The sequence below is a fragment of the Silene latifolia genome, chromosome 8, assembly GCF_048544455.1.
Source record: "Silene latifolia isolate original U9 population chromosome 8, ASM4854445v1, whole genome shotgun sequence".
Classification (NCBI taxonomy): Eukaryota; Viridiplantae; Streptophyta; class Magnoliopsida; order Caryophyllales; family Caryophyllaceae; genus Silene; species Silene latifolia.
In genome coordinates, this window is record NC_133533.1 from 64,225,457 (window position 1) to 64,297,545 (window position 72,089).

Genomic DNA, 72,089 nt, shown 5'->3' on the forward strand with positions numbered 1-72,089 from the left:
GTAAACCCGTATAAGACCCGTAACATTTGACTTCCTCTCGTCTTACCACATCTAGCCCTTATCTTATTTAGCTTTCTTTTTCTTTTCTGTTGGTGTGTTTAAACATTATCATTCGGCCCATTTTGGCAATGCACTTGTGGTTATGGCCCAAGTGTTTCATTAGACATGTGTTAATTCGGCCCACTTTGGCTTAAACATGTTTAATTCCTAGTTTGTATGATAATTATCTTTTGGATGCTTATAGTCTTGCGTGTTATTATTATTTCTCTCTTGTCTCGTCTTATATTATTCTAGTCATTTTTGATTTGTTCTTAGCTTTTCGGTGATGTCAAGAGGGGGAAAGAACGTCTATAGTAAAGCATCTACCTAAGCTTGCTCCTTGTCAAGACCAATTGTCTCTTAAAGTCCTTTAAGTTTCGGTTTTTGAAAAATTGTTTTGATCTTGCGTTAATCTTTATTATCAAGATAACGGTATTATATTGAGGGGGAACTACAACATACTTAGTCACAATTTTAGGAGACTTGCCATCATCAAAAAGGGGGAATTTGTTGGACCATATAGCTTATATGTTTATGTTTTGATGATGTCAAGGTGCTTTACATTTTATATACTTGTTGCGTATAATCGTTTGTCAAGTGTTATAGAATTAACCTATTACGAGCAACAAAGAAGATTATGACAATTGCATGTAGAGTTCATGCCCTTATTCAAAGATCGAACGATTCAATATTCATTCAAGAAATATGAAGACGGAGTTCATCTAAAAGATAAATCAAGCTTGGATGATGACGTAGCCTATACTCGAAGATCTTCTTGAAGATTAGAATAGTATAGGTGATTATCTCGCAATGATAATCAAGAATAAGTTTCTTGATTTGGTAAAGTTATAGCTTTGCAGTTATAACATTACTAGTAAAAGAGCTCAATGTTATAGCTCCCCTACTATAACATTGAGATGCTGAGTTTTTACACACGACTTATAATTGTTTCGAAAATTGTTTTATAATTGTTTAAAGTTTATTTTAAATGTTTTTAATGAAAGTATTTATACTAAGCCCGGTTTGGTGAGGAGTCCGGCTTTGTGTTGGACGTTGATTAGTAGTCATGATGAATCAACTTATGAGTTGGACTTTGCTACTAATTAGGGTTCCAACATAGCCTCTCTTAAAACCTAAATTCTAATCATATGTTAAGACTAGGGTTTGCACGAGTCACGAGGCATATGAGCCGTGACATCTCGTGTTACCTAGGGTATATTAGGTAAAGATTTTATTTTATAATAATATCTTTACATATCTTATATATCTTACTTAATATATTTGTTTATGGTAAAAGATATTCTTGTTTTAGGAAATCTTATCATAATCTTAGAATTTATAGTAAAGATAATATTTGGAAAGATTATATTCTATCTCTTAGAATATTCTTTATTATCTTTTAAGGGTTTTTAGGAAAGAGATAATAAGAAGATATGATTTGCATTTATATCTTATTATTTTCGGCTATTAGGGTTTGTGCAAAAACCGTGTAGCCTATTCCTTTATTCCCTATAAATACTTTGTTATTTACAACATTTGAAATAGAAACCTCAAGCATAAAAATTGATTTCATCTTTACAAAGCAAACCGTGTGTTTTCAAATAAAAACCGTTTTGTTATTTGGGAAGGTCGTGTGTTTTAAAACTCGCATACTTGTTCTTATTTTATCGTTATAAGATAATAGTGCTTAGTTGATTTCTTACTTGTTCATTAACGTGAACCTTTGTTAGAATCATTAGTGCTTTCTTATTAGCGTAAGTTAGTCACTCGAGTATTTAACGGTACTCATTGAGTTACAGCTAGAGTTAGTTGTACGAGTTGGGTTAGTAAATTTGTAATCCGTAGAAAGGTACTAAATTTATTAATCGAGAATAGTGGACGTAGGTTTCGACTTGTGAAACTGAACCACTTCAAAAACCGTGTGTCTCTTCGTTCTTTCGCTTGCTTCGTTTATTTCGTTTACTTTCAGTAGTTGATTAGTTAAAGTTTAATCAATAAACTTTAAATAATCAATTACATTCGCATAATCGAAAAAGCTTTAAAAAGTTTTAAATCTTAAATTCACCCCCCCCCCCCTCTTGAGTATTTTGGATCAATAGACTCTTCATCCATGCATTCCTAAGTCAATTGCACCCCAAACCCACCGGTAAGGAGAATCAGAAAGGCAGTTTATTTCATGCATATACAAGCTTGATTAATGCACATAGATTGCTTTTTGATGCATCTACAAGTCATGCATTCTTAAGTCTATTGGACCCCAAACCCTGGCCATTATTAAGTCTATTGGACCGGGTATCCTAAAACGGGACGGGAAAGGGTTTAGGGTTGGATAAGCCGGACCCGCGGTAGCGGGTTCGCCTAATCCAACCCTAAATCCTTTCCTTTGCTATTGTCATTCGAACGGGAGGAAAACCTAAGGATACCCTAGAGGGGCAGAGTGAACCCCTTTTTGGGGGCGAGATTAAAAATAGAGGCCCGGGTATCCTAAAACGGGACGGAAAAGGGTTTAGGGTTGGATTAGGCTGACCGCTACCGCGGGTCTGCCTAATCTAACCCTAAACCCTTTCCCTTGCTATTGTCATTCGAATGGGAGGAAAACCTAAGGACACCCTAGAGGGGCAGAGTGACACCCCTTTGGGGACGGGATTAAAAATAGGGGCTCGGGTATCCTAAAATGCGACGGGAAAGGGTTTAGGGTTGGATTAGGCGGGCTGCTATTGCGGGTCCGCCTAATCCAACCGTAAACCCTTTCCCTTGCTATTGTCATTCGAACGGGAGGAAAACCAAAAGACATCCTAGAGGGGCAGAGTGAACCCCTTTTTGGGGACGGGATTAAAAATAGGGGCCCGGGTATCCTAAAACGGGACGGGAAATGGTTTAGGGTTGGATTAGGTGGACCGCTACCGCGGGTCCGCCTAATCCAACCCTAAACGCTTTCCCCGCTATTGTCATTCGAACGGGAGAAAAACCTAAAGACGCCCTAGAGGGGCAGAGTGAACCCTTTTTTGGGGACGGGATTAAAAATAGGGGCCTGGGTATCCTAAAACGGGACGGGAAAGGGTTTAGGGTTTGATTAGGCGGACCGCTAATCCAACCCTAAACCCTTTCCCTTGCTATTGTCATTCAAACGGGAGGGAAACCACTAGGCAGGGTTGGTTAATGCATATGGATTTGTTTTTGATGCATCTACAAGGCTACTTGATGCATTCATAAGGGTATTGCAACCCAAACTATGACCATTAATATTGGAATAAACGAGATAGAATGGAAATCTTTAAAAGGGACGAGAAAGGGTAAAACCTCACCATTGTTGTTAACATATAGCATATCTGGTGTTACTTGCTCGGTAACTTTTGGTTGGATACGCGGACTCCATCGACTCGGAGGAATTTGTTCTGGTTCTGCAGCTGTAGTACTTGGTTTGGGAGGATTATCTATCAAAGTAAGTAGTGTTAAGAAGGCAGCATATTTCATGCATATACAGGGTTATTTAATGCACGTAGATTGTTTTTTGATGCATCTACAAAATTACGCCATGCATTCATAAGTCAATTGCACCCCAAACCCTCTACGTTTACAATTAAACATGTAATTATGAAACAATGTAAGCTCGCTGATTGACAAAATAAGGAAAAGAAACTTCATTAATAAAACATATCATCCATACATAACAAAGTTTTACAACATCCAAAATGAAAGAAAGCCGATTACATAATTATACAAGGGTGGCTTAATACATGGAATTATACAAGGGTACTATAAAAGATTGAAGATAGGGCAACTTTAACACCTGAACGGTTAAAGGCCTAAATACACAGACATCAAAATGCTAAAAAGTGTTACAAAATTGAGTAGTTGAGTTATATATGTTGGAGTATGTGTCCTCGACAATAATGCGATCACATGTTTAAATCTCATAATAAGAATACATGAGGGAAAGTAATATTTTATTGTCAACTGATCCACATTAATCGGTAATGATTAGCTGACTAGAGTTTGACATTACTGTCGTATGACGGTGGTGATCAGTTGATCCCTTAAGGTCATACCTCTAGGGTAACACTCTTAATTGATTAATTAATTAATTGTATGATGATACAAGTTAATTAATTCCTTAAAATTGAACAAATAGTTTTGTGAGTGAGATTACGTATCTTATTGTAATTCGATTAAATAAGATTCGTTCTAAGTAATGTAAAATTGTTTTATTACTTATGTTTATTAATTGTTTATGAAACAATTATAATAAGAATGAATGGTTTATTATAAATACAAGTTGTTGTGATTTATAATTCTATGACCCATTTTAAGTACTTGTAATTGTGAATTACTAGTTAATTTTTGTATGTGATTTATTTTGTTAATATAATAATTTTTAATAAGTTAAAAATGCATTATTTAATAACATGTCTAGTAACATGTCCAATATGTCACACTACACAAATTGAACAATTGACAATCTTAAAATGGACCTTTTTTATCTCAAGGGTGCCGTGTGAGTGGAGGGGGTTGGGGAGTTTTAGGACTTAATTGTTGCTCTAATTGAAAATTAAGCACAATGATGATGTCTCTAATAGACCCAATTACTAGCCCTACACTCTACATCTTGAGAAGAACAAAAATGAGCATGGATTAAGCATACTACCCAAGGCCATCCGGCCACCCATAAGAAAAGAGAGTTTTTTTCTCTTTTTGATTATTCATTCATTCTTACAAAACTCAACTTCTTATTCTTCTCCTCTTCTCTCTAAAAATTGAGTTTTAGAATAGAAAACAAAGCTGTTCAAAATCTTATATTTAGATTACTAAAAGTAGTAACAGAAATAATAATAATAATAATAATAATAATAAGATTATTTTTAAGGTCACTAATTTAATGTATCTAGTTAATATATAAATTAGTATTAAGGGTGATTATCTTGGTACAATTCCTTAAGGAGTAGATCCTACCATTGGGTCTAAATTCATCCTTGGAGCTCTCGGATTTTTTGAAGACTAATTTGGTAGGAGACCAATTAGTATAACCGTGTGGCACCACCTTTGTAAGTTGATGATTTTCTTCTTACTTTGTTATTTTGTTATGCATGTATAAGATCTAGTTAGTTTATGATTAAACTAAAATTATAAAGTTAATAGAAATGTCTAATAAGAGATTAATGAATCTTACAATTGGTATCAGAGCTAGAGTTGTTGCATGCATAATCGGTTTTGTTTTTCCGAGTTAATATGTTAACATATAAAACTTAAAATTTGTGATTTATGAAGATAAATGCCACGAAAATTTTGCATGTTAAACCTTCTGGTCCTAAATTGATTTTAGGTCATTTTGATGATTTATGGTAATTTATTGCTCTTTAAAATGATTATTTGTATTTTTATTATATTTTATTGAGTAAAATAACAATTAAAATGGAAAAAATAGTTAGACTATAATCCTGACCTTGAAATTTTTACACGACCTCACATGCATATTTTACAAGTTGTATGTAAAATTTCATATAAAATGGTTTTGTATAGCATGATTTATGATTTTTACATGTTAAAAGTCGATTAAATAAAGGTATTTATGTTCAAAATGGTTAGACTTTTTTCCTGCCCATGAAAATTTAGTATGTTGTCACATGCAATATTTACACACTGTATATAAATTTTTAGATCAAATGATTTAATTTGCATGATTTATGATTTTTAGATGTAAAAATCGAATAAATAGTGACTATTTTGACATAAATAGCTAAATTGAATTTTATGGCATGAAAAGTTTTTCCAATGTTGTATATATGATATAAACATCAGATTTAAAGTTGTATGTTAATTTTCATATGATTTTAATGGTTATTGATTTTTATGGGATATAAATTGATAAATATCAACTTTAATAGTCAAGAATATAAAAATTCATTTTAGCTTAAAATTTGTCATTTCCAGATTCTAGAAACTTGCTAAGAATATTCAAAATTTTAATTTTGATTTATTGCATAATTTTATGTTTAATTTTGAATTAAAGGGTTAAAAATTATGTTTTATACGATTTATTTTTGAAATAAATTAAAATAAACTAAAGGGAAAGTTTTATTAAAATTTTGGGATGTTGGAAATTTTCCAGAATATACAAAATTATGATTTTGATTTTTTCGAATTTTTATGACTTTTTGGGAATTATTTCTTTATTATTATGAATAATAGATGTTTAAAGAGCAATAATGAAATATAAAGTTAAATTATTGTCAAATATTTAGTGAAGACTAAATTTTTGAGTCCTAAGATGGTTGGTGTAATTAACTTGGACATAGATGTGATTTATGTAATATTTTGTGATTTTAATAGGTTAATTGTCACAATAATCCATAAAACCGGACCGTATATACGATATAAGTTTAAATAGGGCGATTTAGCACATAACATGGCATGTTTCATACATATTTTAATGCTGCATTTTTATTATGATTGTCATATTTTAATTTTATATAATTTTGAATTATGTAATTTGTACTTAGTATGGCCTTAGTTTTAATTGGTATTTCCCGAAATGAATGGGGATATCGATTCGGTTGTAATTAATGTGATCTCGGATCACTTTTATTTTATTTTATTTTATTTTATTTTATTTTATTTTATTTTATATTGTATAGAGTAGAATAGCTATGTAATTTATTTATTCCGGAGTTCCTTGAAGACGGTGCCATTCGAGAAGGTGGTCCGACAAAGACGGTGTTACCTTGAAGTGTATGCCATATGAAGTTCAAGGGACCAAAGGAGTTGGTTTTTGAATTTGTAAATAGTTTATTTGATTTACTATTTTAGGAAGGCCATACTAGGATTTTATTTTTATGCTTTGCATTTGTTTTATATGTTTGCATGCATAGCCAAATCGCCATAACTTCACATGCATATTATTTTATCGAGTCATCGACCGTGTCAATTATACTTATCGTAGTTCACCGCTTTAGTTCACTTAAAATGTGATAGATAATAAATTAACAAGACCTCTCACTAAATAATAATTGAGGATTAGGCTTACCAAATAGTAGAACCATGAGCCCCAATTTCATAAGGAAGTAGGCTCGGCTCACCGGGGTGCTAAACTTGTTATGTTGGGTAAGTGGGTGGTAAATTGTTATTACATCGAAATTTGGATTGAGCTCAACGGAAGTATTCGTGACCGTAGTCGGATATGTTCCGGGCTAAAGATAAATATTAAAGTAATTTTATCGACCGAGAGTTATAGAAAAAGAATTGATTAAAGAGTTATTCCACCGAGTTATATTGATTAGGGATGAATCGGCTCACCGTGCCCGAGTTGATATGAATTTGGATCTCGGGATCATTTATAACAGTTGGGTAGAGGTCACTATATAAATGCTAAAACATTCTTAAATGTTTTAAATATATAACGATGAATGTTTGTTTTTCCCACTATTTCGTTGTTTTATGTTGTTCTTTATTATCACTCCTACACATATATGATATCATTTCGATTGTAACACGAGTCTCCGCTAAACCACCATTACTTACGACAAATAGAATCTCTTTCTAAATTGAACCGTATCATAGGTTGTGGACTAGATCCATAGGAATCGTTCTATTCCATAGAACTCGATCGGAATCGTCCTATGCAACTATAAGATTAACATCTTGAATTCCTAACATACCTATGTATGAATTCTTGTGAAGAATATGAATAGAAGTAGTACTTGATCAAAATATGTTTTAATAATGTCTTCTATGCATCCACGGTTCAAAATTATTATTGCTCAAACTAAACACTTGTCATCAAAACACTTAAGTTGTTAAGCACATGACAATGTAAAATTGGTAAATTAATTTGTGAGAAATTTTGATTGACCAAATACCACTATAAAGTTCATCCTTGTGAAGGATTAACTAGGAATTTATATGAAGATAAGTCTTTATCAAGTAGAAATTCTTGAAGTGAGTGGGAGCAATAAGAAGCAAGTACCTATCTTAATTGTTAAGGTTAGAACTAGGCTCGAAAGAGAAGGTGTTAGACACTCTATTAATAGAGATAAATTCCTAAATAAGTAAAGATTAAGGAAGTTGGTCGTGCGACACCAACATATTCCTTCTTAATCTATGACATTGACATAGCATTCTTGCCAAATACCACATCATGAGTATTTGATACAGATTAGTGGATTTCATCATCATATTTGGCATTATCATGTGATGACTAGCAAGAATAAGTTCAAAAAATTTGCATGAATGGAACTAGGGTAGTTGCCATTTCATCAATGAACATATGAATGTTGTAGTGTACTCATTTTAGTTTTGTATTTAGAAATATACCTGAATAATTGTTATGATGTATAATATGTCTAAATAAGAATATAATTTGAAGTTTTGCACAAATGGTAAAGGGTTTTACCATTATGCAATTAAAACAAGTGTTGTGCCCTTACATACCATGATTAAGTTTATGGTGAGACCATACAAATCAAGGTAATTATATTCAAACTAAAATAAATGTCATACATATTGTATAAGACTCAAATTGGTGAACCCCATTATTTCTCGATTCTCGATTGAAATTGCTCATAGAGACTAGTTTTGACTAGTGTCCCAAACCACTTGATTGAGAATCTCTTGGTATGTGTGAATCTTGTATTCAAAGCAAGATTAATTTATGACTTCTTTCTAGAAAAGAATTATGAATATAGCAAGATATTCGCCCTGTTTACACTTTCAAGTGTATGGTCGAATACAATTTCAATCAAAAGAGGTTATTATTTCTTCGTCTCTTTTACCAACGAACTAGGTAGATACTTGGTATCCACTTAATGAGGTAAGAAGAGAAATTCTTTGAATAAGTTCAATGAATGTTTAAAAGTATCTAACTTAGAGATTATGACCAAAGTATTAGTACTTTGTTAATATTGGGAACAATAAAGTAAAGACTTTTATATGCACCAAAAGGAGTGTGATATGGTATCACAAGTTCACTTTCATTATGATATGATTGAATCTTTACTATAAAGTTGGAAGTAGTTTCTATCACAATTTGTCTAGTATTTACTTATTCCACTAAAACAAAACATAATTAAAGCAATCATCTACATTTCATATCTGATATGGTTAGGCATGGTACCCAAATTGTAGCCTTTTCGATAGTGAACATGTTGTCACTCTTCCTACATGATCACGAAAACAAAGGGTTTGTAGCTCGTGATGCTGTCTATTACAGAAATGAGGATTATTTCTTATAGACATAGTGGGAGAAAATGTTCAAGAGCCACAAACTGAGAATAAGACGTAGGAAGACGTTCCTTCCTGGTCAAAATCAGTAAATATTTCTTCGAAATCTAAGTGGACAGGAGTCATGTTATTTTAAAATAACAAACCTGTAACTTATTATGATGCTTTATCTAGTTTCAACTCCGCAAAAGTCCGAAGCAAGCATAAACATGAAAATGTTTATTTAGCTTGGTTGGTTGGTGGCAAAGGGTTTTGCACGCAACAACAATGCTTCATTGTATTCGGATATGATTTGATATAGTTGGATTTTAAAATCATCTTGCATGAGTTTTGTAAATCGCAACTATCCTAAAGTAGGATGCTAACTTAAGAGGAAGTTTTAAGTAGATGTCAGGGAGTTGAATTGTATGTTTTGATCAGGTGATAAATATTTCTCGAATTGTCGAGTAGTTCTGTTTACACATAGAGTTTAGTGGGAGTAATGTGGTGTTATTAGTCTTATATGTAAGGGACATATTGATCATTGTGAATAATGAAAGACTTAGGAGAGGAATAATACATCTCTAAGGTATCCAGACCTATAAAGATAGTTCTAAGAGGATATTGGCGTTGATACCGTCGTTTAGTACCAAAAATAAAATTTATAAATCCGAACTAAAACTGTAGACAGTGATAGCAAGGGTCGAACCACAGAGAGACAAGATCAATTCTATTTGCTAATTTTTAATCTATCGAAGTAACAATTTAAACGGAGGTTTTGAATTGGTTTGGTTCTAAAGACTAATTGACAAAAAAATGAAATTTCTCAACAAGATAAAAAGAAGATCAGGAACTTCGGTTCACCATGGCTAAGGTCAGGTCAATAAAGTAGTAGAGGTCTTATAATACGGTCTCAGGAAATATGAGCAAGCCTTTCGATCAATGCTCAAAATTAACCTTACGGTCTTCTAATTCCCTATAATTTCTCAAAGCTTTTGCTCAAAGGAAATTCCAAATCCAATGATAACCCAACCTACTAATCTTTCAATCTAGGAAGATAGATTTATCAAGAGAAAACAAGATCGATATAGAAGAAAATCATACTAATAAAATTAACCCTAATTTATGCCATGGATCACCTCGTTCCCAATCAAGAAAATTAGCTATGCATGATTAAAATTATAACAATAGCAAAATTAAAAGCAAAGAATAAGCTTGACATGATTGGAATTGAAATTAAGACAAAAGATTAAAACTGAGTTGCTGAAAATAAATTAGTAACAACAAGAATTAAATTGACAAGAAAAATGAAAGAAGAAGGAAATCGCATTAAAGCTTACTAATTAATTGATGAACAAAGTAAAGTGAAATTGGAATCCGTCGTCCTCCAAACTAGATATAAGCTTGAGTTCTTGACTAATGAAAAGCATAACCTAATTTTTCAGCTGTTCTACTGATAAACGATGCCAAAAAGTCAATTACAATTGGGCTTTTAAAAGTTTAGAACGAAAAATCAATAACAGCTGCGAAACCTGGTCGATCGACTGAGTAGCATGGTCGATCGACCAGCCAGATCATCTGATAGCCTCTGCTGAAATCCCACGGTCGATCGACTGAAGAGGTTGGTCGATCGACCAACTGAGCTGTGCAGTAACTTCCTTCTTTCTTCAAATCAGCCACTTCATTCCAATGCTCGCATCCCAAGGTGAGTGAGTCCGAACTCCCTTCTTCCAAGCTTCCCTGAAGTTGCCTCCGAAGGACGATTTAGGCTTGATTTAGCTCACTTCCACTCATTCCTACAATAAATCATAGAAATTGCAAAGTAAACCGTTTCGGGAGAAATAGTAGCTTAAAGCTAACAAATACGCATGGAAATACGTGCCAAAACTGGAAATAAAGTGTATAGAATATGCACGTATCAAATATCCCCAAACCAAACCTTGCTTGTCCCCAAGCAAGCACTATGACTCAACTAAAAACCTAATGGAAAGGAGTATATCTTAGAGCTAGCTACAAGTCAATGCTAAACCGTTTAATGCACATAATCAACTACTGCAAAGCTCAAAGCAAGTGAACAAATTTATGCATATCACGGAATTAAATCGGGCGTTCGACCTTGCAAGACTCATAAATTCGGACTCTCCGGGTCACTCTTCCTCAAAGAAGGCAAATGGTAAGAATATATGTAGAAGAGAGGGAAGAAAATACAGACTCTCACCTAGACTGCGACCGACAAAACATGTATGCTTGACTAGTATGAATAATGATTCTAGCTACCGTACACACGCATAACCACTGTCAAGGACTATTACATGCCGAACTATTGCAAGATTTGGATATGTGAGGCTAAGTGGGAAAGAAAGGGCAAAACAAGTATGGAAATGTGAGGGTAAGAAGCCAAGCTAGTACCTACCAAACCATCAGAAACCGTATCCCGTTCCTCCAACTCGAAATATAAACCATTGCCTCTAAATGTCTAGGCAACACACTATCCCAAAACAAACACCTCCAAATCATAAAATAAGCACATGAGGTGTGTTCTCAACTCAGCCGAATTTTTTTTCTTAATTTTTTTCTTCAAATTCCTCTTTTTTTTTCTTTCTTTTCTTTTTTTTTTTTCATTTTCCTGGATGGGCGGTCGATCGACCATAAGACCCAGTCGATCGACCACCTCTGCTGGACTAAACTCACTGCCCAGATCAACTTCTTTTTTTCATTGCTTTCTGAGTTTTTTTTTTTTTCTTTTCTTGACTTTCTCTTTTTCAGGCTGACACTTTAGCAACTCCTGCACTTCTCATAAATACTCACTCCGATAGTACAAAACGAACCAAATCTGCTATAATTCGACAAATTCCTCTACTACTTCCTAGCTCGGCACAATGGTAGGCTAAGTATGGGATGTAGTTGAGGGCAACTGGCAGATATGGCTTATAGTGGAGTTAAATGGGGTAAAATGAGAAAGGGGGAGATGCAATAGTTCTCAAAACACGTAATACCGACCACAAACCGATGCGTATAGGCAATGAGCAATCAAAACTCATACACGTGCAAAACATGAAATGACGGGAGTACTACTCTCAATCCTAAATTAACCGGTCATGAATGTCACCAGTTATAGACTCTGTATCTCAGAAAGTATAAGTAGTTTGCCAAAAAATAAATTAGTCAAGTCTAATAACCCGAAGTAAATTCCACAACAAAATTTGAGAAATCACTTTTAATTCTCACTAAGCAGTTGTGAAAAGGCAAGGAATGGCATATATTTGACTAATAGTGCAATGTCATCATTAATAAACTCCAATCTGACTCGACTATATGCAAAAGTAAACGTGATATTTTTTGAATTTTATGAATTTTTCGATTTTTTTTTTTTTTTTAATTTGAAAGAACACAGATGCAAGCTAAAATGCAATAAACGTGTGACTGAAATGCAATCAAAAAACAAATGCAGATGCAAAAGACATATGCAAATACCCTCCCCAAACCAAAACGCACAATGCCCCCATTGTGCTCAGCAGCAAATCACCAGCATAAATAGGGAAGAATAAAAGCACAACAAAATAAAAAGAAAGTAATAAAGAGGGATCGGAAACTCACAAAAAACGACCTCCCCAAACCAGCCAAAAACGGGGGAGGTCACAAGCATCTAATCCCCACCATCATAATCAGAACCACAATCCTCCTCGGACCCTGAGTCATCCTCCTCTTCCGTCTCAGCAGCAGCGGCAGTAGTAGTTGATACCCGTCGTTGTGAGTACCAAAGATAAAATTTATAATCTCCTATTAAAACTAACCTAGGCTAGTGGTAACAGGGTCGAACCACAAGGAGGCAGTTGTAAATTCTAGTTGCTCTATATTTAGTCTAAGGTAACAAATGTGGGGGTTGGGTTGAATTGGTCTACAGCTAATAGTAAATAAAAACAGTAAACTAAATAAATGATTTAAACAGATAAAAGAAGGGTACTAGGATGGTCGGGTCATTATAGCTTCAAAAACAAACTAAGTCGGTCTGAATCAAACTCGGGTAAGGGCGGGAAACAAAGAGGTCCTCTCGGTCCACTCTTAACAAATAGCATCTCTCGATCTCGCTATAGGTCCCTAATGTCACTAATACTAACTTTCGTCCGGAAAAGTGACTAACGGTCTAAACTATACTTATCTTTCGATCTCAAAGACAGTTTAGTCGATTTAATTGATGGTCAAATAACTTTCCCTATCTCTCGATCTAATGGGTCAGTCACGAAATAGGTATCTAACTGGTCGCATGCATTCAACTCGTCAAATACAAGATTAAAACAATTAAAACGAATACGAAACCCTACGAGGTCAGTCGATCGACTGGAAATGTCAGTCGATCGACCAACACGCGAGACAGTCTTCCCTAATCTAATGCCGCCTATGCCATAAATCGCCTACATCCTAGCACTAAAGAATTAGCTACTCATGCTAAAGATGAAAACAACAATAAAACTCATAACTATTATTGAATTCATGCTTAAAGTAAATAACAACAATGATAATACGATAATTGGCTTTCGGGACACTAACTTAGCAAATCTATACTAATAACGAAAGTAAAGCAATAAAATTGGGATTAGGGCAGAAGGAATACCGAGATTCAAATGAACGATTAAGAATAAGAACAGAAAATCCGATGCTAACCGATGTTCCAAACCCTAAATACTCGAAATAAACTAAAACCGAAAGTACTGTGTTTGTGATAGAAACTTGGGTAAAAACTTAGATCAAAACTTCCTCCCTAAACTGATGGTTTGATGTTACGTTATATAGCAATCAACGCAACATCTTATTTCCTAAACCTAAACTTCACGGGCTTCAAGACTCACGGTCTTTTAATTCACGTCTGGAATAGAAATCTGGTCGATCGACTGATACTGCTGGTCGATCGACTGCTCCTCAGCAAACAGGAACTTCTGGAACCCGAGCATTGGTCGATCGGCTGAAAGTGGTAGTCGATCGATCGGATGAGCTGCTACTTGACTTCTTTTAACTCGTGGACTTGTCTTTTGGGCCTTGGATTGCGCACCAAGCTCGTTCCTTAAGCAGTTCCTTTACGTCATTTGCAATGCAGATTACTCGGGGGCGGATTTGGCTTGATTTCCCGTTGAATTCCTCACATTTCTGCAATAAAGTACAAAAACACGAAAGTAGAGGAAAATAGAGAAATATTGGCATATATTGCACATTTGAGCTCTGAAATGCGTGTAGAATAAAGTGTGAAACATCATATTTTAGACACGCATCAAATCTCCCCAAACCAAACCTTGCTTGTCCCCAAGCAAGAACTAGACTCGATCTAATGACCTAATGGAACGAGTTCAAACTCAGAGCGAAATGCAAAGGGTAGGCCTAAACCAATTTAATGCACAACCAACAATCAATTAGTAATGTGAATCATGCAAACGAATTATAAAGTCGTTAAAAACTGCTGAACCGTTGACTATAGAGACTTATCAAATTGGACTCTCGCGGGTCGCTCAAATCACTCAATAAGTACAGGTGAATATATGTAAGATAGAAAGAATTAATTTTGTAGTGACTCTCACCTAACTACGACCTATGAAAACATGCCAGCAATAAAATATGAAAATGATCTCTATAACCGTACATACGCATTCCAACCGAACAGATGACCAATGACACATGCCGAGGTATATATGGGATATGTGAGGTATGGGTAAGAAGAGGCAAAACATTTTATGGTAGAGTGGAGGTACAGGTGATCAAGCTAGTACCAAAACGGAACCAAGGGGCAACATCCAACTCCTTGCTCATAAACAAGCGAAACGGTGCTATAACAAGCACGAAACTCACAATCTCCAAACTATCAAATCAATAAAACTCTCCATAGGATATAAATGAAACATGGGAGCAAAAATCGCCAAAAGATAAGGATTAAATTATGCGAATATGATTTCTTTCTTTCTCACGATCCTCGGTCGATCGACTTACGATGTTAGTCGATCGACCCAATTGAACAGTACAGAATCTCTCTTTTTTTTTCTTTTTCGAATCATTTTTTTCATTATTTTTTCTTTTGTTTCTTCCTTTCCTTCATTTCGTATCCCAACCATCATCTCAAAATGAGCATACGCCACCAAAAATGAGTAACAATCCCAAAAACTAGACTACTAGCTTGACAAAGGCAGGCTAAATGTGGGGTGTAGTAATGGGACAAAAAGGATATTTTTGGCAGTGTGGAGCTTATGGGCATAATAAGAAAAAGGAAACCTCTACCACATGTGTCAACAAACCACAAACCGAATGCATACAGGTATTGAGTAGATCAAGTTCATATTCATGCAAATTAAGGAAACATGTCTCATAAGGAGTAACTACTCACATTCCTAAATAAACCGGTCATAAATGTCACCAGTTATGGGCTCTAAAACTCGGAAATATGATGTAGGTTGCCAATTTCCTAAGTCAAGTCTCAAGTTCAGCAAATAATTAACGAAAACACGTAGATATGCATTTACGATTCTACTAATAACATGTTAATCTAGCAAGGCTCAGGCGAAACAGGTGCAAATGCAAAATCATCATAGAAATACTACCGTTCCGACTCGACCTATATGCTAAAATAAATGTGCATTTTGTGGAAATTTTTGAAATTTTTTTTTTTTTGAATTTTCTGTGTGTATGAGAAATGAAATAAACAATGCAAGGCAAGAAAGTAAACGTGAATGCAAGCAAATGTTATGCGACGCAAAACCCTTCCCCAAACCAAATCGCACAATGTCCCCATTGTGCAAAATCATATAGTGAAAGAAAAGAGAAATGGGAATTTGCGAGAAATAAGCAAGACACAAAGGAAAGATAAGGAACTCACAAGACTTTAAGCGCAGCAAAGGAAACCTCCCCAAACCAGCGTGAGCTAGGAGGTTTCAGTAGCCAGCAGTGCTACCAATAAGGACCTGAAAAGACAATTAAAACCCACGCATAAAACCGAAGAAAATAATTTTGAAGCGTAAAAATTGTGCACAAATGAGACAATAGAAGAAATAGATAATTCGACGGAAAATAAAGTGGAGTAGAAGACTCCCTTAGGTCCGCATATCGACCAAACACAGCAGGGGAGAGGTCGTGAACGAATATAACAGCAGCCCTGGTCGATCGACTAAGAAGACCAGTCGATCGACCAGGTGGGCGTGAACAGAGCTCTGTAAACTCGCAATTGATCGATCGACTAATGGTGCGATCGATCGATCAAAAAAAACATGCTGCAGCGTCTTATCTCTTCGTAATTGCTCAATGATTTAAGCTAACAAGCTCTAAATACCTGCAAATGCACAATAGTACGCGCCAAAATTGCGCAAAACCCAGAACAAAGTCTAAAGTACTTAAAAATCCTAAGCAAAATAAAATAAAAGCGAAGTTTTCGCGCACACAAAAGCAATAAAATTGTCTTAAAAAAAAGCAAATAAAGAGAAGTTTATAACGAGCTTGATCAACTAATAGTTGATCAAGAAGGACCACGGTATGGCCCACTTCGTCGGCTTCTGGCTACTAGAGGTAGCCTCAATGGTGCTCATCTTATCGGTTGCACCCTTCTTAGCGTCGACGGTCGGAGAGCTCAATGAATCAACTCCGTCATCTCCCCAATCAAGGACTCCCTCGGAATCGTCGGAATCCAGATCAGCCCATCTCACCTTGGCTGGCTCATCTTCCACTTCCTCATCAGTCCCATAGCTTAGGCATCCAAGACCTCCTCTTTGAATGATAGGATTTGTCGCAGCTGGAGCATCCAACGGCTCTTCCTTCCCCAAACCAGCTCCTGCATTATCTAAAATAACAGATTCTTCCTCCTTCTTGCTCCCAATCCGGGGCGGAGGGGTTAACACAGCAGTAGTAATAGGGACAGTCGATTCGGGAAGCACAAAGTACGATCTCTTTTCAGAGACCGTATTACAAGTAAATGAGCCACATGGCGTCCTTCTTTTTGGCGAGTTGGGCAAAAATGATAGAATGTTTCCCAACCTTGAAGGTCAAGGTTCCTAAACCGACGTCAATAACCGCACCGCCGGTGTGCGTAAATGGCCTACCTAAGATGATCGGTATATGGGCATCCTCAGGCATGTCAAGGACAACAAAGTCAACAGGAAGAAAAACTTCCCTATTTGGACGGGTATGTCCTCTAGGACTCCTATAGGCTCGATCGCAGATCGGTCACCATCGAATCTGTCATGTCTGTGATAGCAAACCGGGTCAACTTGAGTTTCCTAGCTAAACTCAAGGGCATGACACTTATATTGGCCCCTAAGTCGCACAATGCCTTCTCAATTGAGAAGGTACCTATTTTGCAAGGAACGGAAAAACTACCCGGATCCTCTAACTTATGGGGCGCAGTGTGAGATAGATAAGAACAAGACTCCTTAGTAACGCGACGATAACAGTGTGTAATCGTTTCAAGTGACCGCTTTTTGGACAACAGTTGTTTCATAAATTTAGTGTAAGCGGGTACTTGGTTAACTAACTCAAGGAAGGGGACTTGCACATTTAGACTACGGATAACTTTCTCAAACTTACTGAAAGATACCTGTTCTTTGGTCGACACGAGTCTCTCCGGATATGGGGCTGTAAGGAGCACCTTAGCCCTCTCTTCTAAGTCGCGTGTGCCGGTATCCTTGGACTTAGGCTGAAAGTCCGTCACCTTCTCTTTGTTGAAGCTAGACCCCTCCTCAGACCGTCTCAAATGAGAACCATTGACCGTCATTGGATCGAACTTCGGAGCCGGGACTGACCCATCAGCACTCGGGTCTGCCCCTAAAGTCTTCGGGACTGTGGTACCCCGAAACAAGTGGTCTCGTAGGTTATTTGGCATTAAAGGACGAAATTCTTCAGCATCAACAGCGATCTCAGTCGATCGACCACTCTCCTCAGTCGATCGACTGAGATGTACAGTTCCAGAAGCTCCTGTAACCCGTGCTTCAGTCGATCGACTGGGTATATCAGTCGATCGACTGAAATACCTGGCAGACGTCTTTTTCTTTGATTTGCTCGTTGAAGCTTTCTCTTGACTCGTTTCCGGCTCACCTTTTCCAACAGCATCCTCAACCATGGCAGGACCATCAAGGGTGGACCCGCTCCTCAAAGTGATGGCATTTAGGGTCTCCTTTTGTTTGGGTTGAGTGGGTAAGTGTCCGGGAGCTCGAGTGTTATTTTTGCTAGCCAATTGAGCAATTTGGCTCTCTAGTAGCTTCATCCCGGCCTCTCTTGCTTGGGACTCATTTAGCAACATATTCTTGAGCTCGGAGAATTCAGAATTCTGTGATTGTTGTTGTTGCGGCATATAAGGAAGCTTTTGATATTGATGTTGCTTCTGATGAGGAGGCACATAGGGTTGTTGCTGCGGCGGATGTTGGGTTGGAGTTTGGACATTTTGGCTCCTCCAACTCAAGTTTGGGTGGCTTGGCTCGTAGTAGGTGTTTGTCTGCCTATAGTGTTGAAAGGCAGCACAAGATTCAAAGGGACTAGGGCAGTTTTTCGAGACATGGCCCTCAACTCCACACCTTTCACAGACGAAGGGACCGTCCGACACAGCGTTGACTTGGTACATCCCACCCTTAGAGGCTCCTCCTAGCTCATACTTGTCAAATCTCGCGGTGAGAGCCTCAAGTGCAAAGAACAGAAGAGGATTCAGCAGCTCTTCTCTGGTTTCCCCTCGAATTCCCATACTCGGCCTTGTGGGTAGCTAGATCGTCAATGATCTTCCACCCCTTGGTTGCTCCCAAATTTTCAAAGCAAATCTCCGTTGGTCTGCAGATCCAAAATGGCCCTCGATCGTCGTACAACCCATTGTAGAAATGATTGCACAAACTCCACTTTTCGAACCCATGATACGGTATGGTTCGCACTAACTTCTTGAATCGGACCCATGCCTCGTGGAAATTCTCATCTGGCCCTTGTTTAAAGCCCGTGATTTGAGCTCTAATAGCGATCGTCCTTGAAGCAGAAAAGTACTTCTTGTAGAACGCCAATGCCAATGTATTCCAATCAGTGATCTCCTGAGCGGTCCGGTCCAAATCTCTATACCACTCCCTTGCCGCATCACGAAGGGAGAAGATGAACATGGTCTCTTTGATTTGATCTGGGTCACGCCCCGGTGGTGGGGGAATGGAGCAACGATGAGTCAATAAAGGTCTCCATATGCCTTGCCGCATCTTCATTTGCAGCTCCCCAAACCGGTTTCTCTCAACCATAGTGATGTAGGCGGGCTTTGGTTCGAATTTCTTGGCATCTCCGTGTAACTCGAACCCCTTATATAAGTTATCGGCTGTCGGCTCAGAATAACTAGCTATACTTGCTTCCTCGGCCATGACTGGAATTTCCGGAGAAGTAATCGTCTCTTACTGAAGAAGTGGAAACGGGTGAAGATCGTGGGTCTTCTTGAACAGATCGTTCTCGTGATAGCTTGATGAGTACTCGGCTCTTCCTCTGTCGTAATACTCTTTGTGTTCGCCTCAACTCGCGCAAGGATCTCTCAAGCTCAGGGTTCAACGGTACTAATTCTCCACCCTGTGACCTGCGCATAAGAAGAAACTACAAAAGAATATAAGACAAGTTTAAGGAACGGATGTCCCTTAAACTAAGAAAGACTAAAAATAAAAACAACTAAAATTAGGATTGTTGCCTCCCAGAACAACGGCGCCAAAATTTGATACCGTCGTTGTGAGTACCAAAGATAAAATTTATAATCTCCTATTAAAACTAACCTAGGCTAGTGGTAACAGGGTCGAACCACAAGGAGGCAGTTGTAAATTCTAGTTGCTCTATATTTAGTCTAAGGTAACAAATGTGGGGGTTGGGTTGAATTGGTCTACAGCTAATAGTAAATAAAAACAGTAAACTAAATAAATGATTTAAACAGATAAAAGAAGGGTACTAGGATGGTCGGGTCATTATAGCTTCAAGCGGCGGCAAACAAACTAAGTCGGTCTGAATCAAACTCAGGTAAGGCGGGAAACAAAGAGGTCCTCTCGGTCCACTCTTAACAAATAGCATCTCTCGATCTCGCTATAGGTCCCTAATGTCACTAATACTAACTTTCGTCCTGAAAAGTGACTAATGGTCTAAACTATACCTATCTTTCGATCTCAGCACAGTTTAGTCGATTTAATTGATGGTCAAATAACTTTCCCTATCTCTCGATCTAATGGGTCAGTCACGAAATAGGTATCTAACTGGTCGCATGCATTCAACTCGTCAAATACAAGATTAAAACAATTAAAACGAATACGAAACCCTACGAGGTCAGTCGATCGACTGGAAATGTCAGTCGATCGACCAACACGCGAGACAGTCTTCCCTAATCTAATGCCGCCTATGCCATAAATCGCCTACATCCTAGCACTAAAGAATTAGCTACTCATGCTAAAGATGAAAACAACAATAAAACTCATAACTATTATTGAATTCATGCTTAAAGTAAATAACAACAATGATAATACGATAATTGGCTTTCGGGACACTAACTTAGCAAATCTATACTAATAACGAAAGTAAAGCAATAAAATTGGGATTAGGGCAGAAGGAATACCGAGATTCAGCGGAACGATTAAGAATAAGAACAGAAAATCCGATGCTAACCGATGTTCCAAACCCTAAATACTCGAAATAAACTAAAACCGAAAGTACTGTGTTTGTGATAGAAACTTGGGTAAAAACTTAGATCAAAACTTCCTCCCTAAACTGATGGTTTGATGTTACGTTATATAGCAATCAACGCAACATCTTATTTCCTAAACCTAAACTTCACGGGCTTCAAGACTCACGGTCTTTTAATTCACGTCTGGAATAGAAATCTGGTCGATCGACTGATACTGCTGGTCGATCGACTGCTCCTCAGCAAACAGGAACTTCTGGAACCCGAGCATTGGTCGATCGACTGAAAGTGGTAGTCGATCGACCGGATGAGCTGCTACTTGACTTCTTTTAACTCGTGGACTTGTCTTTTGGGCCTTGGATTGCGCACCAAGCTCGTTCCTTAAGCAGTTCCTTTACGTCATTTGCAATGCAGATTACTCGGGGGCGGATTTGGCTTGATTTCCCGTTGAATTCCTCACATTTCTGCAATAAAGTACAAAAACACGAAAGTAGAGGAAAATAGAGAAATATTGGCATATATTGCACATTTGAGCTCTGAAATGCGTGTAGAATAAAGTGTGAAACATCATATTTTAGACACGCATCAGTAGTCGTGGGAGGAGGTCTCCTGGCAGGCTGAGGGTAACCGCCCACCGGAGGAACAAAGAAGAACGGATGAGTTCAGGCACCTCGTGGGAGCATCCCCGTCCGAGCGTACTCCTCGTAAACTGGGTACAGGGCCAGGGCCGTGTCTAGTCTGTGCTGATCAAAGCTCCTACACAAGTCACTCAACACACGTGACATCCCCCTTTGGTCCATGACCGGAGGGATAACCATAGGTGTAGGAGGCGGAAAGTGGCCGGGTAACCCGTGGGAGCAGGAGTGGAGGAGGAGGGTGCCTGTGAAGAGGAGGTACGAGCCCGCCTCGAGGTGCTAGATGTAGCGGTGCCCGCCCCAATAGGAAGCCTGTAGCTAGGCAAGGGCGGGCGAGCTGCCCCCTGGACAGTGGTAAGGGGCAGGATAGGAGGGAGGCCAAGAACAGGGATGCGGTCGCAGATGAAAGAGTCACTTCACAGACCTCGCGTAGGCAAGATCCATGAAGCGTAAGCCAGGGTCAATAGGGGCCTCCTCTCGAGGGAAAAGAAGAACCAGACGGTTGGCGATACGCGTCACCAACCCGCCACAAACAATAGTGGCCAAAGTGCCCTCACTTATAGTCTGAAAGTGAGCGGCAGTCAAATAAGCTATGTTATAGATACGGGCTACCCGACTTTCAATGTTCAGATAGCCCGCCAAGATAGACAATTCAATAGTATTCACATTATTTGACTCCTTGCGGCCGAAAATGGTATTACCCATCAGCCGTAAAAAATAACGAAAAGGGAGCAAGTGGACGGAAGTACCCGTCCTCTTAAGGCCGTTCCAGTCAGAGATACACGACCACATGACCCGGTGAACATCAAAAGTTTCCGAGGTGTTACCCTCGAAATAAAGACCCAAAAATCCAGCAAAGTCGGCTAATGTCAGGGAGTAGGTGACACTGAATAGCCGATAAGAAATGCAAGGGCTACTTCTGTTGGCTTCAAAAGAAGCCTGGTCAAAAGCATAAGACGAGAAAAACTCGAGGGTCAAAATGTAATAAGTGAACTCAGCCATGTCCACAAGACCCGACATTCATGTCCTATTTAGCAGGGACACAACAGACTCAAAACAGCCTAATTTCTCTAAAGTTGGCCTATGAAGAAAACGAGTGGCCTGCACTTTCATTTTTGCGACAAAGAGAGCGAATTTAGCTCGCTGAGTAGAGGTGGAAAAAATAACCTGCGGATAGTCAGGTAGACTATCCGTATTATCCTCGATCATCAATGGCGGACCCCGCGGCCGTTTGGCAGCTCCCTGACTGGACTGACCTTCGAACATTGGCTGCTTTCCTTTTGTCATCTTTTCTTCCTTCAAACAACAAATTAGCAACAAGCTTCTCCTAATCCCTAACACTGACAATTTAGAAAACCCAAAACAAAATCAGAACTGAACATGAATTTAGGGTTTCGAAAAATTTGGGAAAAAAGGCTATAAGCATGTCCTAGTTGCTAAATTGTCTCGAAAATCAAGGGGAAATGGTAGCAAAGGCAATTAAAGCATAATAGTTGAAAGAAATTGGCCTGAAATCGATTTTCCCCAAATCGATTTTTCGATCAAAAGGTAGCTTGTCTCGAAATATGGGCATAGAAATGCAACGAGAATCGAAAATAAAGGATTAAAAGAAGATTAGAGACATACCTTTGACGAGAACTTGAAGATTTAAGCAAGAAAAATCGAGATTAAGGGGGATTTGCAGGAAAATCGCTAGAAAGGGGAAGAACAAGGGTTTCTATTTTTTTTTTTTTTTGATTGAATGAGAATTAGTGAAATAGAAATCAAAACTTCCCTTTAATTTTCCTTCTGATGTCGCGTGGTGGTCGATCGACTATATGACCCAGTCGATCGACCAATCTCCCTTACACAGTAGCTTCTGCCTTTTCCTCCTCAGTCGATCGACTGAGTAACTTAGTCGATCGACTTCATACGCTGGCAATTAAACTCAAAATCGTCAAAAAATTTATTTTTCCACTTCATATTCCCATCTGTCTCTCACAAAAAATCAGTAAATCACCCTACGCACTTTGCAATAAAATTATCACCTGCAAAATTCTCAAAGGCGCACATTTTTCAAACCAAGAAATTGCTAATTAAAAAGAAATAACTAAAGCTCCTAATGCAAATTAAATGAAATAAAGCTATTAAGCTCCTAATTACAAAAATTTACAAGCCGGGTTGCCTCCCGGTTAGCGCTGGTTTAAGAGGTCCCGCACGACCTTTTACCTCGGTTTTGACTTCTAAAATTGGGTCAGTATAGTACTTCGACCGCCCAACGAAATCGTCTGACTTTGTGATAATGTTTCACATATTGGCCATTAACTTTGAACCTTTCTCCAGCAGAGGTCTCAGTTCAACCGATCCGAACTTTGTAGCTCGCTCTTTGGACCGTATAAGGGCCAGTCCACCTGGATTTCAGCTTACCAGGAAATAGACAGATACGAGCATTAAAAAGAAGTACCTTATCGCCAATATGGAACTCGCGCTTGATGATTCTCTTGTCGTGCCAGCGCTTTGTTTTCTCTTTGTAGATCCTAGCATTATCATAGGCCAGCAGCCTAAATTCCTCCAGCTCATTCAGCTGTGTCATGCGTTTCTCACGAGAGAGGTTAGGATCCAAATTCAAATCGCAAATAGCCCACCAAGACTTACGCTCCAACTCAACAGGTAAATGACATGTCTTACCATAAATCAATCGGAATGGTGACATCCCAATTGGCGTTTTAAACGCAGTCCTATAAGCCCATAAGACATCATCTAACTTAAGACTCCAATCTTTCCGTGATTTAGAAACAACTTTAGCTAAAACTTATTTTAATTCTCTGTTAGAAATCTCAACCTGACCACTAGTTTGGGGATGATACCCGAAACCTCTACGATGTTGGACACCGAATTTAGTCAATAAAGCACTAAGTTGTTTCTCTTTAAAATGCATTCCATCATCGCTAATGACAACCCTAGTGACACCAAAACGGGGGAAAATAATCTTTTTAAACAGTTTAATCACGGCCTTTGCGTCGCAATGGGGAGTAGCGATAGCTTCTACCCATTTGGACACATAATCTACAGCTACGAGGATATATTTATTACCTTGACTGCTCGGAAAAGGTCCTTGATAATCAATGCCCCAGACATCGAAAATCTCAACCTCAAGAATGCCTACCTGTGGCATCTCATGTCTCCTCGAAATATTCCCCGATCTTTGACAAGCATCGCACTCAGCAACAAAATTGCGACTATCTGCATTCAAAGTTGGCCAATAGAAACCAGATTGGAGTACCTTAGCCACAGTCCGGGATGGACCATGGTGACCACCATAGGCAGAAGAGTGGCAAGCTTCTAGGATATCCTTCACCTCCCATTGAGGCACACATCTCCGGATAAGACCGTCTGCGCATTCCTTGAAAACATAAGGATCATCCCAAAAGTATTGTCTAGCATCATAAGCGAACCGCTTCTTCGCACGCCATGAAAGCTCGGGTGGTATCCTACCCGTCACAAAGAAAGTTAGCAAAATCAAGCAAACCACGGAGGTGGATAAGACCCAAGTAGTAATAGCTAACGGACTTTCATCAAGAAAAGAATCATTAATAGGTAACGAATCATCCCTTTTTCACCGCAGAGACGAGATAAATGGTCAGCCACCACATTCTCTGCTCCTTTCTTATCTTTGATCTCCAAATCAAACTCCTGGAAAAGGAGTATCCACCTCAAAAGTCTCGGCTTCGCATCCTTCTTGAGAAAGAGAGTCTTCAGCGCTGCATGGTCAGTATAAACAACAACCTTAGAGCCTAACAAATAAGATCGAAATTTATCTAAGGCAAAAACTACAGCTAGAAACTCCTTCTCAGTGGTATAATAATTGACTTGAGCCTCATCCAGAGTTCGGCTCGCATAATATATGGCATTCAAAGCTTTATTCTTCCGCTGTCCCAAAACTGCACCGATCGCATAATCGCTGGCATCACACATAATCTCAAATGGGAGATCCCAATCAAAGTAATTTGAATGATTGGTGCAGAAACTAGAAACTCCTTTAACCTGTTAAAAGCTAAAAGGCACTCATCAGTAAACTCAAAGACAACATCCTTAAGGAGCAATTGTGTAAGTGATTTAGCAATTTTTGAAAAATCCTTAATGAAGCGCCGATAGAAACCAGCGTGACCAAGGAAACTCCTCACTCCTTTAACATTCACGGGAGGAGGCAATTGCTCAATCACCTGCACTTTTGCTTTATCAACATGTATACCTTTATCAGAAATCAGATGCCCTAACACAACTCCCTCATTGACCATGAACTGACATTTTTCCCAGTTTAAAACAAGATTAACATCAATACAACGCTGCATGACTTTATCAAGGTTAGCTAAACAACGATCAAAGTCATTACCATAAACTGAGAAATCATCCATAAATACCTCCATAATATTCTCTATATAATCAGAAAAAATCCTCGTCATGCACCTCTGAAAGGTAGTTGGGGCGTTACACAATCCGAAGGGCATCCTGCGGTACGCAAAAACACCCTGTGGATAGGTAAAAGTGGTCTTACTCTGATCATCCGGATGAATAGGGATCTGAACCCTGAATATCCGTCTAGAAAACAGAAAAATTTGTTAGAGGCGAGTCTTTCAGTCATTTGGTCAACAAAAGGGAGGGGGAAGTGGTCTTTCTTGGTGGCGGCATTTAACTGTCTATAATCAATGCACATCCGCCACCCTGTCATAACTCGTGTTGGTATTAATTCATTCTTCTCATTTTTAACCACGGTAGTCCCTCCTTTCTTCGGAACTACCTAAACTGGGCTAACCCACTTGGAGTTGCCAACTGTATAAATAATACCTGCATCGAGTAGTTTCATCACCTCGGCCATAACAACTTCCTGCATCTTCGGGTTCAACTTGCGTTGACCACTCGTAAGGCTTGTGGCCTTCCTCCGGCTCTATCCCTGTGCATACAAATATCGGGCTGATGCCCTTAATATCATCCAAAGAGTAACCTAAAGCCTTCCTGTTTTTCTTAAGCACACACATCAAAAAGCAGTGGTCGTCATTAAGCTTAGCACTATCAATAGCCGGGTCTTTGCTCCGTATCATCTAGAAAAACATACTTAAGATTAGGAGGAAGTGGCTTATGCTCAGGCACCTTTACCTCTACAAAGACTGTGATTAATCACTTCAATGGTATAGCAAGTGTTTACCAAATTCTCGTTGGCCAGGCTTAAGAGCATCTCATCTTCTTCCTCATTGAGCTTGTAGCTTTCCATTGAGGCTACCAAAGCATCTGGCTCCTCAGCATTCCCCGCCGTACTACCTGCACACTCATTTAAACGGGTTAGATCAGCTAAGGGATCCTTGGCTAAGGATTCCCTCCAATTATAATTAACAGCCCTATCAACAATATCAATGGAATAACATGTATCATCATCAGCAGGTTCAGTAGCCTTACGAGCAAGACTGAACTCAATGGTGTCATCCCTTACCTCTAAGGTAATGATTCCGCGTTTGACATCTATTACAGCTCCAGCTGTATGTAAAAATGGTCTACCTAAAATAATAGGTATCTGACTGTCCTCTGCAATGTCCAAAACAACGAAATCGACAAGAATAAAAAACTTACCCACTCGAACGGGTACATCCTCTAAGACTCCTAAAGAACTCTGAGTCGATCTATTTGCCATCTGAAGGGTGATATCGGTTACCTTAAGTCTACCAATATTTAGCCTTTCACAGACAGAATATGGCATGACACTGACACTGGCCCCTAAATCACAAAGGGCCTTCCCAATTTCGTGGTTACCTATAGTGCAGGGAATTGAAAAACTACCCGGGTCCTTTAATTTGGGTGGTATATTAATTTGCGAAAGAGCATTGCATTCTTCCACAAAAGCAACATTACCATCATCATGAAAATTTCTCTTACGATTCAAAATGTCCTTCATAAATTTAGCGTAAGAGGGTACCTGGGTAATTAGGTCAGTGAAAGGAATGGTTACCTCGAGATTCTTGACCATCTCCAAAAACTTACCGAACTTGCGCTCCAGCTTAGTATTCTTTAAACGCTCCGGATACGGGACTGCAACACTGGCCGTAGGATCAGTAACCTTCTGCTTCCGTAAGTTTAAAACCTCCGTCAAATCATCAATAAGTGTAGAATCATGCAAACTAGTTGACGGATTTGCGTCCTGCACTGGAGACCCGGTCGATCGACCATTGGACTCGGTCGATCGACCAATCACACTGGGCGTGAATAGTTCCTGGACAGAGACTCCTTCGTCAAGAGCTTCAGTCGATTGACTGGTAGTGTTGGTCGATCGACCACATATGCTGGGTATGAATAGTTTCTGGTCAGAAACTTTTTCATCTGACATCCAGGTCGATCGACTGCTGTTGTTGGTCGATCGACCGCTGGTACTGGCAATTGAGTTCGTTTTCGTACCAGAAATTAAATTTTGCTTTTCATCCTTTCCCGAGTCTTCTCTTGGCTTATCAGGACCATCATAAGAAAGGCCACTTCGGAGATTAATGGCATTTATGGTTTCAATTGGCCCCTCACATTTGCTTGAAGAATTGGCGACTTGCTTAGCCTCTAAATTCTCCAATTGCCTGACAAAATTCTTTGTAGACTCGATCCCAGCTGCTTCTATTTTCGCGACTTGAACCAAAAGAGCTCGGACCATTTCTCTCAATTCCGCGGTCTCATCTGAATTATGGACAGGAATTTCAACTCTTTCCTTGGAAGCTTCAGAGGTCTCGAGCTTCTCCAGACGGGCAGTAATAGAAGTTATGAGTGTCACAACGGCACTCATTTCATCACTTTGCTTTCGCGACTTTCCACGCGAACTTCCAAACTCTGCTCTATGGACTGCCATCTCCTCAATAGTGTTCCAACCTTTATTTTGACCGGTATTATTTTGGAACCTACCATTCGCAGATGCGTCCAGGATAACCTTGTAGTCATCATATAAAGCATTATAGAATAAGTTGCAAAGGTACCATCTTTGAAACCGTGGTGAGGAACAGCCCCCTAACCAAACTCTTGAAACGTCCCCATGCTTCACAAAAGCCCTCATCGGTCCTTCTTTGGAAATTTGTAATTTTACTTTTCAAGGCATCGGTCTTTGCAAGTGGAAAGTATTTTTGTAGAAAGCTAATGCTAGAGATGTCCAATCTGTGACTCATTTGCTACCCTATCAAGGTAGCGGTACCAATCTCTCGTTGAATCCTTCAAGGAGTATAAGAACATTATCCCCTTTACTTCATCCTGGGTCACCCCAGTAGGAGAGGTATGGAAGCAAGATGAGTCCGTGAAAATTTCCATATGCTTCAAAGGATCCTCGTCCGGTAGACCAGCAAACTGATTTCGCTCCACTAAATCAATATAAGAGGAACGAAATTCGAAGTGACCAGTAGTAGGGGTAGGTAGTACGTGTCCCTTTGGAATGTGCTGCTCTTTTGGCTGAAGATTGTCATATATCGTAGTCATGTTCGCAAAACTGAGAGTACTCAAGTCTTCCTCTCAAAAACCTGTCTTCTAACTGTGCAAAAGCAAAACTAGAAGCAAGAGTAAGCAACGGCCTCAAGGAACCAAAGTTCCTTGAGACAAGAAAAATAAACTAAAAATAAAGCAAACAGAATTACACCGTCTCCCCGGCAACGGCGCCAAAATTTGATACCGTCGTTTAGTACCAAAAATAAAATTTATAAATTCGAACTAAAACTGTAGACAGTGATAGCAAGGGTCGAACCACAGAGAGACAAGATCAATTCTATTTGCAAATTTTTAATCTATCGAAGTAACAATTTAAACGGGAGTTTTGAATTGGTTTGGTTCTAAAGACTAATTTACAAAAAAATGAAATTTCTCAACAAGATAAAAAGAAGATTAGGAACTTCGGTTCACCATGGCTAAGGTCAGATCAATAAAGTAGTAGAGGTCTTATAATACGGTCTCAGGAAATATGAGCAAGCCTTTCGATCAATGCTCAAAATTAACCTTACGGTCTTCTAATTCCCTAGAATTTCTCAAAGCTTTCGCTCAAAGGAAATTCCAAATGCAATGATAACCCAACCTACTAATCTTTCAATCTAGCAAGATAGATTTATCAAGAGAAAACAAGATCGATATAGAAGAAAACCATACTAATAAAATTAACCCTAATTTATGCCATGGATCACCTCGTTCCCCAATCAAGAAAATTAGCTATGCATGATTAAAATTATAACAATAGCAAAATTAAAAGCAAAGAATAAGCTTGACATGATTGGAATTGAAATTAAGACAAAAGATTAAAACTGAATTGCTGAAAATAAATTAGTAACAACAAGAATTAAATTGACAAGAAAAATGAAAGAAGAAGGAAATCGCATTAAAGCTTACTAATTAATTGATGAACAAAGTAAAGTGAAATTGGAATCCGTCGTCCTCCAAACTAGATCTAAGCTTGAGTTCTTGACTAATGAAAAGCATAACCTAATTTTTCAGCTGTTCTACTGATAAACGATGCCAAAAAGTTAATTACAATTGGGCTTTTAAAAGTTTAGAACGAAAAATCAATAACAGCTGCGAAACCTGGTCGATCGACTGAGTAGCATGGTCAATCGACCAGCCAGTGCAGTGCAGTAGCCTCTACTGAAATCCCACGGTCGATCGACTGAAGAGGTTGGTCGATCGACCAACTGAGCTGTGCAGTAACTTCCTTTTTTCTTCAAATCAGCCACTTCACTCCAATGCACGCATCCCAAGGTGAGTGAGTCCGAACTCCCTTCTTCCAAGCTTCCCTGAAGTTGCCTCCGAAGGACGATTTAGGCTTGATTTAGCTCACTTCCACTCATTCCTACAATAAGTCATAGAAATTGCAAAGTAAACCGTTTCGGGAGAAATAGTAGCTTAAAGCTAACAAATACGCATGGAAATAGGTGCCAAAACTGCAAATAAAGTGTATAGAATATGCACTTATCAGGAGTTAAATGAATATTCTTATATTGATAAGAGTCTAGTCAATTTCAAAGGTATTGAACATGTAGAAATTGAATCCACTTGCTTCCGCTGCGGGATTAATTCATTACGCTTAGATGTATCACCATTCTTAAATTTCGTATACTTGGAGTATGACGAGAAGTTGCAAATAGAATTTTTGAGAGAAGTCTCTATATATCCATATAGTTCATTGGTTAGTACTCTTGAAGCACTAAAGATATGAAGCTAAGTGATTAGAATTGATATGGATTTATGTGCAAGGAGTTGCACAAAAACCATGTTCTAATCACATAAGGATGGTTAGAGAACCATCTTGGGTATATTATTTAAGGAGGATATCTGCTAGATATGCTCTAGGCAGTAGAACAATGAGAGATTTACAACAAAAATTGAGTACACTTGCAATTATGAAAAGTTGCAAGCAGGAAGGGATGTTATTAGGATTCAGTTTTATGATTTGGAGGAACCATGGTAGTTTGTTCCAACAACCGAAGGTCCTATCCTTACACACTGTGATGTCAGTGGGAGTGATTCTAAGGCTAAGGAACCTATCTCTAGATTGGATCTTGACATGTACTCAAAAGGTTGTTATAATAAAGATTATACAAAGGGAATTGGTATAAGGTTAGGGAAAGTACAAAGTGTTGCTAAAAATTGCTAACCAAGGCCTTTTCATAGGCTAAGCATGATAAGTCATGCCATTTCAATTGAGTTGAGATGTATAGTTGTATTCAATATTGAGTACGGATTATAGATTATGTAGTAATTGATATGGTACCAATTTTACATATGTGATAATGCATTCATCGTTTGAATCTTATTAAAACTCTTTTATTACTTTGTTATATCCAAATAGGTTGTAAGGACAACGTTGAACCCTATTAAAGTGAACTGGATTAACATAGTATTGGCCCCTAGTTGCTTATATGAGGTGACGTCTCGAAGTAACTAGAGTGTAATGCGATTGATGGCAAGTTCAAGTGACATAGAGTCATGAGAGATGACTGGTCGATCACATAGGCAGACTGTATGGGACACTCTGTCGGGCAATGACCGCTTATAGAGTTCTGGCAATTTTTATAGCCTGGCCGTGGCAAGAGCTGCTATAGTGTTCTTATGAGGCGATTCTTTGACTAAAGACTGTTCGCCTAAGATGGCACAGTTTCAGAATGACTTTGATTTATGCTCTACGACCTTCGTAATTGGGGCCAAATGGGCATGTTTTGGGTCATAATGAGTTGTGGCTATTCGAAGGGAAAGGTGCAATAGGAATTGTCCATCCCTAGTCAGGGTTATCTTATATCTCAAGGCCACTCGAGGAGTAATGAACTGGAAATGCGTGGCCACGCTCGGAAGGTATCTATGGTAGATAATTCCGGTCAGACAGTTATTCTCCAGATCGAGGAAACCACTCATGATATGATCAAATGCAAGTACGACCTGCAAGACACCTTGCATTGAGTGGGAGATAGTAATGGGACAAGAGAATTGGTGACGCACACTTGTCGCGGACAAGTGGGAGATTGTTGGAGTATGTGTCCTCAACAATAATGCGATCACATGTTTAAATCTCATAATAAGAATACATGAGGGAAAGTAATATTTTATTGTCAACTGATCCACATTAATCGGTAATGATTGGCTGACTAGAGTATGACATTACTGTCGTATGACGGTGGTGATCAGTTGATCCCTTAAGGTCATACCTCTAGGGTAACACTCTTAATTGATTAATTAATTAATTGTATGATGATACAAGTTAATTAATTCCTTAAAATTGAACAAATAGTTTTGTGAGTGAGATTACGTATCTTATTGTAGTTCGATTAAATAAGATTCGTTCTAAGTAATGTAAAATTGTTTTATTACTTAGGTTTATTAATTGTTTATGAAACAATTATAATAAGAATGAATGGTTTATTATAAATACAATTTGTTGTGATTTATAATTCTATGACCCATTTTAAGTACTTGTAATTGTGAATTACTAGTTAATTTTTGTATGTGATTTATTTTGTTAATATAATGATTTTTAATAAGTTAAAAATGCATTATTTAATAACATGTCTAGTAACATGTCCAATATGTCACACTACACAAATTGAACAATTGACAATCTTAAAATGGACCTTTTTATCTCAAGGGTGTCGTGTGAGTGGAGGGGGTTGGGGAGTTTTAGGACTTAATTGTTGCTCTAATTGAAAATTAAGCACAATGATGATGTCTCTAATAGACCTAATTACTAGCCCTACACTCTACATCTTGAGAAGAACAAAAATGAGCATGGATTGGGCATACTACCCAAGGCCGTCTGGCCACCCATAAGAAAAGAGAGAGTTTTTCTCTTTTTGATTATTCATTCATTCTTACACAACTCAACTTCTTACTCTTCTCCTCTTCTCTCTAAAAATTGAGTTTTAGAATAGAAAACAAAGTTGTTCAAAATCTTATATTTAGATTACTAAAAGTAGTAATAGAAATAATAATAAGATTATTTTTAAGGTCACTAATTTAATGTATCTAGTTAATATATAAATTAGTATTAAGGGTGATTATCTTGGTACATTTCCTTAAGGAGTAGATCCTACCATTAGGTCTAAATTCATCCTTGGAGCTCTCGGATTTTTCGAAGACTAATTTGGTAGGAGACCAATTAGTATAACCGTGTGGCACCACCTTTGTAAGTTGATGATTTTCTTCTTAATTTGTTATTTTGTTATGCATGCATAAGATCTAGTTAGTTTATGACTAAACTAAAATTATAAAGTTATTAGAAATGTCTAATAAGAGATTAATGAATCTTACAATATATCGAGGAAAAAACCGAAAAAAGGTAAAGTTGCCCGAGTTGTTAACTCCGTTGAAATGGCAACTGCTATGTCACGTGCTGAAGATGGCGTAGTTAAAGCATGAAGCAACTCATTCACATGTGCGCGTTCAGCATCATCAAGAGCGTTAAGGTGTTCTATTTGAAAACAATTTTTCTCTTGTTGATGATGCAGGAGCAGTTTAGCTGCCAAATCTTGAGGCATAAAGCATTTGCATCTTTTATAAATGATTATAGGACCCCTACGAATAATTCTGACACCATTGATATCATTGGTCCGTAGAGAAAGGCCATATGCATGTTCAATGCAAGGTGCACTTGGGTGTATGAGGAAAAGCTGAGACTAATTCTTACAAACCAACGCCATGTTTGCCTTATCTTCGTAACAATTGACTCGGTTAAATATGTTAGTCACTAGATCTTGATTATTGAAAACATCATCAAGTTGGGCTTGATAACGGTTGTCAGTGAACTGAACTTTGACTAAGGGATCAAATGACAAACTCCTAGCCTCTTTTTTTTCTCTTACGTAATTCTTGGCAAAAACTGCTTTATCTGCTGCAACAATATTGACTACCCACCTCTTGCACCAATTGACCATACTTGGCTATGTATAAGTAATTGACCATTAAGAGAATGACCTACAAGCATCACAAATTGAACTCTCGAATGAAAAAAGCAGAAATAGAAACTAGTAAGGAAAAGAGTACAAGCATTCCGTCATTTGAAATATCACATTAAGCATGCACAAAAGCACTAAGATAAATTCAGTAAATATCACATTAAGCATGCAGTACAGGTATTGCATCCAAGTTTAGAGAGAGCATTAAAATGTAGTCTATCATTATTTTGGGGTAAGGGATGAAACACAAAAAAGAGACGAAGCTATGCAGATTTTCTTACTCAACGTACTTTGCTCAACAGAATCATTTATGCTTGAATTTGTTGGGTTTGGTGGGTAATAATCTTTCACTGTTCTACCGCCTTTTATTGGTGGTTTTTTACTGGTGTTTTTTTCTTCCTTGCAACAGTCTTTCGCCTCATATCTTTGAATGCATTGACTGATGTTAACACGGGTGAAAATAGAAATTTTGGCCAATGCACAATCAAGAGTATTATAATGTAAACAAAATATGAAGATTTTCCAAGTCAATGGCCAACTACTAATTAAGCATTGGCACCTTATTGACAATTGACCAACTGCTAATTTTAAAGTGACATCTTATTTATTGCAGACAGGACCTTATTTGATGCACATTGAACCCTATTTCATGCACACTGGACCTTATTTCATGCATATACAGAGGACGGGTTGTTGGAGCTTGTGTCCTCCACAAATTAGTGTGATAACATTTATAAATCTCTTATAGGTTCACAAGGGTATACTTCGTATTTTATCAGTTGATTAACGATTACCTAATAACGGTTGGCTTGCTAGAAAGTTTGACGTTATTATCATACTGATGGCGGTGATCAACTGGTCCCTAAAAGTCACACCTAAAGGATGTGTTTGAGAGATGTGATTATGGAAATGTAATCACATTGATGCCTTATATGACTAAAAGGTTAGTTCATGTATTTGACTAAACAGTTAGTCAACGTGTTGATGAGACGATTATTTAATGCCGATTAAATAAATATTAGCTGAGACGAATTAACTGTCAATTCGTAAATTGAATATAATAAGTTATATTTAATTAATGTATATAATGTAAGCTTGAACGAATTAAGATGTTAATTCATAGTTAAATGTAATCGGTTATATTTAATTAGTAAATTATAAATATGCGATATTTATAGTTAAACTATATATTATACGATATTGTCATAATAAATTATTATTGACCCGTATTAATAATTCGACTGCAAGCTGTTGTATGTAAACTTATTAATACGGAATGAAATAAATGACAATTTATAAACAATACACTTTATATACATTTTGTAAAATACCAAATAAGAAGATTTAATCTCATTGTTTTTGGTAGGTTGACAAACCGAAAATAAGAAGACAATTCCTCTTATTTTCGGATATATGGGCCGAAAAATAGAAAAGAAAACTCTACCCTAATTCATTCCTCTTTCACGGTTTAAGAGAGTGAAGGGAGATCATTTTTCTTTAACCTAATTTTAACCTAGCACACTCTCATCAAAAAATACACAAAACCCTAAAAATTAATCAGTTAATTGGGGATCGATTCTAGCAAAGAACAAAGGCATATCTCATATCATCTTGGGTGCAACTGATAGGAGAATATCATTGCGATATTGTTCATAGGCCATATTAGCTAGGACCGAAGGTTATTTCTTAATTCTCTACTATTTTGTTTATGTAATTTATTTTATGACTCGTATTCATCATAATAAATTCGTTATAATCCTTAATTATATGGGAAGTATACCGATATTTCCTACACATGTATCCTAAAACCTAAGCCTAATTGGCTATAAGAAGCTGAAAATATCAAGCAACTACCAGCTGGACTATTGTTTCAGATCCGAGCAATACAGATCATTAAAACCAAAAGATCATCCTAAATCCGCAAATTCAATTATAAAAACTTACTTGAACATGCAATCAGAACAAAAATGCAGAACTCACTATACTATAACAACATATAAACTATGAATTTCTATGCAAATGAGGTCAATGCATAGTCTTCACTTTTGACACAATCTGATGTTGCTGCAGAAAGACTTGGAAAATGTACAAATTTGTTTCAAAATAAATTCAATGCGAATTAGTGACACAATTAGATTATGCATGCTAGACACTCGGAAATTGTAATCCGTAGAACCTAAACCTATAGCGAACATCCGAAATCATCAAGCAAATTGACAGATCTTAGCAATATAGATCATTAATAATCTAGAGATCAACTAAATTCCACATTTTCAAAACGTAGTACAAAAACTCGAACATGTAGTCGAAAATAAGACTAGAAATCTAATAATTCGTCATAGAATAACAATAAAAGACCTTAATTAGGAAAATTACTGCAAATTAGGGTTAATAGCTAGATAGAAATTGATGAATGTCGAGGGAAAAATACATGTATGATAAAATTAGAGTGGAAGCGCCATTAATTTGAGAAGCATATTACCTTAATTTATAGGAATGAGATTGGTAAATCTCGCGAAAATGCTGGTGATGAATGAATTAAACCGTAATTTGAGAAGCAGATGATCGGGGAGTGATGATCGGAGACGATGAAGGTAGGAGAGTGATGATCGGAGACGATGATCGGGGAAGACGAAGAGAAATGGCGACGGAGATGATGATAGTCGAAGAGAGAGAGAGAGAGAGAGAGAAGAAGATGAGTGAGAAAGTAAAAATGGGGAAATGATTGAGATTGAAGGGTTTGGGGTGATCAGCGTAAAATTATTATTATTATTATTATTATTATTATTATTATTATTATTATTATTATTATTATTATTATTATTATTATTATTATTATTATTAATTATTAATATTAGTAGTATTATTAGTGGTTCTCATCATCCTAGTGGTTCTCATATGATCCGATATATGGTTCTCATATGATATATATATATATATATATATATATATATATATATATATATATATATATATATATGTATATATATATATATATATGTATATATATATATATATATATATATATATATATATATATATATATATATATATATATATGTATATATATATATATATATATAGATTTAGGATCCGGTGAGAACGACTACTCGGTGAGAACGGTGAGAACGTCCTTTATAATAAAAACTTCACGCGCGTTTTTACTTTCTCATAGCCAATCTTCACCTCTCATTTTCTCTCAATCACATTTCTCCTTTATAAATCCCCCATCACCACCTACCCTCCTGCCGTCACTACCTACCACTTTCCCGTCGTCTCCGGCGACGATCGCCAACTCCGGCAAGCACACGTGACAGAGGCGCGATCTACGCCATCAGACGCCGCAAACACCACGCAAAATCAATCAAAAACAAAATCACACAAATTGAAAAAATTGAGGATTGATTGATTGAAGAATCTTGGTCAAATCATTATGAATCCCCAGAAATTTGAAGAGAGAAAATAATATTACTCAATTCATCATGAATTCTAAATCATCTTTGTTTGTTACCACTGCCATGGTCATAATTTGTGTTGTTATTCAGCGCAATTTCCGAATTAGGGTTTTGGAGTTAGTTCGGAATTGATCGATTGAAGAATCTTGGTTGTTAAATCTACGATTTTTGCAGATCCGATGATGTCAAATTGACACGCTTCCTGTTGTTATCACAGGGTGGTCGGGAGGTAAGATATGCGCGCACCGGAAAGTATAGTTGTAGCACGTCGGAGTTGATTGTCGAGAGTTAGTTGACTGGTACTTCTCTGTTGACGTCGATGTTTGCCGGCGATGGATTAGTGTGGTGGTTGTCATGGTTTTGGGTTGAGTTGCAATTGTTGTTGTTGGTGGCGGCGTCATGGTTGCTAGTGGTACGGGATTTGAGGTGCAAAGTGGGATGTGGAGATGATAAATGGGGGAGACGACGGTTGTTCAACTCCTTGTCAGCGTCGTGAGCTGAGGTGGTTGGGGGATCGGAGGTGCACAAGGGTGCATGTCGGCGGTGAGAGGTGCTGACTATGAGTGCGTAGTGGTGGTGGTGCGGTGGTAGTTATGGTGACGGTTCGTAATTTGAGAAATTGTTATAAGTGTATCTAGTTAGCATATTTATATGTATCTAGAGCACTATTTTTGTGTATCTAGATAATTAGTATATTTTGTATCTAGCGTGGGGAAAAATGTACCTAGTACGGAAAAAAATGTATCTAGCGTGAGGGAAAATGTTCCTAGTACGGAAAAAGCGTGGGGAAAAATGTTCCTAATACGGAAAAAAATGTATCTAGCGTGGAGAAAAATGTACCTAGTACCGAAAAAATGTATCTACGATGTTAAAAAATGTATATAGAATTCTGGAAAAAAAAAAAAGTGTATCTACGATAGTTTAAAGTATACCTGAGATTTAGTTAAAAAAAAAAAACGTATCTACATTGTTAAAAATTGTATCTAGAATTATGAAAAAAAAAAGTGTATCTGCGATCGATTAAAGTGAACCTCAGATTTTGTTAAAAAAAAAAAAAGGTATCTAACTTATATTTCAATATATCTAGTTCGTTCTCACCGAATGTTCGTTCTCACCTGATCCCACCTCTATATATATATATATATATATATATATATATATATATATATATATATATATATATATATATATATATATATATATATATATATATATATATGCGGGATCTCGTGAGTTTGGTTCTTATGGTGAGTTGTGAGTTTGGAAAATCTGGACCATTAGATCTTACCCAATCTACGGATAAGATTGCTACAAACACAGATAGATGACCCCACTCTGAGTCTATGACTCTTATTTTTTAGTCGCTCCTATTCTATTCTCTTTCATTTTAATTTCTTCATCCTTTTTCTTACCATCTTCCAAATCAATTTATTTTCTTATCATCGATTCATCGTCACACTCAATCCAAATCAATTATTTTTCACCTAGATTTTTCCCCAAATCTGAAACCTTAATTTCACTAATAATCTTAATTTTATCCCCGTAAATTTGATTATTAAATCAACTCGAATCGATTGATCGTGCATTATTGTTGTCTCAGTATTTAGGCTTGATTTTGGCGCAGAGGTGAGATGTAGGCGGCTGATTTCTGGTCAGTTTTGGGTCAATTGAAGTTGAGCGAGTTAGTGATGTATCCTCGGAGGTAACCGGGACAGCGGGAGGTGCCGGTGGGCTTGGTGGTATTGGGGCTGATGCTGGTGGATGGTGGTGGTGCTTGTGTTTATGCTTCCTCTTATTCTTTCCTTTTGAGAGTGATGTCGGTGTGCTTGGTGGTGTTGGGGTTGGCTGTTCAATGGTGCGCGAAACCGACATCAAACGCGGCTGGAATGAGGAATCGAGATGAGTTAGGTGGTCGTATTGGTTGTTGGTTCTGCTGGTCATGATGGTGGAAGGGAGCGGTGCCGTCAATGTTGGGAGATGCGGCAGTGGCGTTAAAACTTGACTGTTCTCAATTGGCCAATCAAATAGCAGCTAAACTACATTATTTCAGAGTTCGAGCAAGAAATATTTCAACTTATTGTCGCAATTTTGTGTATATCCCAGCCTAATTATGGGATCCTAATTAGCAGCAATTCAAAAATAAAGAACATGAACTTGTCTGAATCCTATGGTTTCTTTAGTTATCCCCATAGATCCACTTCTCAGTATTGCTCGTATAGGTGACCAGTTTCTCGAGCTAGAACCACAAGTTAATCTCGTCTTTCGTAGTCTCTGGTCCATCACTTCCATGGATAATGTTCCTACAAACAGAAAAGTACGATTCAGATCCACTTTGTCCAAATGTGGCGGCTACACGTGGCTTTTGATCTTTGAGGCCTTCGTTGTGAGAGCATAAAGGCCTAAGTGTTTCTTTGAACTTAAGGAATAACAGGCTATCCCTTGAAGGTGTGTCACAAGGCAATTCATCTTTCCAGATTGAAAGAGGTGAATAACAACTAAGAGAACTGTGTTACTGCTGGTATAACATTAATTATCGATCTCCGACAAGAAAGGGTCAGTCAATGCAGAGCAAAACAAGTGCTCTTGAATAATGCCTATGATACGTTGTACGCACTCTTGGAGAGGAGTCCATAAATCAGTGCCTTTTATATGTTATGCAGTTCAAGAAGAAGAGAAGCAATGATACCTTACAACAACTACAGCAAGATCTCCTCTGATTGTTCCTGGCTCCGACTTTTGTGGATCTGTGGCTCCTATAAGTTTTCTGTCGTATCTAATCACACCCTCACCTTCCCAGACCTATGGAAATGAAGTACAATACTCTAACTGACGACAATTGCTACAATAACCCCCATAATAACACCACAATATCAGAATAATAGTCCAATAATACACAAATAACAGCACAATAACAACACAATAACACGGGAAAAAAAGAGTAAAAAAAATCAAAGTAGTAAAAAAATCAAAGTGACACCATAATAACATCACAATAACACCAGAATAAAAATATCACCAGAATAACAGCGCAATAACACATGGTAAAAAAAAGAGTAAAAAAATCAAAGTAGTTAAAAAAATCGAAGTGACACCGGAATAACATCACAATAACATCAAAATAACAGCACAATAACACGGGGTAAAACAAAAAAAACAAAAAATAAATCAAAATCGTAAAAAAAATCAAAGTGGCACCGGAATAACATCACAATAACAGCACAATAACATGCGGTAAAAAAAAAAGTAAAAAAAATCAAAGTAGTAAAAAAAATCAAAGTAGTAAAAAATCAAAATGATACCGGAATAACATCACAATAACAGCAGAATAACAGTAGAATAACAGCACAATAACATGTGGTAAAAAAAAGAAAAAAAAATGAAAATCGTAAAAAAAATCAAAGTAACAGCAGAATAACATCACAATAACAGCGGAATAACAATAACAGCACAATAACATGTGGTAAAAAAATAGAGAGAGAAAAAATCAAAGTCGTAAAAAAAATCAAAGTAAAAAAAAGTACAATAACAGCATAATAACACGAGGTAAAAAATAAGTGTAAATGAGGAGTGGACAGATGTAGGAAGTTGGTTTCTGCTTGGTGCAATGAGCAGCTGCCTGATCAAGATTGGTGTGATTGGTGGACAAATCGAAGATTCAGACACCTCAAAAAAAAAAGATTATGGGAATGATATTGGCTGCACTAATCTACCATATTTGGGCAGCTCGAAACACTAGTAGAGTGGACAGATTTTTGAGTAGGCCTGAATGTTTACTGAAGCGGATCACAACAGATGTAAGAAGTAGAATTAAAAGTTGTAGTTTCAAGTGTTCTAGTAGAGGAGTAGCAATGTGGATTGATCATATTTTGGTGTCATAAAGGAATAGCTAAATTGTAGCTGTTCCTTAAGTTTGTATGGTTGGCGTATGATTTTAATGAAAAGCTTACATTTTCCCAAAAAAAAAATAAGTCTAAAAAAAATTCAAGTAAAAAAAAAATCTGGTACAAAAAGAAAAAGAAAAAAAGGTAACATAATGAGAAAATTAGAGAAAAACATAAGAGAACAAAAAAATCAAAGTTGTAAAAAAAAGCATAATAACATGAGGTAAAAAAAAGGAGATAAAAAAATTAAAAGTAAAAAAAAAAAAAAAGAGTAGCACTAGACAAAAGAGAAAATAAGTAAATGACAGTGATTTTATATGACAGGTAAGATTAGATCTTGATCATTCATCTCTAATATAATCTAGTGGTTGAGATTTCCAACCACAAACTCACGACTCACCATAAGAAACAAAACTCACAAGAACCTAACTCTCTCTCTCTCCCTCTCTCTCTCTCTCTATCTATATATATATATATATATATATATATATATATATGTATATATATGTATATATATATATATATATATATATATATATATATATATATATATATATATATATATATATATATATATATATATATATATATATATATATATATATATATATATATATATATATAGTGGAGTTCAAATGAGTCCACCTATATATGAAAGTCCCTAAGTTCTTATCTTTGCCATTGGATTAGGGAAAATTAATGGTTGAGATTAATCTCTTTTTAAGTAGGAAAAAAAGAAAAACAATTAGTTAGTGATATGGAAAACACTTTTAGACTCCCAATCGATTACATAGGAATCATAATTACAACCATATACCTCTCTCTTTTTTTGTTTTACGCATAACCTTTCTTCTTCCTTTCTCTCTGTTTTTCTTTTTCCATCTTCATCTTTAACGATTCTCATCCATATTTTTCATCGACATTTGTCTTTCCATTTTCTTCCACTTCATCTAGTAATTTTATCTCTCAAAAAATTCAAGGATAATATGGAGATTGAAGCTGTTAACATTGGTAAGTTGTTTTCTCGTACCTTAGTCATTCTTTTGATAATATTTCGAAATTTTTTGCGCTATTTTTCTGATTTTAATAGACTGTAAATTATTGATTAATATGGTTGAATATGGATGAGTATGAAATTTGATATTGTATTAGTGTATAACTTGCAGTTACAGATGTAACTTTGATAGTTGTTAAAATGTTTTACCCATTCTAAAAGCTATATGATTGTATGTATGAACTTGAAGTTGCAGTTGTTGATGATTCAATTTTTTATTCCACAATTTTTTTTCTGTGTCTATCAATTGATTTGCTGCATGCTTAGTTATGGAGTGAGCGAGGTAGGTTTCGCAGGACAAACTCTGTTTTATTTGTTTTAGTTAAAGTTTTGGATGTGTATTAAAGTTTCAGAAATCCGTGTTAAAATTATCAAATAATAAAGTTTTAAAGTTAAATTTCAGATTTCTTTTTTTGTTTGTGTTTCATGAGTACGTCAATTGTATTGAAGGTACAACACTGAAAGTTAAGTTTCAGGAAGTGTAGTATAAGGTTTCAAAAAATCCTATTGAAGTTTCAAAAAATACTTTCTATAAACATGCTTTATATGAGGGCAGTTTAAAGTTTTATATCTTATGAATCAAAGTTTTGCAAAGTACTTTCGAAGTGACTGAATTAAAGTTTAACAAATTAGATGTTTAATTGTTAAGGGTGAAGTTCGTGTATTTGTTTTTATGGTACTGATTGATTGATTTGTTACAGATGATGATACACCAATAGTATGTGTAACCGAGGAGTAATTGTGTCGGCAAGTAGAGGATATTTTTACATATGTGGGTATGTAGTTTGGGGATATTCAGGAAGCTATTAATTTTTATCAGGTTTACGCACTTGGTATTAGGTTCGATGTGCGTAGGTACACAACAAAGAACTGCCCTAACCCGTTTGGAGAGCGCCCACCACCACTTGCAGAATCAAGTGAAGAAGAAGAGGAGGAGGAATAAGAAGAGTAGGAACATGGTTATTGTACTGAGTAAAGGAACTTTATCATTTTGTGTTTGGTAGAAACAACTAAAACTCCATTTGTTTTGTATTATTCATCAGTTTGTGTGTATTACTTATCAATTATTCAGGTTTTAAACATTGAAACCTATTATGCCAGTTTGGGTGTGACAGAATTGAAGTGTCAAAAGTTAGCATTGAAGTTTCAAATGTCATTGCTAAAGTTAGATAACAAAAATGTTCTACAGATTAACAAGTTGTGAAACAAATTAAAAGTTTCGAAAGTCAGCGTTAAAGTTTCGAAAGTGAGGCTCAAAGTTCCCAAAAGTAACTCTTAAAGTTAGTAGAACAAAATATCTAGAAGTTACAGTGTGTGTTCATTAAAGTTTCAAAAGTAGCTCTTAAAGTTACCAAATCAAAATATTTTCAAGGACAGGTTTGAGGCCTGAAGTTATGGAGTTATGAATTAAAACTTTCAAAATAAAGTATTAAAGTTTCAAAAGTTAGGCTTAAAGTTTCAAAATTGAAGTCACTCATATAGTTACCAAAACAAATTATGTAGAAGAAAAGGTTTGAGTTTATAATTATACAAGTTTTGAATTAATGTTTCAAAATTAAGGCTTAAAGTTTCAAAAGTCATGTTTAAAGTTTCCAAATTCAAGCTTAATGTTTCGAAAGTTCACGCTTAAAGTTCCAAAATTCAAGGTTAAAGTTTCAAAAATCAAGTCTTAAAGTTTAAAAAGTTTGGCTTAAAGTTTGAAATACGGGGTTAAAGTTTCAAAAATCAAGTCTTAAAGTTTGAAAGTTTGGCTTAAAGTTTGAAATTCGGGGTTAAAGTTTCTTAAAGTTCTAAAAGTTTGGCTTAAATTTTCGAAATTCAGGGTTAAAGTTTCAAAATTCAGGGTTAAAGTTTCGAAATTCAAGTCTTAAGGTTTCAAAACTTTGGATTAAAGTTTTAAAACTCAAGTAGTTAGCAAAAAAAGGATGAGTACTAAAGTTCACCAATATGTGAATTAAAGTTTCAAAACTCACTCTTAAATTTACAAAAATGAATTATGTAGAAGAAAAGGTTTGAGGTTTTTAATTATACAAGCTTTGAATTAATGTTTCAGAAATGTGGCCTAATGTTTCAAAAGTCAGGCATAAGGTTACCAATACAAAACATGAATGAGTATTCAAGTTACCAGATATGTGAAATAAAGTTTCAAAACTCATGCTTAAGGTTTGGAAACTCATATATGAGTATTGAGATACATCAATAGTCACTGGGAAATTCCTTATCAATCGATACATTAAAAACTAAAACATAATAACTACTTGTTACATCATAAGAGACGAATTAATGTTTGTTTTTAGGCAAAGTCTTCAAAAGTTTGCGCCTAGCATATACGACTTCCTATAAGCCTTATTTTTGGTCTACAAATTTCTTCACCTTCTCCAAAACTTCTCCTCTGATTCTGCTCATATCAGCTAATACCAGAGTAGCTGCTAGTTCGATAATCAGATAACGCCGCTCAACCTTTCCATCAAGGTCTTCGTGCTCAAAAGGCGCACCCTCATAGCATAACATATGAATCATGGTGAACATAATAAGTACTTGTTACATTAAAAAATGAAACTGTTTCAATTTCACCACTTTCGAGGGAGTGGAAGCAACAACAACTTCTGCAACTGTCACTTCACCAGCCATCTAAGAAACAAGAAAGAAAGAAAAAATGATATTCAAACATCAGTTATGCATATGTTATGCTATGAGGGTGACATTGACATATACAAGTATAATAGTCGGAAAAGGCAACAAAAATCATAAACAACTAAATCTTGAGAAACCCATAATTTTATTGTATTAGTTCATAATAAGTAATCCACCCAACTTAATTACTTTAAGTTGATTTTTTCTTTGGGAAATGTCATCAAACAAGTTGTAAGCATAATTCAGACGCAAAATTTAGCCTAAAATTTACTCCATCAAACAAGTTGTAAGCACAATAACAACATAAAGAAAATCAAGAATCAATTGCATAGATACATCTTGAACGGATTAGACGCCTCTTTTTATTTGCTTAGAAACTTAATTTTGGAGCTATAAAATCACAAATTAGACACAAATCGAATATTTAAGATGAAATCACATCAGCGAGATAATCACACCAGCCCGAAAAATCAAACTATTGACGTGTGTTTGTAATAAGATCTAAACTGAGAAAAACAACTCATACTAACAAATATCTAGATACAAAACCCAACAACTAAATAAATCAATAGCAACAAGTAATGAAATGAAGGAAAATTACAAAAGCCATTGTAGATGATAAAACGGAGCGGCATGCTCCGACAATTTTGCAGATGGCGCTGAGTTGCGATGGTTTGGAGATGCAAGAGGATAAAGATGTTGGAGTTTAAAGTTGTGGGGAAGGTGACATGAGATGAGAAAGAGAACCGGTGTGAAGAGGCGTGGTTGTCGGCATCTAGGATGTTTGGTGGGTATGAGAGAGAGTTGAGGTTGATTGAATATGTGACGATGAGAGTGAATAAGGAACGAGAACAAGATTGGAAAATGAACAGGAATATGGGCATTGGGAAATGAATAGAAGATTGGAAATTGGGAAATATTAATGCAATTGGGTGGGTTGATGTGTTTTTTGATTTTAATCTCAGCCGCTCGTTAGGATTCATCTAAGGGCTTAGATGAGGACTCATGGACTCATCTAAACTAAGTGGACTTAGTTGAACCTAATTCTATATATATATATATATATATATATATATATATATATATATATATATATATATATATATATATATATATATATATATATATATATATATATATATATATATATATATATAAGATGCTTTTTCGAGCGATTCTAAGTTGTCCACATCATCAAAAATCAATTTAGGAAAGTTTCATAAATAATAATTTTTGATGTAGAGAATAAAATTGAGAATTTTTTAATTATTATAATATAGTATATAGTATATAGTATATATTTCCTAATTTATATTCAAGTCATGTTTTTATTTTTTACATGAAAACTTTTACATTTCATTTGCCAAAAAAATATTATTTAAAAAATTATAAAAATAATATAATTAGATTCGTGGTAAAAAAATACTATCATTAGAGTATAAATTTCATATAATTTGCACATGTTAAAAATTGTGTATTTCATAGTGTGCTATATGTTCCACATTAAAAAATAATGTTGGTGAGGTAAATATACTACGTATAAATAATAGAATTGTCCCACATCGAAAGATTAGCATAAAGTGGGGTGATCTTATGATTATAAATAGGAGACATCCTTGGAACTTATGTATCAACTCAAAATCTTTTGAGTCTCTTAAATATTGTCTTAAGGAGCTCTTAATAGTTTGTATCATTATCTCCAAAATATGATATATATTTTTTATATTATATTTAAGTAAAGTTTATAATTTTTATATAAAAACTTATACCATTTGACAAAAAATCATCGTAAAAAAAATATAAAAATTATATAATTAGATTCGTGGTAAAAAAAAATGTTATCATCAGAGAATCTGATATAGGAGGGACATGGGTATATGTTCAAAATGCAAGTTCAAGTCACTCTTGAAATTTCAGATTCATTGACTTGATTTAAATGCTAAATATCTTCAAAAATATGGCTAATTTTGGTATGATTACGGTTTAAAATGAAAGTACGTGATGTTAGCTTTCCAACAAGTGGTCATATGCTTTATTTGGATAAGTAACGAATGAGATATGGTCGTTTTAAGTTGAGCTGTCCAATTTAGACGCATATGACGTAAATGGTGCCAACACAAGATGGAAAGGATGAAGGATGAATTGAATTGTTACTTTCCTAAATCGAGTCTAAATTTATTATTTTCCTAATTCTGGTTGGTGTAATACTTTCCTAATTTATTTAGGAAAGCTTAGTTTCTTAATTCTTGATAAAGTAGTTGTTATTTTCTATTTAGTTTTGAAAAGTTTATTATTTTTTTAAGTCTTTCTAAGTTGGTCTATATTAGTAAAAATAAGAGTCTTTGTATTCAGTTTTAATCAATCAATTGGAGTTTGAGAATTAATATAAGAGTTTCTTGTTGTGTGCTTATTACTTGCGAGTTTTAAGTTTTATATTTCTTCCTTGCGAGGTTGAAATTTTAGTGTGATTCGATCCTTGCAAGGTGAGAGACACCATTCGTGTTCAGTTTCGAGTTCCTTGCGAGGGAGGAGAGTTGTTCACGTCATATCCTAGTTTTAGTTGAGGGGTCTTTCGAGATTTTCACAACTAATTCATATCCCTTATTATTTTCGTTACTTATATATAAAAAAAAACAACAAAAACACATTAATTTCGCTGTGTATTTTATTATTTAAAAATCAAACATCAAAATCCGAGTAGTTTTACATCAATTTAGTAAAACTTGTGTACTATTTTACATCAAAGTGTTTACCAGAGCAGGTTTTAGTTTGTTTCTTAACAAACTTGTCCTGGGAAGTTTATAGTCATGTCTCGAAGGCAATTCAAACAATTTTGGAAGGAGTTCGAGTAATTTGAGCAACGATTATGGTGGAAGGATTTAGAAAGAGGTCTTGCCAAATTGTCGAACCAGATGGAGAAGTTTGAGCGTGACTTTCATCAATCTTGTGAAGTAAAGAAACAAGCGACAAAGATCGAGTCTTTTGATGTTTTTCACAAGGAACAAGAAGTGAAGCTTCTAGAAGACGTGGAGAAGATGATGCCTGATCTTGTTGAAACGAACAGTGCAGAAGACTTTCATATAGGCGACTATCAGTTCAGGATGATGAACCAAAAGTAGAGGACGAGATTATCATAATAGAGCCATTAAGTGATGATGATCAAATTAAAGATGTGATTGAAGATGACCTATTTTCTTTTGAGGATGAATCTCATACAAAAGGTACTTCTTTATTTGATCCAAATCTACCAATTATTTTTGATGAAGAATTTAAAGAAGTTTATGATGAAGCTCACGTAGAAGAAAGTGATCATACAAGTTATGACGATGCAAATCAAGATAATCTTAATCTTATGCCAATCTTGGATGAGAAGTTTCTGGACAATAACATTAATTTAGATTCTCGGGTTAAAGAACCGTATCAATCACCAATTGATAAATACATTGATCAGAAGCTATATGGTGGGAACAATAATTTCTTATTGAAGACAATTTTTATGGAAGCTCATGATGATTGATAAGTGCATATTTTATATACTTTCATCCCCTATATTAGCTCCATTTTATTTGTTATTTAGCACTTATCATAGTGTCATAAGCTAATATTTGTTGTTCTAGTGTATTTGCTTGTCTTAACATGTTTTTGTAGGAATCTAAGCATTTAGAGGCTTTTTCCTATCATTTTATACACTAAGTTCATTAAGCTAAACAAGACCAAGAGTTGGACTAAGCATGGAGCATTGGATTGGGTTTTGCATGAAGAAATTGATGGATTAGTATGAGTAATGCAAATGTTGCCAACAAACAAAGTCAAGGCCCAATGATCAAATCCAAGTCAAGGTGGAAAGCATAAGATTCCAACATGCTTAGGATGCTTTTTGGGAGCTCTAAAGATCATAGATGAGGCATTTACCCGGGTGATTAAGGAGCATTAAAGCATAAACTTTGGATTCCTCATGCAATTAAGAGAGGAATTAAGCGAAAAAACCCGGAAACACACGACCCCGATCGGGGCCACAGTCCTCTTGATGTTTTACGTTATGCTCTCCTCTCCTATAAATAGGAGAGGTGTTCCAAAGCTTTAGCCATCCAATTTTACGTCCAAGTTTTAGTTTACAATAGCCTTAAGCATTATATTTCTCTCAATAGTTTTCATATTAGTTTACAAATTAGTTAATCTTGTAGTTGTTAAACATTTGGTTATTATATATTCAAGCATTTGGTTTCCAAGTTAGTTCTAACAAGCTACTACTTTGGTAATCTTTCTCTTATTTACATTTTGTATTTTGTTTATGAGTTTAGTATTAGTCTTTTACATTTCATCATTAGTATACAATTTCCACTTTAGTTATAATTCCTACAATATGCCTTATAATCCAAATATCATTTGCATTTCCTTTACAAATATGAGTAGCTAAATTTCCTAGTCTAAGGGCTAGGGGAGCCATGCATAAATCAAGTATATAACATGATAAAATAGATTAATAATAATATTGATCATATTGCTTCTATCACATGCTTGTGCCACAATGTTTAATCTTTGTTTAGGGCCCTATTCATTTGATTAAGTTTGTTTATTCGTTCTATAAGTCGAGAGGCACGGAATTGAATTAGACTAAGCATGTATAGTAGGACGACCTAGTCATGGACGAGAGTTTCTCTAGGACCCGGTCTATGGTTGATGCTAATATCGTAAGATGGGTATCTTTAAGCCTAAGCAATTGACAATGTTATTAGTACCAAGTTTATCATGATTATATGTTTACCTTTGCATGCGTGACCCGAACCCCTTAGACTCCCTTTTATTATATAATTTACATCATAATTCTTATTAATCATCAAACAACCAAACCAAACCAAATCGTAATCGACCTTGATAAAAATCTACCCATAGCAATTCACGAAGTAATTCCCGTTTCCTTGTGTTCGACCCCTATTGCTACATTAACTTGTTGTTCAGGGAATTTATCTTTGCATAGGTACGCGATAAGCCTATCAATGATCTTGTTGTTTCGAACAACTATTACTTGGATTTTGGTAGAATTGTGCATGGAGGGTGGTGGGGAGGAAAGCACAAGAAAATAAGCACAAGACAAGATGGCCCAAGATGGTCACAAATTACTATGTAGATCGTCATTACTTTGACGAATCAATTAAAACTAAAAAACTTGAAGAATACATTGAAGATTGATGGGGCATATTCTGCACCCGCTGACCAGGTCAACATATTGAGCAAGGTCAAAGATATCCACAAGCAAGTCAACGGCCTAGACAGCCTAACCGACGCAGCCTGTCGGCATGTCACTTGGGTCCTGGCCGGGGCAACTAGCCAGCCGGGGCACACATCCGCGAACTCATATCCAAGACCCCTCGGCGGCGAGTCAACAGGGCCCGCCGGCCTGCCATGGGTCCCTCGGCCGAGGGGTAGATCAGTCTTTCCACCTGCTAGCCACTTGGCCACTTGGCCACTACGTGACAAAAGGTGAAAGTCTATAAATACTCCTCAACTCTCATTGAGAAAAAAGATCCACAATTTAACCTAAGAATCACTATTCATCTGGTAATATCTTCCTTATCTCTCTACAAAATACATTTCGCCAAGTAACAACAACTTATCTCTCTAAGTTTACTGACTTGAGCGTCGGAGTGAGTTCGCTCGGTCCAAAGCCGAGCCCTCAGTTTGTTCACTGTTTCAGGAGACCGAAAGGAGGATTCAATCAAAGACGTCATTCTACAAGCACGGGTGGTAACAAATAACTGCTCTGAAATTACACCTGGAACAATTGGCGCCGTCTGTGGGAAAAGATACTAGAAGCTAGTCACATTCATTCCCAAACAAAAAAAAAACACAACAGAAACCCACCCAAAAAAGCTAAGAAGATGTCGAAACAACAAGAGGTATTCGTGACTGACGAAACCGAATTCTACCAAGATGATACCGTCCACAATTCTGGAGTTGCGCAGCCCTCCACCGGCCGGGTAATTCAACCGGAGTACGGGATGCCAATAATACCAGATACGCCGCTGCCCGCCAACCAGGTCACCATCATGGGACATGTGGTTGATGCAGCAAAACTGAAGCTACTCCTGGACTTAATTGGTAGTACGCCGGCTCACACTGTCATACCGACAAGAGCGGCGGAACCCGTCCAGGAGACCAGGGCCCAAAATGTGACCCCAAGAGACTTGAATGGAGCATTGGAGGAAGCTGGCCCAGTCAAGACGCCGGGGGAGCCCAGAGTGCTAGTGGTAGACCTGAGTCCTTCCCGCACTCGCGGGAGGACGGCGTCGTCGCAGCACCAACGAGGCATTCCCCAGAGGAGTGAAAGAAGTCCGACTCGCCAGAGTCGGAGAAGGAGTCCGACTCACCAGAGTCGGAGAAGAAGCCCGACTCACCAGAGTCGGAGAAGAAGCCCTTCCCGCCACGGGGAGAGGAGCCGGACTAGGGATGTGAGGAGCCGATCGCCGCGTGTCGTTCGACACGTGGTCAGACAGCCCCTCAGCGCCTACGTCCTAGATACCGCGGTGCCGACTAAGCTGAAGTTGCCACCCATAGCATACAAAGGAGAAGGCGACCCGACCGACCACACCGAGGCTTTCGAGTCTTACATGTCGGTTTGGGAGCAACCTGATGAGGTTTGGTGCCGTGTCTTCCCAACGACACTGCATGGGATGGCACAAAGTTGGTACAAGGGGCTACCCGATGGGTCGGTATCTTTGTTACGCCGACCTAAGGGACACGTTTTTAGCCCAATATTCTTGCAACAAGAGGAGGGCCGTTGAGACATCGGACCTCGACTATCGACGGGGAGGGAGGCGAGTCTCTCCGAAGTTATGTGAAGAGGTTCGACGCCAAGGTTCGGCAGATTCGTGAGCTAACAATGAATCGGCGGCCTTCGCACGATGAAAGGCCTCCCAAGAGGGGACCTAAAGAATGAGCTCATCAAGTGCGGCGGCTTTGAACACGGAGTCCGCCGGGAAGATGGCCGATCAAGCCATAAAAGTGGAGGACTACCACAAAACCGGGTAGGCCCAGCGAGGCCGAGCACTCGAGAAAGAAAAAGCCGCCGGGAGGACAACCCGGATGAAAGACGCCGTGACAATAATAGGTCACGGTCGACAGTCCGCCAGAAACGAGCTCGGCGGGCGCGGGGAGTTCGGGAACGTACTACCGAAGCGGTACGGTGATCACACCCCCCGGTCGTATCGCCGCCGAGGTCTTCGCCCGAGCAAGAACGAGGGCCAAAAGTGGGAAAGGCCACCCAAGCCGAAGGGAGACGGTGACACGAGCGATCGCGTGAGTACCACGGCCACACCGGTCACCTTATCGACAAGCTGCCGGCATCGAAGAATGCCATTGAGGAAGCGATCCGGAAGGGGAGCCTCGGCAAGTATGTTGCCAAAGGCCAAAAGGCGATCGGCGGTTCAAATAAGAAATCCGTCTTTGAACGGATAGGAGTGATCCATGTTGTCATCGGGGGCAACGAGAACGGTGGGTCCGCTCATGGGCACAAACGGCACATGAACGAGCTGTATCAGGCCATCAACTTTGTGCCCAAAACAGCAGTCCCCGCTTCCAACATCCCCGACATGACTATTGGGAAGAAGGACTACGAGGGAGTCATCGCCCCTCACAGCGACCCACTTGTAGTCCACTTGGACATATCCAACCACCTGGTCAAGAGGTGCCTGATTGACACAGGCGCCTACACGAACATCATGTTCAGGGAGTGCTTTCTCAACCTCGGTCGAAGGGTGAAGACTTGAGCCCCGCACCAATCCGTTGTACGATTTTTCCGGCCACTGGTACCCCCGGGGTTGATCAGATTGCCAGTGATGTTTGGCGAGGGAGATGCGGCTAAGAATATCCTAGCTGAGTTCGTGGTCATCGACGGCTCGTCCGCCTACAACGTTCTTATAGGCCGAGTCACTCTGAGCGAGGCCGACGCAGTGATGTTCATCCGGACCCTGAATCTGATGTATGTCTCGGACCGGGGGGAAGCGCATAAGCTCGTCTCCAAGGACGAGAAGGACGAGGTGGTCAACACCCAGATATCCTCCAGAGGGTGCAACATGCAATCCCTCAAAGTGGCAAAGAAGTCAGAGAAGGGGAAGAGCCCATCCTTGCAGCAGGAGGGCGACCCGATGAATACCAACGTCGGCATGGTTGAAGGAACCCCGACCGGCCAAGAAGAACCGCATCCCGGCGTATGGGAAATAACTGCATCGACGGGTCCCCCACGGCGAAACGGCTCGGGAGCGGCATCCTTATCACCAGCCCAAACGGGGACGTGTTTGAGCACGCCTTGAAATTTACTTTCTCGACCTCAAATAACGAATCCGAATACGAGGCGGTGATAAATGGAGTCGAGTTAGCTAGGGCTGCCGGGGCGGAGCACGTCGTCGTGAAAACATGCTCACTATTGGTGGTTAACCAAATCAGAGGAGAGTATGAGGCTCGAGACGACGGGATGGTAAGATACCTGGAAAGGGTAAAAGCCGACACCGCCAAATTGAAGTCCTTCCAGATACAGTGCATTCCCAGGTCCGACGCTCTCTCAAGACACACCGGCTGACAGACATGGAGGGTGCGCCTTTGATGAGCCATTAGGACACTGACAAACTCGGGGAAACTTTGTATAGCGGCGGAGGTGCCCGAGACAACTGTGGGCACCCCGACGCATGTTTATATCTAATGAAGAATCGTCCAAGTTTTCCATCAAAGTGTTCATTTCCCCCCATAGTCACCCCAAGAAGTAGACGCTACGGCAGTCACCCCAAGAGGTAGACGCCGCAGCAGTCACTCCAAGAGGTAGACGCCACGGCAGTCACCATCAAGAAATAGGCGCCACGGCAGTCACCCCAAGAAGTAGACGCTACGACAGTCACCCCAAGAGGTAGACGTCGCAGCAGTCACTCCAAGAGGTAGACGCCATGGCAGTCACCATCAAGAAATAGGCGCCACGGCAGTCACCCCAAGAAGTAGACGCTACGGCGATCACCCCAAGAGGTAGACGCGCGCAGAAAGTCACTCCAAGAGGTAGACGCCACGGCAGTCACCATCAAGAAATAGGCGCCACGGCAGTCACCCCAAGAAGTAGACGCTACGGCAGTCACCCCAAGAAGTAGACGCCGCAGCAGTCACTCCAAGAGGTAGATGCCACGACAGTCACTATAAGGAAGCAGGCGTCACGGCAGTCACTACCAGCGATGTTGATGCTCGCGAAAGCGATCGAACATGCCTTAGAAACGTTAAACACAGTTGAGATACGCACTCTAAACTGCCTCGGCCGGACCGAGGCGGAAACAAAAGAAGCGCTCAATTAATAACGTAAGAAGACAACTCAGACGAAGACAAGAAAAGACCTCGGCCAAGCCAGAGGCAAAATAAGCAAATTCTTGTTAAAAATGATAACAGGTTACAAGTGAGGAGAATACAGACGACGGCCGTCCCCATAAGGATAAGCCAAAACACAACCTACCAAAGTTGTACAAAATACAAGGAAAAGAAAAGCAAAAGGTTACAGACATATCATTTGAAGCGCCAAAAGATGGCGGGGAGGAAAGGCTTAATAATTGGCTCCCGACAGTGAAGCTATCCGAGACGCCGGGTGAGCACGGTGACGGCCGCCCGTCTCCCTATGCTGTTGCTTGCTTGCCATCGCGGCGTTAGCGGCATCATCGTTGATGGGCGACCCGAAGGCTGTCTTGGCGGCCTCGGCCAAGCAACCTCGGCCTCGGCTTTCTTAGCGGCCTCTCTAGCGGCCTCGGTGCCTTCATCCTCTCGGCTTCCTCCTTGGCCGCCTTAGCCTTCTCGGCGAGGGTCGCCTTCTCCGCGGCCGCCTCTTCCTCCTTCTTCACCCTTACCTCCTCCTTGGCCTTCTCCTCCGCGGCTTTCTCCTTAGCTTCAAGCTTGTCGTCAAACAGCTCGTCAAATTTGTCCCACGGAAAGGAGCCATCAAGGGGAAGAGCTCCCCAATCACTTCCCTGGCGGCTTCTTCGGCCGGGTCCGTGTGGGCGCACATGTTAGGAAGGATAACGGTTTGGAGCGTCTCAATGTCCTCCTCCCTTTGGGTGATGATAGCATCCTTGTTCCGAACCACCTTCCCCTGGGCCTGAAACATGCCCCTCCATTCGTCCCTCTGCGTACGGTAAAGGTCGGCGTGCTTCTGAACAAGGTCACGCTCCTCCAGCGGACTTAGCGGCTTGGCCGCGCGCGACCTCGGCCTTGGCTCTCTCGATAAGGACCTCCTTTTCAGCGTCCTCCCGAGTTTTCTCTCTCAAAGACGGACGCCTCTTCACCTCGGCCTTGGCCCTCTCGGCCTCCTTGTTCGCTGCGTCGAGTTCAAGCCTTAGCCGCTCGAGGCGTGGGGGCGACTTCGACCATGGTCTTCTCTTGCTCCACAATAAGAGCACCGGTCGTATCAGCCCACTTCGCCGCGATAACTGATCAAACTTAGGCCCTCCGACTTAATGCGGAGGGGGTAGGCTTCGGGAAGGAGGTGACAACGGTGGCGTCTTGACCACTTGCTTGCGCAGTTTTCCCCTCAGCACGCCGTTCAATAGCGTGACTGGTAGATGGCAGCGGTTGATCTACAAAAAATTCAATTAAAACATCCGTGTCAGTATACATGGACGTATCGGAGAGCCTCTCATCAGAAACGCCTAATGAACCGGCTAAGTCTGAGCCACAGGATAGATCTTTACCATGCTTGGCCTTCTTGCTCGGAGGACGCATCTCTTGCGGCAACGATTGCGCGGAAGCGCGGAAGCATGTCAGCGAGGGGTGGGCTCTTTCCTTTTTACGGACAAGGGGAGACCCCTCCGCATCGGAGTCCTCCCCATTGGTAATGTCAACGATCACCACCGTCTCCTTCTGGACTGAAGGGATGGGAGGTGGAACGGATGTCGACGCCGTCGCCGCCGAAGACTTTGTTTTTCGCGTTCGGCGCGGCATGTTACTAGCAACCTTCGCCTGGGCCGCCTCCACATTCAAGCCTTTCAGCTGTTGATCCATGAGATCATTCGGCAACGTTCTGCAATCACGAGCTAGAGCCTTAGGATGCAAATCAGCAACGGTCTTATCCTTGTGCAGCCCCATTCTCCGGAGGATATCCTCAGACAGGTCCGGTCCAAAGTGGTCTTCAAAGGAAACAAAGCAAGAGTTAAGTAGAAGAAATAAATCAAAGTTCAAGAAACAGAAACATTGAGAGCAGAGATGGGCCTCACACCGACCCCTCTCACCCTGTGCTAGGGCCGGTATGAGGCCGACATGGCAGAGCAGCTCATCCTGAAGAATGAGTTGCGTCGGGGGAATCCATCTTTCGGCACCCCACTCTTGTCCGCCTCAAAGAGCCTCATCGCCAGCTTCTCATCCTCATTAAGGGGGACCTTGCTGGCTTCCATCTTAAGCTTTTTCCGGGTGACCCATCTGTCATGCTCCGCCTTAGTCTCGCACCGCAAATTAACTTGGTGCTGGAAGGACCGGGGCAGCGGATAGTCATTCGACACCTCAACGTACACCCACCGATCCTTCCAGTCCTTGCAGGAAGAAAGCTTATCAACGGAAACGTAACCCGGCTCCATTTGCATGCTGTACCATCCGACGCGACCAGCAAACGACGGCCGAAGGTGGTGAAGCCGACGGAATAAATTAACCGTTGGGACTTCCCCCTTGAAGAGACAGAGCCAGACAAAGCCGACTATGGTCCTAATAGCCAACGGGTGCAGTTGGGCCACGGCGACGTTCATGGCTCTAATGATGGCCATGACATATTCATTCAGCGGAAACCGGAGCCCGTACTCCAGGTGCCGGATGTATACGCCGGTGCAACCCGGTGGAGGGCAACAAACGGCCTGACCCTCCTCAGGGATAACAATTTTGTATCCCCTGCCAAAGTAGAAATGGCCCTCGAAAAATGTCTCGCCGGAACAACTGGCGAACTTATGGGTCCAAGCACGGTCAGGGCCGACCTTACAAGGGTCGCCGTGATCCATGACATCGCCTCCCCTCATTAGGGACGAGCCCTTTCAGCATCATCGTCATCATCATCAACATCATCATCGTCCTCCCAATCCTCCAAAACCTTTGGGTCAACTTCGGGAGAAGGAGACCTAGGGCCCCCGGACCTTATCGGGACGGCGTCTAGTATCTCCTCCTCATCAAGACGCGACGGGGAACCCCTCGGCGCAGGTTTACTAGGTCCGGCATCAGCAGAAGACATGTTTACAACAAAACTTACAAGTTAAAAAGAGAAAAATTTGTTTGTTTACCTTGAAGAAAAGCACTAGCCGAAGTAACGACTCTGAAGATTAGAAGAGAAAGAAGCCCTTGAAAGTTTAGAGAGAAGAAAATTTTAGAGAGAATGAAATTGGTGGCCAATTTCAGGGACTAACTGCCCTATTTATAGGGGAAAGCCCATGAAGAAGGACCAATCGGGCACGACCCATGAAACGTCGGCCAATCGGCGAACGAAACGTGTCAGACATGCAACCACGGAATGTCAATCATTGCAACAGTTGAACGTCAATCAATGCAACAGTGACCAAGCGTCTTCAACACGCCCCTTTCATCTCTTTGCCTACTCATCTTCCTCAGCAAATTCCTAAGTATCTGTTCTCCATCGGCCACATGATCAACCAAGCTTGTCAGCACCGGCTGGGGGCAATCAAAAGCACACGACACTCACAACCTCGGTCTCGGCCAGCACCACTTTCTTTTCCACATCTAATGTCCATTACACATCCATGTGGAGGGGGGATATGGTACGGCCTAAGCAGAACCAAGCCGAGGTAGAAGAAGCCGGGGCAGAAAAATTTTCACTTACGCAGAATATACGCTCAACATACATCGGAGCCCATACCACGGCATAGACTACGCTGGGGGCAAATTGATGGGGCATATTCTGCACCCGCTGACCAGGTCAACATATTGAGCAAGGTCAAAGATATCCACAAGCAAGTCAACGGCCTAGACAGCCTAACCGACGCAGCCTGTCGGCCTGTCACTTGGGTCCTGGCCGGGGCAACAAGCCAGCCGGGGCACACATCCGCGAACTCATATCCAAGACCCCTCGGCGGCGAGTCAACAGGGCCCGCCGGCCTGCCATGGGTCCCTCGGCCGAGGGGTAGATCAGTCTTTCCACCTGCTAGCCACTTGGCCACTACGTGACAAAAGGTGAAAGTCTATAAATACTCCTCAACTCTCATTGAGGAAAAAGATCCACAATTTAACCTAAGAATCACTATTCATCTGGTAATATCTTCCTTATCTCTCTACAAAATACATTTCGCCAAGTAACAACAACTTATCTCTCTAAGTTTACTGACTTGAGCGTCGGAGTGAGTTCGCTCGGTCCAAAGCCGAGCCCTCAGTTTGTTCACTGTTTCAGGAGACCGAAAGGAGGATTCAATCAAAGACGTCATTCTACAAGCACGGGTGGTAACAAATAACTGCTCTGGAATTACACCCGGAACAAAGATGATGAACTCAAGGAGAGATCAAATGTGTGCACAAATAAGTTCGTATGCTCCTTAGATGTTCTTACTTACATGTTTTTCAGATTTGTATTTGATCCTGGTGGGCATAAGATGGATTCTATACTTCAAGATTTTGAAGATTCAAGGACGAATCTTTTTAACGAAGGGGAGAATGATACAGGAGGGACATGGGTATATGTTCAAAATGCAAGTTCAAGTCACTCTTGACATTTCAGATTTATTGACTTGATTTAAAAGCTAAATATCTTCAAAAATATGACTAATTTTGGTGTTATTATGGTTTAAAATGAAAGTACGTGATGTTAGCTTTCCAACAAGTGGTCACACGCTTTATTTGGATAAGTAACGAATGAAATATGGTCGTTTTAAGTTGAGTTGTCCAATTTAGACGCAGATGACGCAAATGGTGCGAACACAAGATGGAAAGGATGAAGGATGAATTTAACATATTACTTTCCTAAATCGAGTCTAGATTTATTATTTTCCTAATTCAGGTTGGTTTTCCTAATTTATTTAGGAAAGCTTAGTTTCTTAATTCTTGATAGAGTAGTTGTTATTTCCTATTTAGTTTTGAAAAGTTTATTATTTTTTTAAGTCTCTCTAAGTTGGTCTATATTAGTATAAATAAGAGTCTTTGTATTCAGTTTTAATAAATTAATTGGAGTTTGAGAATTAATACAAGAGTTTCTTGTTGTGTGCTTATTACTTGCGAGTTTTAAGTTTTATATTTCTTCCTTGCGAGGTGGAGATTTTAGTGTGATTCGATCCTTGCGAGGTGAGAGACACCATTCGTGTTCAGTTTCGAGTTCCTTGCGAAGGAGGAGAGTTGTTCACGTCATATCCTAGTTTTAGTTGAGGGGTCTTGCGAGATTTTCACAACTAATTTATATCCCTTATTATTTTCGTTACTTATATATAAAAAAAAAACCAAAAACACAATAATTCTGCTGCATATTTTATTATTCAAAAATCAAACATCAAAATCCGAGTAGTTTATATCAATTTAGTAAAACTTGTGGTTATTTTATATCAGAATCGGTTTCATATCATTTGCACATATTTTAATTTTGATAAAAAAAAAAAGAAAAAAAAAACGTACGAATATTAATGGATAGTATAGTATTTGCTTTATTATTAAATCGGGTGTTAGATGTCAAAGTAGGTTCGAAAAATATGGTGTATTTCTAACTATATTATTCATTCCATGTTGAAAAATAATGGATGTGTTATGAATATATTACGTACAAATAGTTGAATTGTCGCACTTCAGAAAATTATCATAAGGTGGGGTGATATCATGATTATAAATGTGATTCATCCCCGAAACTTACTTATCAACCCAAAATATTTTGAGTCTCTCAAGTATTGTCTTAGAGAGCTATTATATATTTTAAGTCTATCAAGTATTGTCTTAGATAATTCTTATAAGAATTTGTATTAACGGCACGCCTCAGTTACAACAATAACATACAATTATTAATCACATAAATAATTACAAAGGCGATTACATATTAGTGATATTATAATATGATTATTTTAAGACAATCGATAGTATAAATAAATTCATTTATGTCAAATCACAACTTAAAATAAAATGGTGCTAAATATATGTAAATTGGTTATTAATTTGTCATAAATAATGATAATCTCTACACTACGATAGAAAATTTATAAAATATAATAAAATTAGGTGTTACATAAAATGATCGTGAATAAACAAACAAATCAAAAATTAGCTTTTTACTTTGATAAATAGTAGAGCTAAATCTTATTAACTTTCAAATATAGGTAATTATTATGCCTCATAATAACATTTGAGTAAGACTAAAACACAACGTTATTTTTAACCATTTATCGAAATCGCACCAGAAAAAAAAAAGTAATTTACATTTATTTATACATTTTATTGATTCCTCCATTTCATATTAAAACTCGTGTTAGGAAAAAAAATAAAAGTATGTAATTTAAACAATTAGATTAGTAAAAATACTTATTCTATGTTCCCAAAGATCAATAATTGCATAAGCTAGGTGGGTGATCCTATGATATAGTTAAAAAAAAATTAAGAAAAGAATATGAATAAATTCATGGTAAAAAATATTATCATTATAGTATAGTTTACAAATTATTTGCACATATTACAGATGATATACTTCTTAGTATGTTATATATCCTAAATTGAGCGTATAAATAATAGAATTGTCCTATATCGAAAGATTAGCACAAGGTGGGTGATCCTATGATTATAAATAGAATGCATTCTTGAAACTTAGGTATCAACCTAAAATATTTTGAGTCTTTCAAGTATTGTCTTAGAGAGCTCTTACAATATGATATAAAAAATAATGTGGAGAATGTATTAATTATTATAATACACATTTCTTATATTATATTTAAGTGATGTTTATAATTTTTATATAAACACTTATCCATTTCATTTGACAAAAAATTTTTGTAAAAAACAAAAATTATATAATTAGATTCGTGGTAAAAAAAAATGTTATCATTAGAGTATATATTTCTTATTATTTGCACATATTTTAATTATGATACAAAATAGAAAACAAAAAGATACGAACATAGTATAGTACTAAGTACAAAAAAGATGGCGTATTTCTTGGTATGTTATTTGTCCCACATTGAAAAATAATATAGATATGAATAATCTTTGAACTTACGTGTCAGCAACCTAAAATCTTTGAACTTATGAGTCATCTTTGAACTTACGTGTCAGCAATCTAAAATCTTTTGAGTCTCTTAAGTATTGTCTTAGAGGTCTCTTATTAAAGTTTCTATTATTATCTCTACAATAGCGAAATTTATTTATTTTTTGTTTTTCTCGCATAAGTAATAAACGATAGGTGATTATGTATTTATCTTCTATTTTCATTGAAAGAAATATTGTAATCATATGTAAACAAATAATTATATGTAAAAATTAAAGTCTTATAATATTTTTTTCTTTATAACTAAGTTAATTATCCCGTGCAACGCACGGGCTTTCAACCTAATTTATGTTTATTTATAAGTAAAAATATTAACGTTTATATATAAATTATATTATTTTTCTTCAATTATAATAATAAAATTTCAAAATATATCGCGCGAAGCGCGGGATACTACCTCATTTAATACAAAGATGAAACAAAATTAAGAATGAATGATAAAATTAGGTGGACACCTATCTAACGACAAGGAAAGAAATTAATTGGAGGAGATCACGCAATCATACATTTATTATTCATACGAGTACATGCATCAGAAAACCACAAGTGATTATTGCATATACGCCAAGCCGAATGAATATAATGAAATCAAATATATATCACATTATTATTATAGGGTTTTTTTTAAATGTGGCCTAAGGCCACATATTAATAATCTTAATATGGTAGGATTAACAATATATTCTCACTAATTATGGTAACAATAAGTTTATACTTGAATATCTCATGAGAATATGTCGTCAATCTTACTATATTAAGGTTATTAATATGTGTCCTTAGGGCACATTTTAGAAAAACTCTTATTATTATTACGTGTTATTAGAGTAATATGGTAAGGTGAATTTAGATGAGATCTGCCCAAAAAATAAAGTCAGGTACAATGAATTATTTCTTACGCTATCTATTGCATCCTATTGTCCATTTTCATTGTATCTTCCTATTCCCTTTGACTTCCTAAACATATTATTGCTCCCTCCCTCTTTTAATATATGTCTCCTCAGAACCCCTTTTTTTTTATGAGAATCATGAAAATTTCATGTTCAGAATCTTTAAACTTTAGATTCAAAACCTTTGTACCAAAGATTCAGGTGTCTTGAGTCGGCAAAAACCTCTACTGGGGACCTGTCGACTGGCGGACAACCACCTCCCCTTATTCCCCTTTTGATCTCAGCCCTTGAGTTTATGAGATGGATGTTTGAGATGGATTCTCACGGTTCTTATGAGAATGAAGGTTCTTATAGGATCCTCGATCTTATGAGGTATATATAAAGTGAAATACAGTATTCAATTATTAACAAAGTACATATTAAAAAAATTAAATATATAAGTCAATAATATACGGGTCCCATTTTCAACTTGTTATGAAAACAGGTTTCTCTAATATGCGCTTAGTGAATCATAACAATATTCTAAGGGGTCATTTGGTTGCCCACTAAATTACACAGGAACTTTAATTCACGTGAATTGCAAAATGGGTAGGTTGTTTGGTTACCCCAATTCACATGAATTTGAACTTCCCATGAATTCCAATTCCTCCATAATGGAGGAAGTTGCTTACCTAGATCCCCCTAGGTAAGTGAGAATGCCTACATGAATTACAATACCTACATGTAACCAAACAACATTTTCTAATTCACATGAATTCTAAAATCATGTGATATGACACTTCCTAGGCATTGTAAGTTCCCGTATGTAACCAAACGACTCCTAACAAAAAAGAGGTTGATTAACCTAAGTAAATTATGCTTATATCCTTTTCTGACGGAGTTTTTGTAGTGAATACAAATTGATTCTTAGGGTTTGTTAGGATATATGGGAAAAAAGGAGGAAAAGGGAGGGAAGGGAAAGAGAAGGGAGGGAAGGGAGAATGAAGAAGGTAATTTTCCCTCAAAAACTTCCTATGTTCTTAAATAATTGACGTTTTTAATTTACGAGGTGAGTCTTTGAATTCAATTTATACAAAAAAATATATTGGTCGAAAAATTATAAAAATTACACCATAAAATTCCTTACGAATAGAGCTTTAATATGAGTATACATTTCAATATATTTAGTCATATATTTTGAGAGATATTGAAGAGAGAAGTAAGTATCTCGAAAAGTGAAAATGACAATTAAAAAAAACAGAGGGAGTACTTTTTAAAAGAGACCTATTTTCCAAATGCTTTTACTTTCATTTTGTTAACCAAACAATAAATTTTTTATCCATTCAATTCTCCCTCCCCCCTTTCCTTTCTCTAATTCTCTCAATTCACATACATCCTCAAACATCAACGGGCAGTGGCCGCCAGTGGGTTGACCACTTGACCCCTAATAATACGGAAATTCAGAACGTGTTAACGACAATAAAACACCATCATATCGTACATATGTTGAGAAATGTGACTAATTAAATAAATAAAGTGTGTCAAACTCCATAATGAAATGACTTTGTACTAGAAAGAGAAGGAAGGGAGCCGTACTTAATTTGCAAAGCTTGAAATCACTTAAAAGTGGAATTTTGTCAACAAGGAAAAGTATCGATGTATATTTTCTTAAGTTGGGATTTGAATCTTACATTTTGGGTGAAAAGTACTACACAAATTCTTATTAAAGACCGACAGTATCTGTCACAAGTTGAAGAGGGATAGTATTCCTCTCACAAAATGGAAATAGATAGTGCAAGTAGGGAGAAAATTGATACCTCCACTTGCCACCCATTTGCATTTTGTGAGAGGACCACTATTCGTCTTCAGCTTGTGACGAATAGTGACCATCTTTAATGAAACGGACTAAAAGTACTATCACTCCTAAAAAAATTGTTGGTTTATTTGGATGTATTTATACTCCCGTTATAAATTATTCTTATTTACAACGGTTATAAACAAAAATTAATATACATTTTAATATGCAATAAGCCAATCTGTCATTTTATAATACGCAACGAGTTGACAATAGACATAAATAGTGAATTGAGAGAAAAAAAAATACGGAATATGATTAAATGAATGTCTTAAATTTTAGAAATTACTTGCGTGAAAAAATTAAATTAAACATGATTAATGGGATATTCATTTATAATTTAGATTATGTTAATACAAGTCGTCATTGTCACGAGGGAGCCATAGTTGCGATTCAGACTCATTTATTTCAACTTCGTATCACTAACCCACTTTAATCAGTTTATACCATTAACAGTGATGTGCAGATTTATCAGGTTATTAATATCGGATCATATAAACTCTAAACATAGATAAGTTGATCGATTTGAATAAACAGGTAGACTTTCTAGAACATTTTTCATACAGACTACTATTATTGAATCAAGAATCAAAGAGGCAAGTTGTACTAAAGTTCTTTATGAAAGTTAGTCTTCATTTTAAACCGGTTTAAATCAGTCATTTTTCCATTCTTTATGTTGCAGCGCTTCAATTGATATTCTTATCACAAAATCTCATTGAAGACGGCGATATCCATCACAAGTTTGTGACGGATACCATTTTCTCTCACAAAATATCCATGAGAGGTGAGTGGGAAGCACATGGAGGGTGCCCCACCTTGTCCCATCTCCTTTTTTGTGAGAGGTCTTCAGCTTGTGACGGGATTAACCCGTCACAAGCAAGACGCTTTGTAGTCTTATAATGAATTTTAAAATCTTGATTTTATTAATTGAAGTCCTAATAAGTAGGGAGTATTAATTACAAAGAGAAATAGACAAATAATACAGAGTAATCTTTTAGAAGTACGACAAGTATCTAGACCTGACAAAGCAACCCGACCCGAATAGGCTGGCCCGAGACCCGAAATTGACCCGAACTGCCGCACCCGAATGACACCCGAAACCCGAATTAAACCGACCCGACCCGAAAATGACCCTAGCTTTCATAGACCCGTATTAACCCGACTCGAAATGACCTGACCCGAAACGACCTAACTCGAAAATGACCTGACAAAACATAACTTTAATTGGCCCCAAAAGACTTGAAATGCCTTTTTTCTTCTTAATCATTGACCCGACCCGAAATGACCCTGATCCGCTTGACACGAAATAACCCGACCGACAAACCCGAAACAGACTCTTAAACCTGAAATGACCCGACCCGACCCGACCCGAACTAACCCGAATATTTTAGAAACCGAAATAACCCGTCCCGAATTGACCCGACCCGAACCCGACCCGCTGACCCAATTTGCTAGGTCTACAAGTACCCATCTATAACTAACGAGTAAATATTCAAATATTTAAATATTTGTAACCCTGACTAAATTTCTAGAGCCTTGATTCACGGCAATTATATACGAACATACACAATATCAAACTCTAAGATCAATTGCAATGGGAGTTCTTATTCTTGAGTTTGTGAATAAGAACTTCAAAAATAAAGTTCTTCCCATTATAGATGGCATTGGGTTTGTCAAAATAAAAATTTGGTTCATATTTAAGAACCAAGTTTTTTGTTAGTTTCCAAAAAATTAAATAGTGGGTCCTAATTAAGAAATAAGAAAAAGTTTTTCCATTGTGGTGTCAAGTTGTTAAACTTGGTAATTAGTAAAAATTGACTTAGGAATAGGAAAAATTTTATGTGAAGTCCATTGCATTTGCTCTAATACCATCTCCAAGCAGAAGGTCGAGTTAATCGGGTCACCAATATTTTTCCTCTTAATCACTCCTTAATTATTTTGACCCACTTTCACCCTCCCAAGTAGAAGGTTACGACCTTGGTCAACAACCTAATCATTTTCCACTTTCCAGCCAATAAGAGAGTGTCACCTACTGGGTCACCTTACTCAACCAAAGGTCAGATTCCCTTTGTTTTGACGGTTATCCTTTTGTTTGTTTCCAGCTAATGGGAGAATGTCACCTATCGGGTCACCAACTCAATTGAAGATCACCAATTGACCCTGAGTACTTTAAGGTGACCAAAATCATCTCCTTAATACTAATTTAAGGTATTATTAAGGTGACCCAACAAGGTCACGACCTAGTTGGTGAATTTGGTTAGGGATAGTCTAATACGTTATACAATATCCTTGCTTGAATACCCGGTTTTTTTTAATGTCAATATCTATTTTACCGTATCTTGTTATCTTTCATCTTTAGTACTCCGTATCTCGTTTGCTATATTTATATGCAATTTAATGACTTGTAAAACCGTGGAGCTTCATTGATTGAAGGGGTTATAATTAAAGTCCAAGTTTGATTTCCCAGAAAAGAAGGAAAAAAATGGGATGAAACCAAAGTAAAAGAAAGAGCCCCCACCCAGCCTCACAGTTCACATGAAAACAGTCAGAGAGCCACCACCCTTGTAACCTCCCTTGTTTAAGAGTGTATTTATTGCCAAAAAAATTCTACCGGTCGGTGGTCGGAATCAGGTGCTTAGGGGCCCATTATACACATACACGTGTCAGTTGGCCCCACAATAGCATTATTCAGGTGGGACCCATCACCAGTTATCCTGCAGCGTAAACCAGCTCGTCTCATCGCACCCACATTCACGCTTCCCCAAAAGGATCAGGTCCTCATTGTCATGCCCTCCTTTTTTTTTTATTAACTTTTTTCTTGCTGTTCCATTGTTTTTTGCTTCCTATTTTTTTCTATCGAATGTTTAGTGTAAACACAATAAATTTGGGAAATACGGTCTCTCATTAATATTAGTGAGACGTTTCTCATAATAGGTAGTTAGTATTTTTATTTATTTTTATTTTTATTTTTAACTTTTTAATTAGTTTTTAACCTATTTATTGATTCTCTCATTAATGTAATGTAAGTAAATTCATAGTACATAACAATAATAATAACTAGTTTTAAACCCGTGCAAAAAATGCACGGGTCGTAATAACAGATGTTATTATTGATACATGATCATATAAATGAGTGTTATTAAATGTGCAATGCCGTAACATTATAAATAAGTCCATAATTCAAGATTTGACGTAATATAATTTCATAATTTTAGTAGCGGTCTTTTTCGATTACATAATATAATCTTTTTCATCATTAACATATCTAACCTACATATAACGTACATATAATTAAAGAAAAAACAGTTTTCATCTACGACAATGGTTTTCATCATTAATGTAATTAAAATAATCGATTCAATCTATCAGTCGCTCCTTCGAAGAGAAAAAGGATTGTACATCGGATGTACTACATCATATTTAATGACTTTTTGAGTTTTTGTGTATTTTTTTCGAGTATCATAGAGTTTATAAATTACATTTTAGTTTTATGATGTCAAAAATCAAATTTGTTTGAGCTTATATGTAATTTTTTTGAGTTATAATGTAACTTTTTGAGATTAAAGTTTGAAGTAATTAAACTCAAAAACTTTAAAATAAAATTCAAAAATTTTAGATTAAAACTCAAAAACTTTATATTAATGCTAAAAAACTATAACATCTGATGTACTACATCAGGTGTATAATCTACTTACTGGCTTCGAACCACTATCACAAGGATATGACCCTGGTTGGGGCTCGGGGACATTGCACGTAAGTTGTATATGTGAGTAGTATTTTTTTTTTCAAAATGTGCTTTTCCAAAGCATGAGAGTTTAATATCTCCTTGGCTCACTACCACCGTCACCTCCATCATCTCTCCAACTCCCTCAAATATTAAATAAAAATGAAAATCCGTCCACTCTCAATTTCATCTTATACCCTCATTCTCACTTGGAGGCCTCTTTCTAATCCCTTCAAGTTCCGATTGAAAATTCTCTCACATCAAATCTAGACCTGCCAAACAGATTGGGTCGTGTCGGGTTCGTGTTCGTGTCACATGTAAATGGGCCACAATCCCTCCAGCCTAAACTCGACCCAATTAAATCTCGTATCGTGTTCGTGTCGACCCACTTACATAAATGGGTCATAAGGCCTCTACCCTAACCCGTTAATTTCGTGTCGGGTTCGTGTCGTGTTTTCGTGTCACGTCCATATTTTGAAAGTTTAAGTATATTTATGTGATGGAGGATCAAGAAAAATTAGGCTTAATTTAGTAAACAAGTCATTCGTGCCGGGTTCGTGTTTAGAGAGGTCAACCTTAACCTAACCCAATTAAATATCATGTCGTGTTCGTCTCGACCCACTTACATAAATGGGTAATTAAGTCTCAACCCAAACCCGTTAATTTCGTGTTGGGTTCGTGTCGTGTTTTCGTGTTGTGTCATTATTTGCCACCTCTAATCAAATCTGCCCTCAAAATTTACTTCACACTTCATATAACGACATTTGCAGTCAATTATCGAAATTATATGTATGATACAAAAAGATCGATCTTTATGTATTTCCGACTATTGATTTCTTTAAAATTGATTTCTTTTTCTTCCATACAGTATTGTTATTTTTTTTTTTTACAGTATCTCACTACTGTTTTTCCTTTTTTTTGTTTTTTTCACTATTCTTCAATTATTATGAATAATTATGATGTCTTTCAGACCTTTTTAAAAAAGTTATTTAAATATTGTTGTCTTTAATTATTTCTGTTTTTTTAAGTATTTTCCCATATGTTCATCTCATTCAAATTTAAAGGATTTGACTTTTAACATTAAAGCTAATTAAAGTGAATAATCGGAAAAACTTCATGTAAGTATGATACGAAACTTATATTTCCTCCTTTTTATATTTCTTTGCATTTATTTTTGATGGGGCATATTCTGCACCCGCTGACCAGGTCAACATATTGAGCAAGGTTAAAGATATCCACAAACAAGTCAACGGCCTAGACAGCCTAACCGACGCAGCCTGTCGGCCTGTCACTTGGGTCCTGGCCGGGGCAACTTGTAACACCCCCATACTCCAAGTGCCTTACCAGGACCACTCAGGTATGAAGACATTACCATCTCGGTTACCCGAGGCAATGATAATCAAACAACAATAAAGAAACAACATTTATTATAAATAGTTTAACGAATAGCTACAATCCATGAAACCAACTAAAAGTGTGATACATTATTCTCAAATGATGACATTTCTAAGCTGAAATGTAAATAAACTAAGGCTACGGCGGAAGACTCCTATCATCATGTCGTGGCATCCCAGCTATCCAGTACTCATCTCAATACCGCTCAATATCGCTCACCATCCCCGAATGGATCACCGCAGTTTACAAAACAACATCGGGGTCGATACTAATCACACAATCAATATAGATAACAATAATAAGATAAACAGACAATTTGAATCATCACACACACACACACACACACCACCAACCAACTCCCATCATCTCAATCCCTCGATCGTCCACCTTTGGACCACCCGCCGATGGGGGACGCTGCCGTTCCCACCTAAGCCCCGCTCATCATACGAGCGATAACCCTGTCCATTAATGTGCACATCCCCTTCCGTGGCGGGTTCCACGAAGGGCGAAACTAGGGCGTGAAGTCACTCCCGCAAGTGACCCCACTCAGCCGAGAACGCATCTCGAGAACCATCAACAGCAATCACAACCACAACCACAGTACAATCATTATATCAAACAACCAAATACAGCACATCACCAATATCCCATTATGGGACTAAAATGCGAGTAGGAAATCCTACCGGAAAGCACAACAAAGACGGTATCTACAATTTTGTATCAAAAAGCCTCTTCTACGAACCCTCCTCCTATCATATAACACATAGAGACTACACATCACATACTACACACAAAACCCCCAATCTCTAAATTAGGGTTTAACCAATCTTAACAAGACATTATAAAAATTATATTAAAAGCTTACCCTCGACGCAAGGAACTCAACGATACGAATAACGACAAGAACTGACCGTCTGAACTCCGGGAATTGCTAAGAATGCGATTAGGAAGATGAACTAGCTGCTTTCTCTCTTAAACAGGGTTTTAGGTTTTGTAAAAGTGATTTAGAATAATGACGACGAAGCTTAAATACCTTAATCGCATAATTAACAAAACCCGAGAAAACTCCCCGTAAAACCGGACACTCGATCGAGTACCCAAGGTACTCGATCGAGTGCCCCAGCTACTCGATCGAGTACCCAACAGGTCAGAAACTATTTTATTTCGCAACTTACCCTTACTCGACAGAGTAAGACCTACTCGATAGAGTACCCCAAGACTTATAAATACGGAGTATTACAGTCTTCCCTCCTTAAAAGGAACTTCGTCCCCGAAGTTCAACCCATACTCTAAAAACACACATACTAACTCGATCAAGATACAACAACGTGACTAAGAACTCAAAACGAAACTCCAACCCAAACATGAACTCGTAATGCCAGCTCCACTAACTATTCCTACCTCCACAACATGGCTCACGATATCGTATCTACCACATATATATATCTCATACGACACTAACTCCATACATAACCAACTACATAAACATCAAACGGAATGTTACATTCTACCACCCTTAAAAGGAACTTCGTCCTCGAAGTTTACTCACACTCATAGCCTCATCATCCAACTGTCAACACTATCGAAGTATTCTCGCATTCCTAACCTCGAACTACTATAAGCACGTCCATGACCTTTTAACACTATCAACCACAACATATACAAAACTATACCTTATGCTACACCAACACTCTACTTCCAAATATACTACCATATGTACAACCATCAAAATCTCTTTTATCGCATCCTACTCCTCTTAAGATAAATGTTACGTCCTCGTAACTCACTAATACTAAATCCTAGATATATCTTTCCCTTTTCTCATCACCACCGCATGTCAAAGATAATCACCTATAACCTAAACACTCGCCATGCACATATCCAAGGCTTTCTTACTTAAACATTTTTCATACCTCAACTCATACGGCACACCACCTAATCTATACCATAAAACGCGTGGCAAAAATACCATACTAACTCTCCATTCTTACTGCAAAACAACATACCTCTCTATGTAAGGCACCTATCTCCCAAAAGCATAACTCACGATCTACACTCGTTACGTACACTCACACTAGATCCTCAAGTTCTTTCCTTCATTACCGCAAAACTCATACACAACTTAACATGACACTATTTCCTCCAACACCCTACACTCACTGCCTCAACAAAGGATTATGAACCACCTACATCTATCAGGTCATTACCACACATGTTTTACGAATCTCTTGCCATTACCATGTCCACTAAAGCCTTATCTAGAACAAGATCAAAATTACTGTAACAACCTCTCACAACCGCGTCTCATCAACAGGATATCACTATACCATGACAACAACGAAAACATATACAACTCTATTTCATACCATACTCTACCCTGATTCTCAAACTTAAACTGGTAAAGAAAACATCAATAACAAAACAACATGTCTATCTCGTACAAACCGAAACTCACGGGAGCAACATCAAACAAAACAACAATCTATGTATCACTGGTATGCACTATCGAAAACTCGTATCATAATCATCCCGCCTACTCCACCACAACCGGTGACGGCATCACAACACCGCCACCAACAGTCACACCGCAGTGCGAAAATACCCGCATCACAACACTAAATATCGTGCCCGGATCACCACCCGAGGCACAACAACCACATCGATAGACATCACAATCGTATACAACTCCCATAAACACGACTCGAATAACTTTTCGAGACAAGAAAACTTACTCAAATCCACATTACTAAATCATAACACAACATATTTTATGAATTAAACAGATAATAACCTCGTGAATATCATCCCCTTACCATATCACAGATTGACATGTATCATGAATACAGACAAGCATAACTAGTCATGCCAAATTAGTCAAATTATTACCCTTTTTAAACATCGTTCCATTACGTTCTCGTATCCAACATGTATTATAGAAAATTCAGATAACAACATTATAACTATCACACCATACCGCTTCTCGTGAGGTCACAACCTCACACAAACATTTATACACATCATAGACCCGTAATCACATCCAATGGTGGTCCCGATCACGTAAGTTACCACTCAACATAGGTTACCGCCGCCCGAGCTTA

General features: G+C 37.8%; 1 long non-coding RNA gene and 1 other non-coding gene across 2 annotated transcripts; one reads left to right on the forward strand and one right to left on the reverse strand.

The window, feature by feature from the left end:
- Positions 1-28,477: 28,477 nt before the first annotated feature.
- LOC141598013 (small nucleolar RNA R71) lies at positions 28,478-28,588 on the forward strand. Its single transcript, XR_012523218.1, has one exon. It is a non-coding gene; the product is annotated as a small nucleolar RNA R71 (small nucleolar RNA).
- A 10,772-nt stretch (positions 28,589-39,360) lies between these two features.
- Positions 39,361-40,155, reverse strand: LOC141594388 (uncharacterized). The gene is made up of 2 exons (XR_012522168.1): positions 40,044-40,155; positions 39,361-39,657 (listed from the first exon to the last, which is right to left on the reverse strand). It is a non-coding gene; the product is annotated as an uncharacterized LOC141594388 (long non-coding RNA).
- Between the last annotated feature and the right edge of the window lie 31,934 nt (positions 40,156-72,089).